A 72,089-nucleotide genomic window follows, 5' to 3' on the forward strand; every position below is an offset into this window, starting at 1 on the left:
CAAGAGGTAATCAAGGCCTGGAAAACATCTAGGGATGTTAGTGTTCAGATTGCCAAGGTTCAGGGAATTGAATCATTCTGTGAGGATGCCTGGAAGAAAAACAAAAAGGAGTTAGAATTAATTGATGGATTGTCAACGGATGTGGAATCAACGGATGATGAAAGTTATCCATTGAAGGAAGAAAAAGAGCATCCGTTGAAGGCTCATCAATTAAAACAGGCAAATAATTTCAAAAATAAAAATCTCAATAAGAAGGATGGTTCAACTTTCAAGAACTTTGTCAAAGAAGGAGCTAGCACATCCAAAGATGTCAGTAAGGTGAATATAGGACACATGACTTTAGATCAGCTGAAAAATAGGCTTAAGTTGGTTGAGGATAAAAAGGAAACTAAAAGAAAATCTAAAAGAAATGGGAAGGTAGGGATTAATAAACATAACAATTACACACCTGATAGGTATGCTCCTAGAAAAAGCTGTGTGCATTGTAAAAGTGTTAATCATCTATCTGATAACTGCAAATCTGTCAAGAATGCTCCCATGCCTTCAAATCCCTCCATGCCTAACATGTCTATGTCACCTCTGCATGTTATGCCTATTATGTCTCATCAGAATCCCCATGCACACTTTGCAAACATGCCATATATTAATAATCCTTATTTTACTGCATTTAGTATGCCTCAAATACCATACAATATGCCTATGTGGAATAATATGTTTGCACAATCTATGCCTTATCAAATTCAATTAAATGTGCTAAATAATTCTGTGACTAACCCTACACTTCAACCGACCACATCTGAGACCAAGGTTGACCCAAAGTTACCTAAGTCAAAAGATGCAGGAGGAATGAAGTCTAGGAAAAAGACTAACAAGGCTGGACCCAAGGAAACTTGGGTACCAAAATCAACTTGATTGATTTTTTTTTGTGCATGGAAAAAGAAGGAATCTATGGTACTTGGACAGTGGCTGTTCAAGACACATGACAGGAGATTTCACCCTGCTCACAGAGTTTAAGGAGAGAGCTGGCCCTAGCATAACCTTTGGAGATGACAGCAAAGGATTCACTATGGGATATGGCTTGATTTCAAAAGAAAATGTCATCATTGATAAAGTTGCATTGGTTGATGGTCTCAAACACAACTTATTGAGCATCAATCAATTATGTGACAGAGGGAATACTGTTTCCTTCAATTCTGAAGCCTGTATTGTCACAAGTAAGAAGGACAATAAAGCGGTTCTAACTGGAGTTAGAAAAGGGAATGTGTATTTAGCTGACTTCAACTCTACAGATGCAGAATCTATTACTTGTCTTCTCAGCAAAGCAAGTTCAGTTGAAAGTTGGCTATGGCACAAGAAGCTGTCCCATTTAAATTTCAAGACAATGAATGATCTAGTCAAAAAGGACTTAGTTAGAGGAATGCCTCTAGTAAAATTCACAAGGGATGGACTGTGTGATGCTTGTCAGAAAGGAAAGCAAAAGAAAGTATCATTCAGTAAGAAGCTTGAATCTGCAATTGATGAACCATTACAACTGCTACACATGGATCTTTTTGGACCAGTCAATGTATTGTCAATTTCAAGGAAAAGATACTGCCTAGTGATTGTAGATGATTTCTCAAAGTTTTCATGGGTTTATTTTCTTGGATCAAAGGATGAAGCTAGTGAAATAATTATCAATCATATCAAGCAAGTCAACAATCATCCTGATTTCAAAGTAAGGAATATTAGGAGTGACAATGGAACTGAGTTCAAGAATTCAACCATGAAGTTATTCTGTGAAGAAAATGGGATCACGCATGAGTTCTCAACTCCAAGAACTCCACAACAAAATGGTGTGGTGGAAAGGAAGAACAGATCACTAATTGAAGCTGCAAGGACAATGCTTGAAGAGTCAAAACTCCCAACTTATTTTTGGGATGAGGCTGTTAACTGTGCATGTTACACTCAGAATATTTCTCTAATCAATCAGGCAAAAGGCATGACTCCCTATCAATTATTCAAGAGAAGAAAACCAACTTTAAACTTTCTGCATGTCTTTGGTTGCAAATGTTACATCTTAAGGAATCAACCTGATCACAAAGGGAAGTTTGATGCAAAGGCTGATGAAGGAATATTTGTTGGTTATTCTGCTGGAAAATCATATAGGGTCTACAATCTAAGAACCAACATTGTCATGGAATCTGTACATGTTGTGTTTGATGATAAAAAGATTGATGGACTAACAGATGAGGGACATCATGAAGGACTCAAATTTGACAATATTGAGATATATTGTGATGATAGTGAAGATGAGAATGATGAAGAAGGCATCTCAAGAAGTATTCAAAATCTGCCTTTGGATAATGCACAGGATGCTGCAACCGTTGAAAGTCATAATTCAACTTCTGTTGAAAGAAGCAATGCAGCATCCGTTGAAAGACAAAGTGCATCATCCGTTGAAGTTCACAATGAAGCATCCGTTGATAACAGTCTGTCAACAGATAATCAATTCACTTCATCAGTTGATAGAGCTCCAAATTCCTTTCAAAGGATCAGCAACTCGGGGGGAGTTTCAACCAATCAACATTATATTTCACATCATGACAATACTGAGGCAACCTCATCTAGAGCTAATCTACCACCTCAAAGGAAATGGACCAAGAATCACCCTTTTGAACTGATCATTGGTGATGCTACATCTAAAGTGCAAACTAGAAGGGCTACTCAAGATGAATGTCTGTATAGTAGCTTTCTATCACAGGAGGAACCTAAGAGAATAGAGGAAGCTCTATTGGATCCAGATTGGATTTTAGCAATACAAGAGGAGCTAAACCAATTTGAGAGGAATAAAGTATGGAAGCTGGTACCCAAGCCAAAGAACAAGAGTTCTATTGACACAAAATGGGTATTCAGAAACAAGATGAATGAAAATGGCATTGTCATAAGGAATAAAGCCAGATTGGTTGCTAAAGGCTATTCTCAACAAGAGGGAATAGATTTTGATGAGACATTTGCTCCAGTTGCCAGACTTGAAGCCATCAGAATCTTTCTAGCCTATGCAGCCCATGCCAATTTCAAGGTCTATCAAATGGATGTCAAGAGTGCATTTCTAAATGGGGAATTGGAGGAAGAAGTTTATATAAGCCAACCTCCAGGATTTGAAGATCCAAACTTTCCAGACTATGTGTATTATCTGTTGAAAGCACTCTATGGACTAAAGCAAGCACCTAGAGCCTGGTATGAGACTTTGTCAAAATTTGTTCTAGATAATCACTTCACAAGAGGTACTGTTGACAAAACTCTTTTCTTTAGAAATGTTAATGGCTCTAAAATACTTGTTCAAATTTATGTAGATGATATTATATTTGGATCTACAGATGATAAGCTTTATAAAAAGTTTGCTAAGTTAATGCAAAGTAAATATGAAATGAGCATGATGGGAGAGCTAACTTATTTTCTTGGTTTACAAGTTAAACAAGTTAGTGGTGGAATTTTCATTAGTCAAACTAAATACATTTATGATCTTTTAAAGAAGTTTGACTTAATGGACTGTTCACCTGCAAAAACTCCCATGGCCACTGCCACCAAGCTTGAACTAAACAAGGCTGAAAAGTCTGTGGACATTTCAAGTTATAGAGGCATGGTTGGCTCACTTTTATATTTAACTGCTAGTAGACCTGATATAATGTTTTCTACATGTCTCTGTGCTAGATTTCAAGCTGACCCTAAAGAATCTCACTTAGTGGCTATTAAAAGAATCTTCAGATATCTCAAAGGGACTCCAAATCTAGGAATTTGGTACCCTAGAGAGTCTGGTTTTGATCTAATTGGCTACTCAGATGCAGATTATGCAGGCTGCAAAATAGACAAGAAAAGCACAACTGGCACCTGTCAATTTCTAGGGAACAAGCTTGTGTCATGGTTCAGCAAGAAGCAAAATTTTGTTTCTACATCAACAGCTGAAGCTGAGTACATTGTTGCTGGTAGTTACTGTGCACAGATGCTATGGATGAGGAATTAACTATTTGACTATGGACTAACTGTTGACAAAATTCCTATATTCTGTGACAACACAAGTGCCATTACCATTACTGAAAATCCAGTGCAGCACTTAAGAACCAAGCACGACATCAAGTACCACTTCATTAGGGAGCATGTGATGAAAGGTACAGTAGAACTTCATTTTGTTCCAAGTGAAAAGCAGATTGCAGACATATTTACCAAGCCACTTGATGAATCAACATTCACAAGATTAGTAAGTGAGCTAGGTATGCTTAATTATTCATAAATTTATGTCATCTTTATAATCTGCCCTGAAGCCTGAAATGAATTTGCTGCAAGAACAAAGTTGGCTTTAAGTAAAAATTATTCTATCAATGGATATTCCCTATCCGTTGAAAGCCAAAATTGTTCTATCAACGGATGTTCATTATCCGTTGAAAGACAAATACATTTCTGGTAATTTTATCCCTCAACGGATAAAATAGTATTGATCATCAACGGATAACTATTTACCTTATCCGTTGAAGTGTCACATCAGTTACTTTAAGTGAGTCACAGCCGTTGATTCTTTTACTCAATCGTTGGTACAGATATACACTGTTGTATATATTTGTATTAAAGGCAGTTTTCAGAATTTCTACAGTTTTCCTTATTCTTAAACGGCTGTAATTTATTTAAAAGTATCATTTAATCATTTTATTTACATTTTAATTCAAGAAAGTATAAAAGGCCATTGATTTCTTATTTTCACTTTACGTTTTCTTGCAATTTTTATTCTCCTTCTCTCCCAAAACTCTCAACTTTTTCTCTGCAACCTCTAATCACAACAATGGCACCAGTAGTCAAAATTATGTCTCAGTCTCGATTTGTTTATGAAAAGAACAATTTTGTAGCCTTGGTTGAAAAGAATGAAGCCCATACTGACTATCACAAGATGATGGACTTCATCAAAAGCTGCAAACTAAGCTATGCAATGATGGAAGCCCCAACCATTTACTGTGAGGTAATTGAGGAGATTTGGACAACTGCAGAGTTCAACTCCACAGATATGACTATTGCCTTCTCTCTAAAAGGTAAGGATTATTGCATTAACTGTGATGATATACAGTCTTGCTTTAAGTTGCCTGAGAATAATGCCAAGACACCACACACTGATAAAGATGTATCTGCTATGTTAGATTCAATAGGCTATGCTTTTGATTCTGCTAGCTTAGGTAGTATTAGAAGGAAGGGCCTTAGGAAAGAATGGAGTTTTCTTGGAGATGCCTTTATCAAGGTTTTCTCTGGGAAGATTAGCAATTTTGATGCCATAACTTCATCTCTTGTTAATATACTCTATATGTTAGTTTCTGATAGGTACTTTAATTTTAGCAACTATGTCATGCTAGAATTAGGATCCAGGTTAGGTAACAAAGCTAATAGACCACATAACATCTACTATGCTAGATTCTTTATGTTATTGGCTAACCATGTTGCTGAAGGACTGGTTATATCTAATGAGAACAATAAACTCAAATGTTGGGCACAAGAGAAAAGGGTCCTTGCAGACCTTTTGAGAATCAACCTCAACAGCCAGGTGCCATTGGTATATTTGCCAATCATGAATGCACCACAGGTAAGTGAGGTAAACACTTCAATAACTCCTATTGTTTCCAACCCCACTGTTTCTTTGCCTTCCAGTGTGGCAATGGAATCTGTGTCTCTGTCCAAACAGGTTCCTACCAAAGCCACCAAAACTAAAATTTCAAAACACAAGTCAAAGAAAACCACCTCTGTTGTTTCTCAAAAGACAACAGTTGTAACAACTACCATAAACCCAGAAGGGAGTGAACAGGGTGTGAGTGGTGAGGGGAGGGGTGAACATCAAGAAACCCCCCAGGATAAGGTGGGAGAGGTGAGTGGTACCCCAGCCAGCCAAGCCACAGTCTCTCAAAAGACTGTGGTGGTTCAAGAGGAGTCAAACACATCCCTAGTTGCATCCTCCCAAAAGGATGCAGCTATTGAAAATAGTCCCCAATCAGGGACACAGAACAAAAGAGGGAGGGACACTGGAGCCACACATTCACCAATCAAAGCCTTTTCAAGGAAGAAGAAGGCCAAGACCCTATTTTCCACACAGGGGGCACACACAGCACAGATACATCCACCTGTATATTTTCCTTCTCAAATTCAGCTTGATGTGACTCCAGCAAATGTGGAGTCACAGCCCCATTCTCTCATAATAGAAACACAGCAATCATCAAACTCTCCATCACCCTCTCTGGATGTGGATATGATATTTACATCAATTCTTGATTCTCCCTTCTTAAAACTCAGGGAGGAGCCCCACTCAAAACCTGACGATCATCATCTTTTAGATGATTTGTTGGATCATCAGCCAATTCTTTCAGATATAGTTGAAGAATCTGTGTCACCTCACTTAAAATCAATTCACACAGATTCAACAATTATGTCACTTTCAATATCTACATATTTTCCTTCTTCAACGGATATCTCTCATCCATTGACAAGTGGTTGTTCTTCGACGGATAAGCTTAACAGCAGTTATTCGTTGATATCATCAGTTTCCACTTCAACGAATACTCCCTATCCGTTGATGGTCTCTACTCAAATAACAGAAACAATTCCAACTGGAGGACATGGTTACTGTACAATCACTTTTAGGTTTGAGGGAAGGGAGTGATAATTTGAGTGAGAGGCTGGGTTGCTCCCAGGCAAAAGGAGAGGTTGAGAGTCACCATATGCATGCTATTTCTTCCAGCATGGTAAAAGTGAGAGAGGGGAGTGCCACCTTAGAAGGTGAGGGTGAGGGTGTGAGGGTGTGTGTGAGCCAGGGGGATCCCCTGATGCAAGAAAATGGAGAAAATGAGAGAAAGGCAGGTACAGAAGCTATAAGGGTGGATCCAGCCATTGCTAGTGAGTCAATGATAGTGGATGATGCAGAAAAGGAAAGACAATTTTAGCAACATTACAAAGTTGTAATTGATAACATTTCCTTATATGCTGACACTTTTACTCACCCTGTTCCAGCCTATCAATTGTTGGCTGCTCAGGGCAATGTGGAGGCAGAACAGACTTTGAACATTGTACACACTTCAGAATCTCTTCTCAGAGACAAAGCTGCTGTTAACAGGCTGCCTTCTCAAGCTGGTGAGCCATCTAAAGAATTTGGAGTAAATTTTAATGATGATGACTCTAATTCTTTGGATGAGAGCATGAACTTAGGGGGAGTAGCAGGCCCAAGTTCTGTTCCAGATCTACCTGATTGGGCATGGGCAAAGGCATCTACACCAGGAGAATTTGGTGTAACTTTGGTCAGGCAAGTAATGACTATTCAGAAGGCCCTTCAGGAGACTACAGATGCTGGTACCAAGGCAATTCTTCAAGCTCATCTGTACTTTCTGCATCTCTTGCAGTTGCAGCATTTCAAACAGAATCTAAGTATGGATGAACTCAAGCAGGACATTGCTGATCTGAAATCCTACAATGCTGAGAAGTTGGATTCAGTCATGCCTTATGGTACTATGCAAGATTTGTTGGGGAGACTAAGGAAAGAATCTGATGCTGACAAGAGGCTGGCCAGATTGGAAAACAGAGTTCAGATCATTGAAGACTCTATGGTCACCATTCTTCAGAATTAACAAACTCAGACAAATCTACTAATGCAGCTGGCAAAAGCACAAGGCTTGACCCCTACCCTTGATGATAACAAAAAGGGGGAGAATAACAGGGAAGGGGAAGGAGAGCCATCAACAACAGTTCAAATATCTCAAGTGCTAGTTCCTGCCATCACCATTTCTCCAACTATTCAAATCAAAGGAAAGATTGATGGAATTGATCTAATCCAGATAGCAGCAGCTGAATTGCAAGTCAAAGAGCAAAGGAGCAAAATTGATGAAAAGATGCAACAAATTTTTGGTTCTACAACTTCTAAATCATAATCTGTGAAGCATAGCACAAAGGTGGAATCAATCATTTTGGAGTTCAAGCCAGTTAGGAGGAATAAGGTTGGAGAAACTTCTTCCAAGAATATGAAACCTATGGTTCTCAAGCCCAACAACAGATCCAATAAGGACTCTACAAAGAATCCTCTAAGCCTTGTTCAGATGAAAGAAGTGGATTTTCCTCTTCCAAAGCCTGATGAAGACAAGGTTTTGGGTAGAAGTATCATAAAGCACAAAGAGACCATGGATGTGGTTGAAAGGATGAGTATGGCTATTATCTTTGGAGAGGGAAAGAGCATATGTGTGATGCAAGGACATCCCAAATTCTCAATAGCCAAGAGGGAAGAAGCCTGAAGGTTGAAGGAAGAAGCCAAAAAGCTAAAGGCTAACAAAAGAGCACAAACAAAACTTGAAAAACAGCTAAAGTCAAGTCAAGCTGAAGAAAAGAAAGAAATTGAAGACAAGAGTGAAGATGTAGGTATGGGGGATATGTTAAGTGATGATGTGGGAGAAAGAAGTAAGGAAAGAGAGGAATGGCAGAAAGGGAACAGAAAGAAGGCCAATGCAAAAAGAAAGATGGTAGATGAGACTGAAGAAACCCAATCAAAATCCAAACCACTACCTTCTATTCCTGAACCCATTGTGCCTAACCCCTTCATAAATATCCTTGGTGAAACAATCACTCCTAAGGAGGAACCAATTGATTGGGACACCATCAAATTTCCCACCTTCTTAACCACTTCTCCACCAAAGAAACAGAATAGGAAAATCAAATCAACACCTCCTCCAACCTCAATCAAATTCACTCAGAAGCCTAAGCCTAAGCCACAAGCCTCTAAGGATGATTATGTTCACATTTGTGACATAAAAGAATTTTCAGACATTGAACTCTATCTGGATGAGCTGGAGGAAGTGAGGGGAATAGATGCTTACAGACAGCTACCAGAAAGACTAGTGTTCAAATACAAAGGAAGTGGGGAAAGAACTTGGCCTCTGTATAGGCATCTGAATAAAGGCTATTCTACCTTGGTTAGAGTCTACTCAGCCATAAAAAGGGATTATGGCTTTACCAGGACTGCCAAGACTGAGATTCTCAACAAGATTGCCAACATAAGGAAGACTTGGTGAGAGCCCAATGCCTTGCCTAGAACATTACTCATTCAAGAAAGAGGAATTACAGTTCACAAATCACCTCATTGGTTGATGGAGTTCAGAGACAACAAAGGAGTCAGAAGATTTTTCAGACTTGAAAATCAGCTCAAGATTGCCAATAATGAAACTCTCAAGGATATGCAATCTAAGTTGGACATCAATGAAGAAGATGAAGCTGAGTTCTACAGACAACTTCAACTTCAAATAGAGGAGAATGACAGGAGGCTAGGAAAGAAAACAAGGGATCAAAGGAAAAGAAATTAATCTGCTCAGGCTAAAGGAGCACCCTTGGAAACAATGTAATTCTTCAATTCCATCTCAGCATACATATTTTTGCAGCACTTTTGAATTTCTGCTTTATTACAGTTAATATGTTTGTCAAGTGTTTTGTTATCATCAAGCTAAACCCAAATTTATGCCTACAGTTCTAGTAGACATAAATAGGGGGAGATTGTTAGGAATATGTGTATTAGTTTGATGATAAGTTAAACAAAACACTTAAGTAGAAATCTAGTGTTTGTAGCCTCAACGGATAAGACCATCTTGGCTATCCGTTGAAGGAGTAGCTTTACTTAGAAATAAGTTTAGTATTGTAGCACATTTCATTCTCTGGATTCAAGTTGTAACTCTTAGATGTTGTAGGAAATTATCAGTCATGTTGACTACTAGTGGATATGCAAATAGGAGGGCTAATTGTAAATATTTCATGCCTTGTAATTTTGTATAAGTGAAGAAGTATCAACTGATATTGAAGACCTTCAACGGATAAGAAACAAAGCTTCAACGGATGTCTCTAAAGCTTCAACGGATAATATCCATCAACGGATAAGTGCTTCAATGGATAAGACTTCAACTGCTAATGCATCAACGGATAAAGCTTCAACGGATAAAGCCTCAACGGATAAGGCATCAACGGATGAAAGCTTCAATGGATGCCTAGTTCAATAGCAGTTGATAGTGATAATTCATAAGCTGACAGAGGCACATGGGTTGACAGAGACAAACTGGAATGTGGCAGCCTCTAGGAGGAATCAAGAAAATGCAGCATTTCCATTCTGGTGCAAACAAGGGAGTATTCAAAGATCAACAGCTAAACCCAAATTGTATTGGATAGAGAAATGAAGAAGAAACATGTGAAGAGCCTCTTTAATTGTATTTTACAATTTTGTTTTCACTTGTAAACTTGGTGATATATAAATCAAGTAGCAGCTAGTAATTAGGTGTGAATTTTCAAGAGTTGTTTAGAAAAATCCAGAGAGAAAATCATCTAGTTTGTACTAGGAAGCAGCTGTGATTTAATTCTTTGAATCACAGATTTTCTGAAATAACACATCTCTGGTGGAACAACAAATCCACCAGAAAAGTTTTTAAGTTCTTTGTGTTCTTTACATTTGTGTTTGAATATATATCTGTCTGTATCAGCTTCAAGCCATTCACACACATTTGCTCACTAAAACACTTAGCCTTAGAAACTACTCAAAACTTGAAAAAATTTTGAGATTTTCATTCAACCCCCCTTCTGTAAATCTCATTGTTAGTCCACTGGGAAAAACATTAATTGTACATAGATGATGTCTTGTAATTCTGCATAAATGAAATGAAGCCAAGTGCCAAATAGCTACCCGATGGATAAACAACAATGCCACTCGACGGATGATCAACAAGGCAACCCGACGGATGATCATGAACCTGACGGATAAAGAATTCAAACATCTGTTGACAGTGACAACACAGTCACATGCATCGAGTGTATGCAAATGGAATATGGAAGCCTATTCAACTGGGTTTTAGAGAACAAAGAAGCATTGCCATTTTCATGCTATTATGAAGATATTCAAAGATGCTGGAATAGAGTAATGAAGCAGTATAATATTAGACTTGATAGGTTTTTATTTTATTATCTTGTCTTATTACTTTATAATCTTGGTGATATATAAACCAAGAAGTAGCAAATAGAATAAAGAGAACACTAAGCAAGAAATTCTGAGAGAAGCATTTGTAAGCTGTATTTTTAGCATTTCTCTGAAAACTTAGTTATTCATATTTGTAAGCAGCTGTGAGCAAATCTTGCTACACAGAGTTCTCTTGATATAATATATATCTCTGGTGGATACATTCAAATCCACCAGAAAGTTTTTAAAGACTTGTGTTTTTAATTACTTGTGTTTTGATTCATTCCAAGTTATTATTCCGCACTCTGCAAATCAATTCACACAGATATATATTTTAAGTTAGAACATTTTTTTTAAAATCAAGAAAAAGTTTCAAGAATTCCATTCAACCCCCATTCTGTAATTCTTGTTGCATTGTTAGGGACTAACAAACAATACCCCTGTCTTTGCAGAATTCAGTTAAGTTTTCATTTCTGAATTTTGTGCCATTGTCACTTCTCAATCTTTTCACACAATTCTGATCTTCAACTTGTTTCTCAATCTTCTTGATGTGTTCAATTATGATGTGTGAAGTTTCATCTGTAGAGTGCATAAATTCTACCCATGTGTATCTTGAGTAGTCATCCACCATCACAAGTACATATTTCTTTCTTAAAATTGATAAGACATTAGCTGGTCCAAATAAGTCCAAGTGAATAAGTTCCAAAGGTGCACTTATGGAATTCACAGTTTTACTTTTATGACTTGATCTCTTCATTTTCCTTTTTGACAGGCATCACAGACTTCATCTTGAGCAAACTCCATATTTGGCATGTCTGTCACTAACTCCTTTTTGACTGGAGTGTTAATTGCTTTGTAATTCAAGTGAGAGAGCTTTTTATGCCACAGTTTGCTTTGTTCTTCAGATGCCTTGGTGTAGAAGCAACAAATTCCATCCTTATTTGTTGAGTTCAAATCTGCAACAAATAGGCTTCCCTTTCTTACTCTTTTTATAGCAACTTCATTAGTCTTTTTGCTAATGATTAAGCATTCTCCTTTGTCAAATTTGACATTAAATCATCTATCTATGAATTGACTGACACTTAGGAGATTTACTTCCTAACCAGCAACCAATGCTACATCTTCAATAACAATATTTCCAGAAATTAATTTGCCATATCCCATTGTAAAACCTTTTCTGTTGTCTACAAAAGTCACTAATGGGCCATCCATCTCCTCAAACTGTGATAACAGGGCCATATCACCTGTTATATATCTTGAGCATCCATTGTTTATGATCCATATGACTTTCTTTATTTTGTCCTGCACATAATGAGGATTAAGTGTTTTTTAGCTACCCAAGCAGTGTTGGGTACTTTCTTCTTATTAACAGAATGTGCGGAATTAGAATGAGTTGATTCAGAAAGAATGGTGTTCATTGCTTGATTTTCATATTCCTTTTTGGTTGTAGACCCAATGTTGATTTCTTTAAGGTCTATGCTCAGCTTGTGGCAACTTGTCATTACATTCATGTTACAAGAAATGCAATCAAACTTATCAAAGAAGGAATATGGTGCTTCAGTCTTTGCTTCATTATACTTGCATGCTTCCAATATTGGCTCACTAACAACCTTTTTACAAAGGTGAGTTAGATGATTTGTAGAGCCACATTTCTGATATTGTTTTCTAAGAGCATCAGCAATAAATGTAAAGATGTTGCTTTTGTTTATCCCAATCTTTCCAATTCTGTTTTTCTTCTTCTTTCTTGCATCTTCTGTTTTAACTTCCTTGATTGGCTTCTTGAAAGTTTGATCAATCATGGGCTTTTCTCAGTTTTATAAGTTGGAGTTGTTTCTGTAAATTTCTTTTCATTGTCCTCATCGACAATTTCTTGTTTTATGATCAACTCCTCTTCACTGAAATTTACTTCACATGCTTTGAACATAGGTGAACCAACCTTTCTCAGCATAGCTGGGACATCTTCACTTGCAGTTATTTTTCCGTTATCACCTTCAACTTTCATGTTGGTGTTCAATGCATCATATCCAAGCCAATAGCTATGATAGCACATGGCTTGTTCTTCTCATGGTACTGACCAACTAACTGAGATGCATTTCTGAATGATTTCAGTTTTACTTCATTCTTTTCTAGCTTCTCCCTCAGCACGGCTTATATCTCAGCAACACACTTTAGCTTGTTCTTTAGATATTCATTTTCTTGCTTGACTGTCTCAAGCTCCACAAGAATTAGATCAATTTTTTGTTTCTCACTCTCAAGCTTCTCATTAGCTTTTGATAACCTACTGACCTCCTCAGTAGCTGCCACCATGCTAGTATGGATGTGAAACATTTCTATGCTCATCTTTTCAACAGTTTCCTTATATTGACTTTCATTTAAATCAATGATGGTGAGAGTTGGTACCTTTATTTTTGATGAGGATGACTCTCCTTGCTCCAAGGCTATGAGTGCATAGTTTCCTACTTCCTCGTCATCATCATTATCAGAATCACCCCAACTCTTTTCTTCTGCAATATAAGCTTTGCCCTGTTACTTTCTTAGAAGAGCTTCATACTTTGCTTCCAATTCAAGATAAGCCTTATCCGTTTTCACCTTCTTTGGCTTCCGGCATTCTGTAGCAAAATGGCCCAATTCATCACAGTTAAAGAATCTGATTTTTAATCTGTCAACAGACCCTGTTTTGCAGCCATTTTTGTTTCCAGAATTATATTGTGTCTTTCTCTTCCAATTGTTGTCCTTGTTAAATGTCTGCCCCTTGTTTTTAAAGAACTTTGGCTTCTTTACTCTAATGTTAGAGAATTTTCTTGCTAAGTAAGCCATGAACTGATCTAGCTCATCCAGTTCATCCAAGGTATATAATTCATCCTCTTCAAGTTCAAGAATAACTTACTTTTGTGGTTCCTTGTTCTTTTGCTCATTGCTTGAGGCTGCTGGAGTCTGGATTTAATGTTCACCATCAAATGACCGACTGTCATTAACCACTAGAGCACTTGATCCATCAACAATGTGCCCTTGACCAGCTCTTAAAGACTTTCTTTGAATCATTTCTAGTTCATAGGTTTTTAAGATACCATATAAAACCTCCAGTGTCATCCTGCTCAAGTCCCTCCCTTCTCTTATAGCTGAGATCTTCTATTCCAAATGATCAGGAAGGGTGAGCAAAAACTTCAAGTTAACCTGCTCATAGTATTTTTCATGAAACTACAAGTCATTAATCAGCTTGTTGAATCTTTCAAAGATATCAGTTATACTTTCTTTAAGTTTAGCCATGAAACCCTCATACTGAAATACCAAAATTCTCCTTTGGTTTGACCTAACTTCCGGTGAACTTATAACCATCCTTTTATAGAGTCTATGTTCCTTCAAAAAGAATTTCTATCTTCCCCCGGATCTGTTTGGCCGTGTCACAATTGATAATGTTATTGTACATTACATTATCAGGTGACTCTATTAAAATCAGTTATAAACCACTATCCAGATAGACTTTCTCCTTTTTAGGTTCAGTATATTGTGAGAAGGTCTGTCAAAAAAATTCAAAAAATCCGATATTCGTCCGAAAAATCCGCATTTATATCCGAAATAAAGCGGATATTATCCGTATCCGACACAAAGCGGATATTATCCGTATTCGAATCCGACGATATCCGAATCCGAATAAATATATTTTATATTTAAATATTTAAATAATTTGAATATATATTATATTAAATTTATAGTGTGTTTATGTATACACACACATACACACAAACATATATATATAATAAATATTATGTTTATACAAATTTTATAGACATATAGAAAAAAATCATTTGAGTTCAACAATTTAAAGAATACGTTTATATTGAAAAGAAAAATAAAATTAATTTTTGAAAATTTAAAATATAATTCACTTTATCACTTATTTTAATTTTTAAAAATGAATTTTTATTTTTAACTATATTATTTTTATTTTTATTCAATTTTTTAATTTTTAATATAAAATAAAAAAATCTGATTGAAAATCAGATTCAGATCCAGATATTATCTGTATCCGGATAGTATCCGTCGGATCCGGATTCGGATATTATTCTTTAAATATTTCCGGATTCGGATACGGATACAGATACGGATTTTCGGATTGGAATCCGGATCCGGATATAGGCAGATCCGTATCCGAATTTTCCGTTTGACAGCCCTAATTGTGAGAGATCTTTAGGAGCATAATGAGCTGGAATGACCATGTCTCCATTTATAGATTTCTCAACTCTTTCCATGGGGTGAAAGGACCACTCTTGAGAATCTGAACATATAATGGGTTGGCCATCCTTATAAACAACATTATTTTCTTTTTCCATAATGTGTAGTTAGATCTTTCAAAGGCAGGAATTTTGATACTTCTAATCTTCTGTGTATTCATTCTTCCAAGATCTTTAATTTGTTTGCTTTCAGATTTTTCTCTAATACCACTTGTTAGGTAATGAATACAACACAGGGAGGGATGAATGTGTTTTAGTTATTTTTAAGGCTTTTTCAAAGTTAATTGTTTGGTGAACAAAGTAGATTAGAAATGCAGCAATACTATGTTAACTGAAATAAAAAGTGCATGCAGTATTTCAAAACTCACTTAATTTTATATTAAAATTAAGCTAGTGTTCTGCTACAAATTCTGGGTTCTTTGTAAGTAAAGAACTCAGCTTCTTCCTTGAGAGAGTTACAAGAAATTTTAGATCTATTTGATACATTTAAAATCAAAGGACCACTGTTTACTTTATAAATTAGTAAACACAGGTTTACACAACATGCAATAGAATGTACTTAACCATACTTTAAGTTATCTCTAAAGCTTTCCATTTCGGGTTAAATATCAAAGTGGTCACTCAACTGAAAGCCATATACCAGTTTCATCATCAAACTTAGCGGGGTATCATTTGAATCACTAAATTGATAATAAATATCAAATGAATACCTCAAAATATGTGCTTGATAATTAAAAATTATTTTTATGAAGTTCTATACATTTTTCTTGAAACCTATTACAACCAAATTAAAATGTATGAATTCTAGTATTTTCGATAATATAGTGAGATTTTTAAAAATTGATCTACTATTTATTTTTAATTTTTTAGTTATATTTTTTGATTTAAATAAAAAATAATTAGTAGATAAATTTTTAAAAATCTCACTATGTCATCTAAAATACTAAAAATTCATAATTTTTCATTTGGTTATAATAGAATTTAAGAAAAATATATATAACTTCATAAAAATAATTTTAAATTCTCGAACACCTATTTTGAGGTATTCGTTTGATATTTATTATGATTTAAGTGATTCAAATGATATCCCGTTAAGTTTGATAATGAAATTGATATATGACCTTCAGTTGAGTGACCATTTTGATATTTAAACCTTTCCATTTCTGGCTTAGTGTATCTTTGCAAATCATGTGAATTTGTGACTTTTCTTTGTCAGTTAATCTTGGCCTTTGATCTTGCACTTTTCAAGCTGCTTTTATAAACTTTTCAATCTAAGTGATTAGATCGTTTCTTGATTGATAATCTTGAATATTTAACTTATCTGCATTTTGTACTTGAGCTTCATATCGAGATCTCCAGTTTGAACTATAGAGAACTGACATCTCAATAAGTATAATGGCTTATCGAGATCTCTTAGTTCTCTATAAGTGAACTTGGCTTGTCGAGGTCTCCAAACTTCTGCATGTAGAAATGACTCGTCGATATCTCTGAGATCTCTATAAGCATTTTTGACTTGTTGATATCTCTTAGATCTCTAATGAGAATTTGACTTGTCGATATCTCCAATCTTCACATCTTCATTTTGACTTGTCGATATCTCTGAGTTCTCTAATGCAGAAATGACTTGTCGATATCTTTGAGATCTCTATAGGAAATTTGACTTGTCGATATCTCTGAGATCTCTAATGATAATTTGACTTGTCAATATCTTCAATCTTCATGTCTTCATTTGACTTGTCGATATTTACGAGACTTCTCTATAAGCTATTTTGGACTTCTCGATAAGTCATTATAGAGTTCTCGAATGACTCCTCTATATGACTTGATCTGTGACTTGTAGATATTTTGAGTTAGAATATTTTTCCCAAAACAAATTTATTCAACTTCAAACTTCTTCACAATTTCTCTGAGGCATGATCTTATTCTAGAGTTTATTCTTAGTCTTGAGACTGTTTACAGAAAAATATTTCAGTCTAATCTTTGACATTTTTACAGACTCAAGTAATACAGTACAAAATACAAATTTAGATTATCATACAACTAATTCTCAGGACTGTCAATCTCAATCTTGTTATAGTACAAGCATGTCTTGCATAACAAAAAGTTACTTGCCTCAATCACGCAAACAGATAATTCATAGTAGAGCACATAATCTATCGTTAGCAACCCATCGAAAATGAAACATCTTACATCTCAAACTTCTCCAAGATTTCAATTCTGATCAGATCCTTATTTAGCCTTTTTTACCCTCTAAACGATATTTTCTTGGAATACACAAAACACGAAAGTTGTAGAGAATGAAATGATCTTTCCGAAAAGTTCAAAATCAACTAATTCTAACTTACGATGCATTTTCTACGAATTTACAAGATTGCTGATTAATATTAAGAAGAGCCCTACAAATTTTATTAATAAAAACGAGTATGATCAATTTATAACGATACAAAAGCCTATATCAGAACCTACAATTTATCCATATTAAAATCTGATCCAAATTTAAGGCTCATAAATTTAATTCAATTTTAAATTGTAATCCTTATCTAATTTTAATCATTTTATTCTATTATTTAATTATTAATCTAATTCTAAAAATTACGGGATATTACATTAGTGCATTCAATTGAATATCTACACTCTTTTTTTGCCAAGAATGAATCTCTACTCTAAAAAGGGAAATGTTAATTTTTATGAGAAAAAGCCTGTAAAAATATCACATTACCCTCATATTAAATTTGATAATTTGTCAAAAATAGGTCAAATTGATCAAAAAAATTACCAATTTTTGACCAATTTATCGGCAATTTTTACAAAAATCGATCAATTTTTATAAACACGAACAACTTACGTCTCTTTTACAAATAAGATATTTTCTTCTATACATATTTTTCGAGAATTTGAGGAAAAAATATCAATCAACCAAAGTTGGGCATTATAAATATTGGCCCAGTTAGTTAAAAAGAGGATAAATATCCTCTTGGTCACAGGTTCGAATCATACGGGAGGAAAATTTATTATTATGCCTCATGAGCCAGAGTCTGTCAGTTAAATGCGGTTTACCTTGATTCACGTAATTTGCAAGTTATTGCGTGAGACCGTAGGATTTACCCAAGGTAACGGCTGCGAGTTCGCTACGATAAAAATAATAATAATAATAAAAATAATAATAATAATAATAATAATAATAATAATAATACAAAACGAACAAATTATTGACGATCAAAATAATTTGACTCTTTCATATTAACATGAAATAGATATTATTCACTAATAACTGCGATAAGCGGAACGAGGAGTTTAAATCATCTAGTAAAAAGTTATTTAGAGCTTAAATATCTAACAACATATTATTGAGAAAAAAAAAACCAATATATAAATAGAGCTTTGAAATTTATTCGCACTCGAAAAGTTTCTTTTCATCATTTTAAGAAAATACTTGCGAACGTAAAAAATTACACTTATTATTTTGGGTCCATGGGCAGTTTTCCATTCACTCTATCTGCTCTTGAACCTAAAAATCAGTTATGGATTTAGAAATTCCTTAAAAAACTACGTAACATTTGTACAATTCGTATTATTTATTATCGTGGACCTTCTATACTGGAAAATAAAAGGTGAGACGTTTGATTTATTGAAGAATAAAAAGCTAAAGGCCCTTTATGAATCAGAATTCAGACAGTAAAGCTATGTTTGCTGTTCAGGACGTCAAAAAAGAAAAATACATGAAAATTATTGGTGTAAAACACAGGGCCAGAAGAATATAGAAATACGAAATATAGCTGTGTTTAAGACTTTGGGACGACAATAATATTGATGATACAGGGAATGTCGTTTTCTCTGGAAGTTGATGGTGGGTTACCTGGAAATTGTATCGTATGGTTAGGGAGCAGTTTTGCATAACTTGTTCTATTCAAATTAGCGTGTACCACCTCACAACCATGATCCACCCCACAGCCCTCATCCCTCCGTGGTGCGGTTGGCATTAATGTTTCATCATCCCTCTCACACAGATATAATCTTTCAAGTTCGAACACTCTGTTGCTTCCCGTTTGAGTAATCGATTATGGAGAATAATTTTCAAAGTTTCCCGTTTGAGTAATCGATTATGGAGATGAGTTAAGTAAATATTTGAATTTGTGAAAGAATTGAAGTCTTATTTATAAATTTGCTTAGTACGTTTCATGGTATAAATTAGGAAATGTTATTTGTTGTGCCGATTTTTTATTTCCCGGGAAAAATGAAACCGAATAAACCAAACTGCCTTCACACAAAATGCTTGTTTAGGTGTTGAATTATGTGTTTTCCGGGACAGTTTTGTGCTTAATTACGCGTTTTTGACAGTTTTGTCTTTTCACTTTTAATTTGATTGAAAATTAAAAAACAATGCTGAATTTAATATTTCCCTATAAATTTATTAAGTATCAAAATTAAAAAAACTGTGAAAACAGTATTTGTAGAACACATCATATGATTAACAACAAATTTTACCTAGTCCGAACAATGATTACATGCGAACAATTTGCAAATGAGTGCCAATTCTATGATCTTTTTGCTGCATTGTATGTGTACACATGTTACTGGCATACTGCTAGAAGTAGATTTTTGAGCATAAACAGTTGTACTAGAAACTGTTGTATAGCATGGGTATGGCTTCTTTTGTAAGTATGCATGTAGAGTGTACACATGTATGTATATATACGTGATATGTAATCCATATTTGACAACACTGAGTTTTGATTGATTGATTTGGCTGAGCTCGACTGGTAAAGCTGGACAAAAAATATGCATGCGACGATTTGGTTCAGGAGAATAGTCTAAGGTAAAATTCAAATAACCATTATTGTGATGTTTTGTGATGTTTACATAGCAGCTCAGATTAAAACTGCACCTTGATCATCTTCAACCCGTTGGGCCAATTATGGTCCATAAGATTTGGTACCAATGGTTTCATTATTTTGGAGTGTTGAATTGACATTGTTGGTATGATCAGATTGGACTCAGATTGGTCCATAAGATTTGGTGTGTTATATTATCGTTATATGAATTCCTGTTAAACGAAACCTCTTTTTTCGAAAATACACGTTTTTTTTGTAAAAAAACGATTTTTTAAAAAAAATTAATTAGTAAGGTTTTCCATTTTTTTTACAAAAATACGAATTTGCAACTTCTGCAACCTCAAATTCAATCCGATGCAAGCCCAATTGCAATAAAAAAATTCAGTACTTTTTAAGAGAAATCGCATATATAGTTGATTTTGGTTACAAATTATATTTTTGCAATTTTTTCAAAATATCTTCAAATTGTAAATAAAATTAGAAAAAAAATAATAATTTTGGTAATTTTTCCGACAAGAAATTATTGCATGAACTCTAGGATGTACTAAGAAAGGTGTAAATTTTAAAGATGAGTCCTTAATTTGTACTCATGTAAATTTAACTTTATTTTTAAAAAAATAAATGTACTATTGAAATACTCTGTAAAAAGAAATTGCAGTTCTTATTTTCTATAAATCTTATTTACAATTACATTTAACATCAACATGCAGGGTATAAATCAGGTTCTGCGTGATGGCTCGGCCAGCTCCAAGTTAGGGCAAAATATAATCGGTTTGGATCGGGTTTATCGGTTTACGAATTCATGTACACCTCCTTTTGCATGAATGGTGAATGCGACAATGAATGACCAAGTGCAAGTGAAATACGAGGCATGGATTGTCTTTTGCATGCGTCATTTAGCTCTACTCGGTAGAACGCTGACACGTTAACTAGATAAGTGGAAGATTAGATCCATTTTTAGAGGTTAGGAAAGGAGGGGTAGATGAGCATGATGAGCATGATGAGCATGATTTAGTGGAAGCACCATCAACAATTCAACATTAGAGATAATAATAATTAAAAGAAAACAATAGCACTAATCAAAAGTGATGGACCGATGAGATTTAGGCTCGGTTTGAGATTACTGTTAAAAATTGATGTGCTGTTAAAAATTGTTGTGCTGTTAGAAAAAATGCTGCTGAAAAAAGTGCTGTTGTAAAAATCAGATAACAGTTTGGTAATTTTTTTGATACGTATATGTTTTGATGCAAAAAATTAAAAATAATGATACTTTTGGTAAGGTTTGATGGTGAAATCAGCATCTGCTTCCTGCAACAGCTGAAAAGCAGCTTTTTCTAAAAGTATGGGGGAACTTACTTTTTCTAACAGCAGCTTTTAGGCCAAAAATACTTTTCCGAAAAACAACTTTTAAATTTTATCAAACAGTTTTTTAACTCCTTTTCAGCGAAAAGCTGTTGTTGCTGTCTGCAACAGCAATACCAAACACATCCTTAACTATTTAAGTGAGATATGGATTTTTTTAGTTAACTTTATGATTAAAATGACCTCAACACCCTTCTGACATGCTTTCATATCCTGTAAGAACATCTCCGATAAGGGTTGCCAAGGAGGTTGACATGACATCCTTGTCTACCTATTGGAGTTTGGATGTTGCCAAAAGGTTGTCTATCAAGGTTGCCAAAACTTGGCAATCCCTGACAACTTCCTAAATTAGCAAAAAGTCATAAAAAAATATCTAAACTGTATATTACTCAACTCACTTTTATATTAAACTATATATAAAATTAATATAGAGGGATCACATGAGTAATTTTTAAAATTGCTTAACTATTGGAGCAAAATTTTAATAAATGTTGTTAAGAGTGACATGGATGTGAGAGACAATTAAAATATAATATATTTAATGATTTGTCATGATTTGACAATTTTGTTAACAACCTTTATTTGAGATGCTCTAACTACCGCGGCTACTATGTGAAGGGCAAGTTGGTAACTTTATAAGAACAAAGTTTTTCTTTAACTAATTATGCTTATATATGTCTCGCGATTGAGTCCCAACAAATCTCGATACAATTGAGAATTGAACTCAAAATCTGAGTCGACGACGATAAATTCATACTTAGCTATCCCATTAAAGTCCAACTCAAGTTAAAGTTTAGTTGATTAGCTGGCTAGTTTTGAAAAATTAAATGGATTAAATCTCAATATGGTCACTAAAGTGAAGGGCATATATCAAAAAACAGATTTTAGTTATCGGGATCTCGTTTGCACTACTCTAGTTGCAAGTAATGATATTGCCGTTAGTCAAACATGTGAACTTGACGAAAAACGTTAAATGTAACGGGAGTTGGATTCAGTGACATGAGTCGGTATCTGAAAAGTTACATATTGTTCACCTATTAAGCATATACTCAAACCTGTGTGGTATATCTGTATGTAAGTAGTGATTTTCTATACATCTCGATTGAATAAATATATAGATTGAATGTAAATCAATTTTTCAAATTTTATATTTTTTGCGAATTATTTTTAATTTTGTTAAAATTTAAATATTTGGTTTTTATGTTTACATATATTCTTTCTTATTTAATTTAGAGAAAATACAAATTTTTATTTAATTATGAAATATTGGTTTTAAATTTTAAAATTTTCAAGATTTATCAATATATATTGCATACAAAAAAATTATTTAATATTTTCAAATCTACAAAATTATACAAAATTGTAAAACTGTTCTAGCATACTCTTAATTATTACAATCTAAAAGAAATAGTTCTATATTAATTAAAATCTAATTTAAATACTTCAATTTCATCCTATGCTTACTTTCCAAAATTATTAATTATATCAACTCAATCTTCTTTCATCCTCGTCGTGAACAACAGTATCTCCCTTATTTTTATGCAATAGGTAATAAGAATTTTGTAAGAATTGATATTTTGTTTTATATCTATTTAAGAGAATCTTTCCAATTTTGTAAATGAGTGCTACTTTAATGATTTTAAAGATTTATTGAAGAGGGAAGGATACCCAAATTAATTATACATGTTACATTAAATCTCACTTTTGATTGATATATTATTTCAATTAAATATAATTGTTGATTGGTCTTAGTTACTACATGTTGAGTGTAAATTGTAATTACCATCTAAAAATTGAGTCAAGCTGATGTCAACTTCTTTCCGTCAAATCCATTTTTTAATTTAACGGCACTGTCATTACTTGAAACTTGAATGGTGCAAATGAGTCCCCGATAACTTGATTAGTTTTTTGAAGTCCTCCAGTTAAGTTGTGAGCACTTTGATATTTAACCCAAAATTAAATAGTAAAAGACTATTTTGGATAATGATGCAATTATTCAAAATTAGAGTTCTTTCTAGTTGATCCGCTATTTAAAGGCACTAGGGATGTAACTTAATTTCTCCACTAGTTTTTCCGGCCATTGATATGTTATAGTTTCTTCGAGGTAAAACCTACTAATCTTTCAATGGATTAAGAAAAACATGGCAATTTGGAGTAATGAGTGATTAACTTCATGCCATGCTCCAAATTTAGACAATTTGTTTATGCTTTAGCCATCCGCATGGTCTGCTAATCAATATAGAGCTTTTTCATGCACTATATAGAAGATTTTGAAGATGAAGATTCTAAGAAGTTCTATCACATTGAGTATGATGAGGCTTTGGCTAATGTGTTGCAAAATGGCAAGTCACAGAAAGGCGATGAACTCGACTTATTCGAGTTTTCTTTATAGCTATTGTTTGGATTTCTATCTGCATATCACCATATGTTATGGTAATGTAATACCTGTGTGATTTTCTATGAGAAAAATATATCCTATCTATATATGAATAAAAGTTGAGTTTGCTAAGGTTCCTAATTACAAGAGTCTTGATATACTGGTGTTTGTATTCTACAATCAATTATTCAACTAGTACTGTTATTGAAGATTGAGAAAAATGTTTGTGTGTACATGAAAAATCTTGGTTTTGAAATTTGTTTTCCAAGGTCATGCTTGTCTCGATAAGCAGATTTATATTATAATCAGATTAATCGGAATTTCTTAAACAATTTCTTTACAAAATACAGATCCAGTTGCTTACATCTAGCTGAGCATTGAGGGGGATTTAGTTTTTCTTTCTTTATAGCTGGTCATAATATAACAATGAGATCATAAAATCACATCTGCAGCTCTTTTGTTGAAGGTTTAGTTTAAACAAGTTTCTCCTTGTCTGAATACTGTTGTTACAGGTTGCAGCATGTCATTCTAGGTTTAGCACTGTGATGAAACAATCACATTTGGAATTTATATTCACAAATACTGTGCAAACAAAAACTGCACAATGTGTTACTATCTGTTTATAAAATGGGACTTTTTATATATGATCATATATGCATGTACATCATAGTGAAGAAAGAACCACCACGAAGTTCAAACCTTTCACAGTTTGAGAAAACTGACAAGATCTCAGCCTCAAAACTTTATGAACCTGCACTCTCAGGCTTTCCATGATCCTGTTCCAATTTTCAAGAGAGAAGCATATAACAACTCATTCCAAGTGTCCGGTACTCCAGGCAAACACCAATGACTGCAATCTTCAGGATGCACCGCAGAATGCACCACAGCCTGTTCTGATCGGTAAATGGAAGGATGTGCATCTTTTCTGTAGTCTGTGAGCTTAGTAACATTTAGATATATAACTGGTGTTTTCATGTCTTGGATTACACGCTCCAGAGCTCTCATCTTTGAACGATATTTAATTAGGTGTATGTCGTGGATACTTGGCTCAGTTTCTTGATGACACTGACCTCCTGCATTCCAATTGCCTCCTCTGCATCACATTAAAAAACTATGGAATGCTAAACTATTGAGTAACCATAACAGATTTTGGACAGAAAAATATGTAGGCAAACTATTCTACAATTACTGGTATTAGTTTTAACAAAATGTTTTGGATAGCTGATATTACTCTTGCGAAAAACTTATCAAAAACCATATAAGAGAGTTAGCCTAAAGTACTAAAGAAATAAGGGAAAGCAGATTTACAATGGCTAAACAAAATTGACCATGACTAGGATCCAACAAACTTTATGATAGATCTATTAGATTCCAATGCACCAACAAAGCAAGGAAGACAAATTCAAAATATTACTCGGTACAGTTCAATATATACCAGGTTCATTTAGTAGTAGTTGAGTCTGCTGGAGACCACACACAGGCCTCTGACAAAAACAGCAGAGCGATTGTAAACGGAAGAAAGTAGGTTTTCAAGAATACAGTTTAACTCGAAACAACTCTCATAAAACAACTACAGCAGTAACACTGTTTGACAAGCATTACATAAAGAACAGGCTTATAAAATTTCCAATAAGCAAATATTAAGTGAATTTGTAAGCTGCATGGTTTGCTAAAGCAAACTTTTTTTAATTATTTAAATGCTATACATTGTATGACAAACATATATATCCAACAAAACAAGAACTTTTTCTATTTGTTAGACATAATATAATACAAGGATAAATAAAAGTGACCACATGCAACGCAGAAGGAACCAGTAATTACCTGAAATGGGTGGCTGAGTATCCCCTGAAGATAACCTGAGTTTTTTTCCTATCGATGTTTTTATCAACCCATCTAGCCCAAGTCTTCAGTGCCTTCCTGTAAGCATCATAGACCTTCAGATTTGTGTGTACAATATTACCTTCGTGGTAATAGTTTTGTCTGCAATATTAACAAACGAAAAAGATTAGTCAGATTTTTGCATCGTAAGGTGCTGGGAAGCAGCATAAGTCCTTTACTTTTTGTAAACTTTATATATACTACTTAATCCCCTCTTATCATATACATTCAGATTTCAAATTCTCAGGTGTGTGGTATACTGGTACATAATAATACTGCTGATAATATACGAAGAGACTGAGGAAAATAAAATGCAAATGAAGGAAGTGCATTAACCTTTTAGAGGTTTTATCATGCGACCACCAGTGCCCAGTGTTAAAGATCAAGTAATCAGCATTGCTATAGATTGAAGTGCTCTGATCCATTAGATCCAGGCTTAGTGTCTCTAAAGAACCATTCTTTCCCTCGAAAGATGACTCTCTGACAAGAAATCGAGAAGTTACAAAATCCACAGAGCAATCATAGTCCTACAAATAGAGCCAAAAGCAAAACTAATAAGACAAGACAGTAACTTGCTTTACATAAATGTGAAATGTCAATGCTTGCCTCAAATCTGAATGCATGGAATCCTTGATTTTTTAAATCTTTTTCCCCTGATATCTCCCGAACCCGTTTCTCATGAATTCGTGTCTTGTCCTTCACACTATGTCGAAGCATGCAGACAAGAGACTCCCACATATTCCTGTTCAGTGAGTCTCCAACGAAAACCATTTTTTTCCCTCTGAGTCTTTCCAAAAAGTCAGTCGCATTTAAACTGCAATGACGTACAGCAGACGACAGAGTGTAAATGTTAGCTATAATTTGGTAGGAGTATGCTAAGTTAAAAGAATAACTATATTAAGTGGAAGTTGCTATGATTTCAATCAACTTGTAGATTACGGAGACATTTGAGAAGTCCCGGATACAAATTGACAGATCTATGTTCAAAAACCAAATTGACAGATCTAAAAGGAAAGTAATAGTGTATTTACTAGAAGGTCAGTGTACAGTGTACACAACAACATCGTTCAAGGTGAGTTAACATTATCTCCCTGCTCTAAAGACTAAAACTTATTTATGTTCCCTATTAATGCTCCCACCTCAAGACTTTTACTACCTTCAGAAGACAATAAAAGATATTGAGTACTCATCGAACAGAAGATCTCTTCACCATGTTTCTTCAAAACCTGAACGGCTATCAGAGATATAACTATTACCCAAAAAATGATATGGGATTCAATATGGTGAGACATAGGATCTATAACTTATTGTCTATTTACACTATACCACTAAATATTGCCTCTTTTAATTAACATTAGGAAAGAAGTCTCTAGATTGATAGTTTACAAACTGGAGCTGCTATGCTATCTTTTCCCAGACTTGTCATTACAAATGTTAGAGGTCAAAGTTTAACTGACTATTTCATAACAATTTATTTCTAGATGATACAACTTTTTAGAGAGGAAAGTGGACTTGTCGAGATAAGTGGCAATATCCCAAATGTGTATATATAAGAATTAATATATTTAATATACAAGGACCGGCTAAAGATAGATGATACAACTCAAAAACTAGAGAGGCAAATGCACTTGACGAGAATCGAGATGAGTGGCAATATCCCAAAATCTGTATTCATAAGAATTGATTTATTTAACATACAAGGACTGCTATTAAATCTTAAGATTACATATCTACATTATTTGATAAATTAGCTTGTTTAGTACAAATCCATACTTGATTTTGAACAGGGGAAATTCAAATCTATTCAGAAAATTGAGATAGTATTACCTTGGGATATCACAACCATTTGGCTGCCATCTCCATTTTACAAACCCACTGTCTGGCCTCTTGTTAAGGTAACAATCAAAAACCGTATCAATGTGAGGGCAAGAACCTGCAGGATAATATGGCTTCGTATCGTCTCTCACCCATCTTCCATCAAATATATCACATTTTTCCAACGAAGTCTTCTGCATTTCCGCAATTTGTGATTGTTTTGTAATAGCAGTAACTTTCTCCGCAGAAACTACAGGAATCTTCACCTCAGGACTAGGAAGCAGTGCACCATTCTCTCCATTATCCAACAAATTATCAATCTTATCACCACTACTTGAAAAACTTGTTCCATTACCAAAACTCGAATCATCTCCGGAACCAACAGATTCACCTACAAAACTTCCATTGCCCTTCCCCTCCTCGAATTTTCCCTCAATACTTTCCTCAACAATCACATTTCTATTAGCAACAAAGCTCTCATTTTTAACAAAATAAGATGAATTGCCTAAAAGGGTATCCTCAAAATCACCTCCATTTCTGCTATCACTAACATTTTCACCTAAATCAGATGAATTTCTCAAAAGGGCATCCTCAAAATCACCTCCATTTCTACTATCACTAACAAAAGTCCCATTTTTAACGTCTGAAACATTAGGTTGTGGAGTCTCTCCATTTTGCATAAAATCAAAAGAACTAGTCAAATTTGTATCAGTAGCATTACTAAAATAACTAGAATTTGAACTTAAGCTATTAAACCCTTGAAAAATGGGGTTTAAAAAAGGAGTCTTGAATGAAACATTGAACAAAAACACAGTTAGTAAAAGAACTAAAACTACAAATCCAGAAAGTACCCTCTTTTGAGAGATGCAATGCGAGCAAACTGATATACAACTCCAGCTCTTTTCAACTCCATTTTTTAACCAAATGACCATTTAGCATCACACTCTTCAGCACATAAAAAGAATCACAGTAATGAACATTAGATACTTACACAAATATGCACACAGTGAATGCTTGCTATTTGTGTTTTTGTCGGTGTTGATATTTTAACTGACATGTTAAGTCAATGCTTTAGATTGGATCAGCTCATGTAAGCCCCGGAGCAACTCTAACAAGCTCCTAGATCAACACCTAAGTCTAACATTTACCCCTTACTCCGGAGTTTTAATTAAGAATGAAAGCAAGTGGTGGGCGACTAAAGTAATTTCAGTTGCATTTTTGTGCTTCCGAATTTTTAAAAGGAGCGAAAACAAGTGATAATGAATATAAATTTAACAAAGTTTCATTCCAAAACTTTCACTCCAAAAATGGGATGAAAGTATTTATCTCATCACCACTTACTTCCTTCCCTTTAAAAAATTCTGGAGCGAGGCCTTAGAAAAAATATAATGAAAATTAATTCCAGCAAACTCCTAAATTATTCTCAAATTTTTAGGAGTCAATATCTCCTAACAAGCTCCTAAATCAACACCTGTCAACATTTAGAAATAATATAATGAAAATTAATTCCAACAAACTCCTAAATTATTCTCAAATTTTTAGGAGTCAATATTTCCTTCTCAAACTTAAATTCTCTCTCCTCTTCTTATTTCATTTTTTATTAGTTATATATATATTCTTAATTTTATATCAACATAATTTTTCTTTATCCATTTTTTAAAATAAAAATTTATAATAAAAATTAATTTATGAGGTTTATGTAGATAAAAAATACGATAATATCTTATATAGTGTTTTTTGCTAACATAATATCTTATATAGTTCAAATTCAATATTTTATAATATTTTCGGAAAACAAATTAAAATATTTAAATTTCTCTTATGAAAACATATAAGAGAAGTCAGTGTTTAGTAGTGTTCAATTATAAATAACATGTGCATAGTTTTTGTGAAATATTTATGTTCAAAATATAAATAAAAGATAGGTGGAAATTAATTTGAGAAGGATTGTTGAAATGAGAAGGCAAATTATTATCTTAAGTTACTAATAGCTCATTTAATAATAATTTTTTTGAGCAGAGGAGCAAGAAACTCTTGAAGTTGCTCTAACTTGTAGTTGTAGAGCCTCTCATAATAATAAATAAATAGTTGTCTGAAATAATAATTAAATAATCTGAAATGTAAAAATAAAAAAATGTGTTATCTTATCTATCATGCTATTTTCTATAATAATTAGCTATACTTTGAAATTAATGTTCAGTTATTTTGTTAGAAACGAAATTGGAGAATTGAGAACATTTTCAATAGACTCTTCAAAGAAACTTTTAAACCAAAATATAAAAAACATGTCAAAAGATCAAGTTCCAGCAAGCTATCAGTGTCTCTTAAAAAGCCTCTTTTCTCTTCTCTATTTTGAGAACTTCTTAATTTATTTTTATTAATAAAATATTGATATGTACATGTTCCATTTCAAATATTTATTATGCACAATTTGAAATATAAACAAAATATAACTTAGAGGCAAAATAAAGAGTATTAGAGTATCTCCAACGGATTCTTAATTCATTTCCTAAATTTAATATAAAATATTAGATATTAGAAACTTAATATATTAATAACTATTCTCAACTCCAACAACATTCACTATATTCATTCTTTATATAATATTTAATTATTAAAAATTAACATTATTACTTAAAGTGAAGAAAGACAAAGTATTTGCTTCAAATATATATTATAAAATAAAAGTTAGAAGAGTAGAAAGGTTAGCTAAAAATAAGGATGGCCAAGAAAATCTTAGTGGATGTTAGTGATTTAAGGAATTACTCGGATAATGTTGGAGTAATCTTTTTCTCCATATTTCTTATACGGTTTATAATATATGCCAAGACACACAATAAACACTAACTCTCATGAGTTTAGTGCATTTTAATTGGTCACCCGCTGCATTTACAACTACACCAATAAAAATACACTAAACTCATAAAATTTAGTGTTTATTTGGACACACATTAGAAAGACTATTTCTTATATTACTCTCCACTTGAAAGACTTCAAATAGCTAAACTGTTGGAGTGACTCTTATTGGAGTTTGACACGAAAATCTATATACTAACTTATATTTAAGAGACCAATGAGAGACTGCTAGAGAGCAAACTTATATTTAAGAGATCAGTGAGAGACGGCCAGAGATGCTCCGAGAGAGTTCACATAGACAATTTCGAAGAATGAAATTGGCTACAAATTAATCCAAAGGATGAATACATGTTCGATAAGATTCTACAATTACTTCAATTATTTTACTAAAAAATTTGGTTTAGCTAATTTTACTTTCTGATGAAATAATCATAAACCATGTATGAGAAAGTTAGCCAATCACGGAAGAAAGAAGGATGAGCAGAATTTTCAATAGCTACACAACAGAGGACCCTGATTTGGATCCAACAAAATTTATAATAGACCTATTACTAGTATTCAATGCACCAAAACAAAAGAGGACAAAACATTACTCAGCACACTACCACAAATGCTGGGTTCATTCAGTAGCAGTTGAGTCTGCTGGAGACTACACACAGGCTTCTTTTGAACACCAACCTTTAGTACTCCGACTACAGCAGATAAGAGATTATAAACTGCAGAAAGTCATGCCGTTCAAGAATATTGTTTAACGCGAGCCAACTCCAATAGCCAACAACAGCATGAGTGTAAGTTGACAAGCATCATATAAAGAAACCTCGAGGAAACCATACTACTCCCTTGCTCCTGACCAGATGCAAGGCAGAATTTAACAGTAACTAGAAATTCTACAATTTTGATCGTTTAACATGCACCATTTATGTACAACAGATAAACTTGAATGCTTATACATTGGCTTCCCATCTCCGAATTTCTGTTTCTATGTCATAATACAAGCACCGCTTAGCAACACCAGTAAATGTTTCTCACTTTATAGTTTTACCAACATATAACTGAGATAAGAGCATAAATAGATTTGTCATCGAGGACCTGAAAGTTCCATTGCTTCAACCACGAGGGAAGATTCTTCTATGAAATCTGAATATCTTTCAGGAGTGGTTTCTGATGTCCTGTAACTTGGTGTTTCATCTCTTTGAGAGGCCTCCCATTTTTCGGCTAAACCGTCACCTTCCACCATGCGTAATACTTCCGACATTTTTGGACGATGCAAAGGATTAAATTGGGTGCATAAAAGTGCTACCTGCACAATCTCTTCCAACTCGATCTTATCGTAATCTTTCTTTAAATCTTTATCTATAATTAGGTCTAGCTTTCCATCTTGACGCAGCTTCTTAACCTGCAAGTAAGAAGAGATCAAATTGTGGCTATGTTACATCATTTACCCTTTCCATCTTCTTCGGTTTAAACGAATAGAATTGCTATGTTGATATAGCAAAATAAGTTTCATCTAACCATATCATACATAATGATTTGTACATCTTTAGATTACTTGTATGTGTACTTGCACTTGTCTCTGATGATAAACAATCAAGCTATTAGAAGGCTGTAAATTTCATTTTCTTATACTATGAAGTACAAGAGATTTTCATCTTTAAGATTATTGCTTACAAGTTACAGACAGAAATCCCATGAGTTCAAGATAAAGAACATACCCAATCAAGCATCACAACTTTCTGACTAGCTGCCCGACCAAAGTCCAAAGCTTTTTGACCTGTAATTAACTCAAGAAGCAAGATACCGAAACCAAAGACATCAGTTTTATCTGATGATTGACCAGTTGACAAATATTCCGGAGCAATGTGGCCAACAGTACCACGGACAGCTGTGGACACATGAGATTCTCGATGATCCAGTAGCTTCGCCAACCCAAAATCACCTACAACTGGCTCAAAGTCTTCATCCAACAGGATGTTGGCTGCCTTCACATCGCGATGGATTATTCTGGGGTCGCAGTGCTCATGTAGATAAAATAATCCCCGTGCCGTTCCTAAAGCTATCCGCTTTCGCCTTGACCAATCCAAGATTGGCATGCCAAGAACATGATCTGAAAATACAAGTCATACAACAGATTAGCATGAATTTAGTATTCTTTACAGACACATTCAAATTTATATTAATAACCTAGCAAAGGGCTATAAAGATTTAGGTTTTGGAGTTTGTGCTTAGTTACACGACTTTATACAACCCGAGACTAAAAGCTAGAAGATATCTTCTAACAAAGTGAACTTGCTCTAGCGGTACTTCCCTCGACCCCTTATATAGGAATCATATCAGAATGACAATGACCGGCTGTACCTTTTATAGTCAAATATTGGCATTTCTATGAAACAGCTGTTACTGAGAAGTGAGAACCCCGTTTCCATATTGAAATGCAGAGGATTACATTAAATGAAATTGCATTAAATGAGACTTACAATGACTTTTTGCACAAACCTCTTAATCTAGATGCCACACTCCCATTTACCATATATGGATAAACAAGAATCCGTTCAGTTTCAGTCGTGCAGAACCCCAAGAGGCGGAGAAGATTCCGATGAAGGGCCAAGCTTATCAGTTCTACTTCTGTCTGGAATTGTATTTCACCCCCTAAGGTATTATACTCCTTCAACCTTTTGACAGCTACTGTAGTCCCATCATTTAAGCAACCTCTATAGACGATACCAAATCCTCCTCTCCCTAAAATATTCTTTGAGTTGAAATGATCAGTTGCAGTTCGAAGTTCCTTGAAGGTGTACCTCCTTAAATGTCCCAAGCATACATCTGGATCATATTGATCTGCCAAAACAAACCCTTGCTAAAAATACATGAAAATTTTACTGGATAGTATACTTTCTCTGCGTCTATAAATATATGGTTTAATTTAAATGTTGACAGTTGAAGTGAATATTTTACATGTTTCTGAAGTTTAGCCATAGTTTAATGTATATATAGGATGTAAAATAGTCATAGAATTGGTAAGTATTAATCTTTAAAGATTTAATTAGATAAAGGACAAGTACAAAAGGACAAGGCACTGACCATGAACATCAAAAAAAATCTGTTGATTGCGCCTATATCGCCACCATACCAGGGACCCTATGATTATAATGATTAAAAGAGCGGCACCGAAACTTGTACCCATAGCAATAGCTATGTGGTGGTTGTCCTTTGCCCCAGAATCAGTTTGATCTGGGGAAGAAATAAAGAAATCATCAAGTTTGTAAGGAAAACTAACAGCTGACCAAGAGAAAAACAAAAAATTAAAGGATGTAATGATTTCTACCATCTGGCGGGAAGGACAAAGGCTTTTGATGTACAAGAGAGCAATTGTTTTCAGAACTTTCAGCACAAATTAAAGGATTGCCGATAATCCTGAAAATTAAGAATAACAAGACTTCAATATCTAACTATTGCATAGCTTATTCACGAGAATGCTACTTGAAAGAATAAAGAGATAGAGAAGGAAACCTCACCTGAAAGTTCTGGCAGACAAATTTGGCACAGGACCACTGAAATTGTTAAAAGACAGGTCCCTGAAAATATTTGAATGTGCTATAGTCAATTAATATGTCCGTTAGAATATTAAATCATTGAGTTACGCTCTTCAGTTTCTTCTGCAATCTGAATCAATACAAGTAGAGGAAATCAGACGAATGGACTTACACGAGAGTGAGACCACCAACTCCTGACAGAGATTCAGGTATCTTTCCAGCAAGACTATTGTTGTTCAGTCGCCTGCCTTGCTCAAAAGAAAATTTATCATGAAAGGAATCAATTCTTAACGACACCTCTGCTTCTCTTTTATACATGAATTATTGTCAATATGGAGAAAGTTTTGCAACTCACAAATAATGCAGGTTCTCGAGGTCACCAAACGAACTGGGCATTTCACCATGAAGCTTATTGGAGGAGAGATCGAGTGTTTGCAGTTTCTCCAATTTTCCTATAGAATCGGGAATGGAGCCAGAAATGGCATTATTCTGCATTAATCTACATATGTAAGAAAATCATCAGCTATAAATATCCATTGAATAATTTTGGTAGCAACTGAAACTGGTAGCTTTAAAAAAAAGGTAAGTGATGCAGAACGTGTCAACAATACACAACTAATTCAAGAATAAACCAATTTTTGTGAACTTACATTTGTTGCAAGTTAGTGAGGTTACTGATCCCCGGAGATAAGGTTCCTGACAAGCTCTGGCTAGGTAACCCTCTAATAAAGAAGAGGAAAGCATACAGATATAAGATTATTTTGAATAATCAAAGCGTCTAAGAATTTTCCATCAGATTTCTTCAGACATAATGGATGAACAAAAGTTACAGATGACAATAAGGTCAAGCAACTCACAGAGCAGAAACATAACCATCAGGAGAGCACGTGACCATTCTCCAACTGCAAGGATCCACAAACGTAATATCCCAATTCTCCAGCACATTGTGAGGGTCAATTAAGTCATTTTTTATGGCCATCAAGGCCACAACTGCATCAACATGGCAACACACACAGATAAGATTTAAGAACATTCATGTCAAAACAGAAATACCCAATCAACTGATATTATTAGAATCAAAAACTTTACAGCTACAGTTGTATTGACTTAAAATGTAATTTCCATGATTAAGTTACATATTTATTGCCAAGACATTTCGAAAACTTTCCAATTTTCAGGAGTTCTCATCGAAAAAGGCTATACCTTAAAAACCTACTTTGGAAATTTCATAGATATTATGTAGGGAACAGGGGTAAGGAATGCGTACCACACCCTCTCCGGAAGGTATACATTGCTTTCGAGGCACATCCGAGCATGTTTGGTTCAGTTTACATATGTATCATGTTATGCCCCAAAATCTCTTCTTACACAACTTACTCATCTTAATATTGGAAATTATTATGCAAATTTGGAAATTAGTGACATTCAGTGAGAAGCTATGTATGTAGAAGACAAGAAAGTGAACTTTGCAAACACAGCAACAAACCCAAAAAAAATCACCAAAATCATCAATAAGCACATAAATACACAGATACACAAAATTATTCACATGTAATTGTTAATTAATGAACAGCATAAGGTTGACAAATAAGTAGAGAATAATTAAAAAGGCAAGGGGGGGCGAGAGAGAGGGCGAGAGAGGGAGAGGGAGGGCGAGGGCGAGGGGGGGGAGAGAGAGAGAGAGAGGGGGGGGAGAGAGCGAGAGAGAGAGAGAGAGAGCGCAAACCTTCATAGTTTACTCCAGAAGGAGAAAGAGAAGCAGAAGAGCCTTGCAACAATACCAAAACCAACAAGCCTACTCCACAGAAAAACCCCCTCAAAATCTCCATTCTTTCTTACAAAACTTCACTTTCTTTAGTATCTAAACATGATCATTTGTATCAAAAACATACCACCACCTTAGTATTGCCTTATCTAAACATCATCTCACACCAAAACTACAAGTAAGCCCGAGAATCAGCATCCATTAAAGAAAGCCCACCACTGCTATACTTGGAACTATATCTTTTAACTTTAGTATCTAACTAGTAACTACTCCAAAACTCAAGTGGCACAAATGTAAGTATATTATATAAAAAACAGAAGGACCCCAGATGATAAAGTAGCAGCAGTCTTGTGAGTATACAAAAAGAAACAAAAAGAGAATTTTTTTGAAAGAAACATATATACTCTACTTATGATGTAGTATAATTAATATTAAACCTGAATTTCTGGGTGCATTGAGATCTGTGAAAACCTAGTGCTCTGGCTAGCTAGCTCAATGTTTTATTTTAATTTGTACACTGTTGGAGTATGATTCTAACCATGCCCACAAGTTGTTTCCTGATCCTACTTTACTGTACAGTACTAGTTTCAAGATTGTACAATATGTTTCTGTATGTGCAGGATACATACAACACAAACAGGTCATGCACGCAAACAGCCAAAAGCTTGACACAACAGCTGCACTGTAAAATGCAGTTTAAATTATTGGGTTTCAAATTCAAGTAGCAAGCATATATGGGTCTGAAATTTACCCATTTTATCGATTAATAAAATATTGTAGATTTGAATTTTAAAATTCGACCAATCACTACATTATACTCCCTCTGTCCCTCCCATTTGTTTACACTTTCCTTTTTTGGATGTCCCATCCAATTGTTTACATTTCAAAACTTTCCAAAAATAGTAAGATTTTTATAATTTTTAAAATAACTACATCCACTACTTCTCTCCACTATACCCACTTTATACATATAATATTAATCGGTCCCACTACTTTACTCACTTTTTTAACTTTCCTCCACTATTTTATCATTTTTCTTAAACTCCGCGCCCCACCCAAATGTAAACATTTGGGAGGGACGGAGGGAGTATATATCTTAATTTGATATATCAATTTAATAATCAAATATTATTATAATTCTTAAATATCTCCGATTCATATCTCGATTAATGATTTGGACTATACATCTATCTCATTTATTTCTATACATTCTTTTTATCTCTCATTAAATTTTATACATTTTTAAACTTATCAAAAATAGTAAAAATTTAATAATATAAAACTCAACTACATTCACTAACTTTTCTCACTATACTCATTTTATTCATTAAATATTAAATATTAATTGATCTCATCGCTATACCCAACTTTATACTTTTTTCTTACTATTACTATCTTACCAAAAATAACATTATTTTATTATATTTCTTGTCCTCAATATCCATATCATTTGTATATAAATGATTGAGAGGGAGGGAGTAATTATTTAATTAGCCACTATAAGATGTCTATATCAATGAGTATCTATCATCCTTGTTTAAGAACACTGATAGCAAGTAAAACTACTCAATACACGGAAAATTGAGGGAAGCAGTTTCATAGTTAATACTCTTTATTTTGCCAAATTCATAGTTAATACTTAATACCCCTAACAAATAAATAAATGTATTATTTCCAAAAAAATTAACCGTGTCTTTATTATTTCCAAAATTTTTATTAAGTGGTATGTATTTATTTTTATTTTTTTTTAAAAAGTGGTATGTATTTATCATTCTCAAATCTCATTCGTCAACAATTTAAACGTTCTGTAAACAAATATTATTGCATGTAAACGGGCTCGACCATGTAATAACAAATTCTTAGGGAAATAATTATGGATACTAATAGGGGAATTATTTATTTTGAAATAGTGAGCGCAGTGAAAAGATGGGTAGGCAGGAGGGGAGAAGAAAGGCAAGACCAAAAAGCAAAAGCAAAAAGTAGGACAAACAGCTCACGTGCTTGGCTTGTCTCAATCTCTGTTGTGTCCTTCTTGTCATCCCCCCCCTCCAAACGTATTCTTTTGCTGCCGAGGATATGCCCGTTTTCTGTGATTGTTGCAAATCTGAATACATTTCTTCCCATTTTTAATAAATAAAAAAAAAAACACAAGGTTTCTATAGTTTGTCTCATTTTTCTTATGGCTAATTATCCCCCTCCCCGTCTAATTTCACTGAAATACACTCATCATAATATTTCATTACGATAAAAAAGCGCTAATAACTAATAACAATATTTCATTACAGTAAAAGACTGTTATTGCAATGAAATGCTCATCCAACTATAGCTAGAAACGCTCATTCTTTCTATTTACCCCTTTCTCCTCTTATGTCTTACGAGTGAAGTCCAACGAACCCGACGAAGTGGTAGAAATGAAGAACTCTGTTGCAGGTTTTGGTGGATAATATAAGTGGGAGCATTTATTAAGAGACAGGGTACATCTATGATTTTTTTATCTATACTTTATTATAATAAATAAAATATTAAAAATTTGGTGATCGATTAATATTTATTAAAATTATTTTATTATTCCTATTAATTTATTTATATATATACATCTATCTATATTATTATATTATAATAGACGAAATATTAAAAATTTGGTAGTCGATCGGTAAATACTTGGTGAAATTACTTAATTATCCATATTTAATGATTTCATTTCTAAATATTGGGTTGATCAATTCTAATTTTAATTGATATTAAAGTCAAATTTTTCTACTGTTTTACCAATTTCAATTCTACTTTATATCGAACTCTATATCATTATAATTTATATTAAATTCAACTTCTTCTACCAATTTATATTTTAATTTATATCGAGTTTTATATTATTTTAATTTATTATTTCAGGCTAAATTAATAAGCAAACTAAATATAATTATTGAGATTTAGTTAATATGGCATGTGAATCGGGTTAAGATAAATAATAATATTATCAGTTCTCCTAAAAAAATTATACAAATGAGTTTGGATAAACAAAATAATATATTTTATTTATTCAAGATAAAAAAATACATTATACAATTGATTCAGACTAACACAAAACTAAAATAAAAAAAATTCGACCAACAAAAATAAAATAATATATACTAATTAATCGGTCTAAAACAAAATTATCTTATTGATCCACACTTAAAAAAATAAAATTAAACTAAAAATAATTAGTTTGATTTGGTCGATGTATTGGACATCGGGTTAAAATAAAATAATATAAACCACTGATCCGAGATAAATCAAATTAATATTAGACTAAGTATAATTCGTATCCTATTGATGTGAACTAAAAATCAAATTTTAATTAAAACATAAATATTTTTTTTTAAAAAAAATACACATAAAATTATCAATAAAACTAGATCGTTCTATCAGTAATATTGTCTTTTTCAAATATCTTTCATAAAATTACTGTTAATCGATTAAGTAATCAACATGCTAAAATAATATTTTTTAAGGTCCCAACATAATGAAGACATTATATTTTTACCCTCAATAAAATAATAGTTTCGTTAATATTTCCCTCCTTACCAATACTATCACTTTAAATAAGTTCAAATGTTCTAAAAAGTTATGAAAATATACATCTATTAATATAATTATAATAAAATCATATTATTTAAAGTTTTAAATGAACAAAATTGAAAATTGAATTCTAAATTTTTAAACAAATTATATAATATTAAAAAAATATGTGCGATACGTGTATCGCACGGATTTTAAGTTAGTATTTATAATTCAAATTAAATTAAAATCATATTATAATTAAAATTATATAAAAATATAAAAGAAGGCTACTTTTATTGATTCAATACTAAGCCCAAACAAATATAAAGCACCCGAACTAAACTTTCAAGTCTATTAAAATTACCACCAACAATTGACACTTACATTCCTTTGTGGAATCACTTGCTTATTTTTACTTAATTATTTTTATTATAATTTGATATTAAGTTTACTTTTTTTTATAATTCTAATTATATCTTATTTTTTAATACGAAAAAGAATTCTAATTATATTATGTTTGAGAATACGCGTATATAAATAATTCGAATTCAAACAAATCTTTATCACCTAGATAAAAGACGAAATAATTAAAATTTTGTTGATAATTATCATTCGGATGATATTATATTTATCTAACTATTCTTACTTAATTATCTCATTATTTTTATTTAATTATTCATATTAGTTCTAATTAGCATCTAAATCATTTACCCTTACTAACTAAAACAATTGTTTACCAGGTCAACTTAAGCACTAACACACGAATGTCTCTCACACTAAATCACTACAAAAAATCGCTTCAATTCCTGATAAACTTTGTTGTACTTTGCTTAAATTACAACCGCTATATTTTTTTTAAAATCAAGTTTATAATTAGATATAATAACAACAATTATTATATACATTAGTTCAAGATTTAAATCTAATCAACAACTTAAATAAAATAAAATTAAAATATTTTAATTAGAACATAAGACCTATTTAATTAGGCCAAGTATATATTTTTTATAATCAAATTATATTAAATACTATTAAAATACAATGAAAGATAAATTCGATTATACTCTTTCGAACAGACTTAATTTTTTAATAATTATAACCACTATAATATTAAAAAATAGGTAAAATAATAATTATTTAAAACAACGGTGCATCGCAAAGATTTTAGATTAGTGTCCCCTAAAATAAAAAAAAATAACTTTTGTTATGTATTAAAGTTTTTAAAAGTATAAAAGTGCCTTTCAAAAATTTTCCCGCGTTTTTACCCAAAAATTTCGCCAATATTTCTGTCATATAATAAATAACAAACTTCCTATATATATTATGAGACCTCACGTGCATAAATATACGCCCACAAATCAAAATCCGCCACCTATTTGGCACGTCATTTGATAAAATATCATATAAAGTTTTTGTGAAAACCCGTACTACTCTTTTAGCATTTCAAATAACTACTTTTGCATTTTTTTTGAATTTTTGAAGTAATTTGAAGTATTTAATGAAGATTTCCTAAAGCGCATTAAATCCTTTGATTTTGTAGTAGTTATTCATAAATCAATAAATCTTTAAAGATCTTGTACCATCTGAACTCTGAAAATATAGTTTTAAAAATATGGCGATACTGAAATTGGCATTAAAGTCAATGATCAAATTTTGTTCCTAAAACATTAGAATTCATTCACTACCAAAAAGTCCTGTCCTAATTTATGTATTAAATCTCGACCCAGTACACATGTGGAAAGTTGAAAACTGTCAAGATGTGGCCTGCTACCCCAGTAAAGCAAAAGTTATTAATTGGGGCTTTCAAAGTGAAAACTATTGACAGCCCAAAAGAAAACAAGAATGCTACAAGTTTTTTTCAGATAAAGGATACCTTTTGTAAAGGATACCCCTAGAAACATAAAATTTGACTCCCCGAAAGATTACAGCCCCATTCACAATCAACGCACCATTCAGAATTATATAAATCCAGCTTATAAAATTACTAATCCTCGTTTCAAAATCAAAAGAAAATCAAGGATAGAGCTTTCTTCTGATATTCCAATGTACTTAAATTCCACTCTTATACATTTTTTTATTATTGTCGAAAATTATTTATAATCAAATTATAAACAAGCAAACCCCCATCTAGCTAAATTTTGTAGTATAATTTTATAAAAACATAGTTTTGCCTTCTCTCAATCTCTTGTTGTCCACTTGTTGTGCACAATCACGACATAATAAGGAAAAATGTTATTTTTAAAGTAAATTTTTTGTTATTCGAAAAAAAAGAGTGATAATAATAATTTGTCCCCGCATTCACAATAATCATGTTTTAACAAGATTAAGACAACGTTAATTTGGTAATTTCAAATTCCATTGTTCCGAAGACAAAAAAAACAAAAATCATTTCCCCATAACAATCGAAAACTTTATTAACAAGACAAGCAACTTTTCAGCACTAATACCCAACTTGTGCTAACCGATCGGTTTATCCGATTTTAATCATTCATATTTTTTACTCAATCACCTTCATAACCCTCGTAATGTTTACAATCGTTTCTGATCTTTTTACTTTATATCTCCTATCTATTAATCTGAATTAATGTCTCCCATCTATTAGTTTGAATTAATGTCTTTTATAAGGATGATTGTAAGCTACGTAAAGGAGAAGTAACCTCAGACGTTGTTGGCTATGGGCTCAATACGGCCCACTGAATGAATGCCCATTTGACAATTATGCTATTGCGCCCAAATACCTGGCAAAATGGGTCTGAATCCGAAAAATCGAACCGAAATCCGATCCGAGATCCGATAATTATCCAAAAACAGATTTAAACCGGTTCGAAAAATACCTGAACCGAAAATTTAACCGAAAATGATCTGAAATACAAGATCCGATTATAATTTGGAACCGATTAAAACTGAATAATATATTACCCGAACCGAATATGATTCTAAATAAGCAAAATTTATACTTTAAATAATTTTATATTTATGATAACATACTTATTTAATCATATTCTTTTGTAAAAGTACATTATATTACATTAAAAATACTAAATTAAATAAAAAATATATTTTTAAATCTCAAAAATTGAAAAATTAAATAATTTATGATCCGAAAATATCCGAACAGAATTTTGTCCGATCTTAATCTGAATTTTATCCGATTTTAATCCGAATTAGACCCGAACCAAATCACATCCGATCCGAATGGTCTTCAAATATATCGTAATCCGAAAGTAGATCTGATCTGAAATAGATCTGATCCGAAACCGAACCAGTTATCCGAATTGCCAGGTTTAGGCCCAACAGGTCCAGGAACCAAAGGCCCAGTCAGCTCAGCAGATTGAGGCCCACTTCTACTCCAACTGTTGGGATTACACAATCATAACGCCCCCTTTTCACTCCTCTTCATTATTAAGGTGTAACAGACGAAGCATTAATGGGGAAATCGGGTATAAAACCCTTGGGAAAGTAAGAAAAACACACACGCATTCTCTCAAACACTCTCTACTTTCTTGTATTCCTCAAACCCACTGTACAACCAGATTCTCATTCTCACGCCGGAAGTGAATCGGGGGGATAATCCCTCACATTCTCTTCCCTTTCAGGTAGCAGCCAAAGGCCGTTCCTTGGAGACTGAAGACTGTTCATTCAGATCGAAGAACATCTGAGCGTAACATTTGGCGCCGTCTATGGGAACTACAAGAATTACAAACGAGATATCGAGACAATGACAAACATAATTCATGAGCACTCACCACCACCTGGTTTCCCTCCTCACGACGGGGGACATGCGTCCTCCCTGGTGGACGCCGATGGAGTCATCAATTGACCCCCGAAGAAGAAGGCTTGCTCCTCAAGATCCCGACAGAAAAGCTAGCCGCGGAGAAGGGAAAGGCAAAAGATGACCAAACCGATAAAGAAGCAGAGGCTCGGGCGAAGCGAAGAGTGGTTGATGCATTACGACTGAAAGCCCTGCAGCTCCAGAGGGAAGAAATTGAGCCACATGAGAAAGCATTGCAGGCTGATGAACCAGATAAAAACACCAAACACAAGAAATACCGTAAGGGGTATGACGAAGAAGATGAGTCTGACTCTGATTGGCACCCCAGAAGGAAGCGGACGAAGCAACACTTTTCATCTGATTTGGACGAAGAGCCTGATGGGTCCCGGATCAGACTCACTCACTTGGAAAAAGCTATGTTCGGCGACAGAAGGGTTGATCGAGAACCGACCGTGACAGAAGAAATTGAGTGGTATCGACCCCCCCTCAGGCGAGGGAAGAAAATTCCCAAAGATGAATGAGTTTAATGGGAACAGCGGTCCAGAGGACCATTGCAAAAAATATGAGTTGTTGATGATTGGGATGGGGCATAATGAATCATGCTCTGTAAAATGTTCAATACCTATCTGAAAGGATCGGCCTCGATGTGGTACAAATCCCTCAAACCCAGGTCCATCGGGTCGTATGAGCAGCTGAAGAGAAAGTTCTTAAAGTACTACTCACATCTATACCGAAAGGAGAAGGATACTACGGCCCTAGTCCACTGTAGACAGAGGGCGAACGAAGAACTATGGGATTATTTGGCTCGGTTCAAGGAAGAAGCTAGAATGGTCACAAATCTGGACAAAGTCAAAGCTATATGCATCCTTACGGCGGGGTTGTACCCCTACAAAGGTAAAAAACTTCGTCCATGTCTTTACGATTTCCCCGCAAAATCCCTAAATGATATATATGTGAGGGGTGAGAACATTCGGCGGAAGATGGAAAATATTGGGGGTTACAAAGATTCCCGAAGGGATGACCGATCGAAGCGAGCAGAAAGGTATGAAAGCTCAAGATCGGGGAATGACTGAAAGGATAGTAGAAAAGAAGGAAGAAAAGAAACTGATTGTGGGGCCGAATGACGCCAAGATAGAGGTTTGGCTATATTCACCCCTCTTAATGCACCAATCTCCAAGATTCTCCATGAGATCAAGGGCAAGCCTGAGTTCGTTCGACCGACAAAGATGAAAGTCTCAAATTATAAGAAGAACCCCGACAAGTATTGCGATTATCACAGAGATAAGGGGCATACAACTGATGAGTGCTACCATCTCAAAAAGCTTATTGTGCGAATGATCAAAGAAGGAAGACTTAATCAGTTCGTCCGAGATTTGAGGGACATAATAGGCCCGAAGGACAATCAGGAGGAGCCAGAGGCTGAGGAGCCCGAAGGAAGAGACATGATAAGGGGCGAGCTAAAGACAATATCTGGGGACAGTTTGTTGGATAGAGATAGTAAGACGGTGAAGAAAAAATACGCACGACAAGTGTACAACCTTTATCAGTTCGGCCAGGAAAAGGCCCACATGCCTATGACTTTTAGTACGGAGGACTACGAGAACGTCATTCGACCGCATGAAGACCCCCTGATCGTCAACCCTCTCATTGTGCAGAATAAAATTTGGAAGGTGCTTGTGGATACTGGCAGTTCGGCCAACATATTATTCCACATGACTCATTGTAAGATGTATTTGGCAAGAGAAAAAATAAAGCCTTGCAACGAAGCACCTCTCTACGCCTTCGGGGGACACCCGATATACAGTTTGAAGGTACGATAACACTTCCCGTCCTTTCGGGTAAATTGCCATATACTATTGAAAAGCTAGTAAAGTTCTATGTGATTTGGATCGAGAGTCCGTATAATGCTATTCTGGTAAGAGCGTTCCTGTCAACCTTCGAGGCAGTAGAGTCTATACCCCATCTCAAGCTTAAATTTCCAACTGAGAAAGGGGCAGGAGAGATGAGGGGCGATTAGAAAACCGCCTGAATTATAATGTTGGAGGACATCAAGAAAGATCAGGCCTATGAGAAGCCAAATGAAACTGAAAAGAGAAAAAGAGCCGAAGTAGAGCCTGATGGGAGTAGAGAAACCCTGAACATCGAGTTAGAAAAGTTCATGGCATATCTTTCAAGTCTGATCGCCGAGCCAGCCGCCGAAACCGAAGAGGCTGAGTTATATGCGGGCCATTCGGACAAAATGGTTAGAATTGGGAGAAATATGGAGAAAGATCTAAAGGAAAAGATTATTGCGGTGATTCGGCAGTAGCATGATGTGTTCTCCTGGGGGCCAGAAGATATGCCTGGTTTGGATCCAAAGACGGCTAAACATTGCCTTAATGTGCAGCACGAGGCTAAACCGGTGAAGTAAAAAAAGAGGACTTTTACAGTCGAACGACAGAAGGTAATTGAGGCCGAAGTGGAGAAGTTATTGGAAGCTAAGTTTATAGAGGAATTTGAATACCCTGACTGGTTGGCTAACGTGGTGGTCGTTAAGAAATCCAATGGAAAGTGGAGGATGTGTGTTGACTACATGGATCTCAATGAGGCTTGTCCGAATGATCACTACCCCCTACCCAGCATTGACCAACTGATAGATGTCACGGCTAGATATCAGGTACTTAGTTTTCTTGATGCTTTTTCTAGTTATCATCAAATTTTTATGAACAAAAAGGTTATGCCCAAGACAACGTTCATAACTCCGAAGGGACCTTATGCTTATATCAAAATACCCTTCGGACTTAAGAACGCTGGAGCCACATTCCAACGAATGATGATTAAAGTGTTCAAGGAGCAGATCGGTCGGAATATGGAGGCTTATGTGGATGATATGATCGTAAAGTCCCTGTTCCCAGATCACGCCGAGGATTTAAAAGAATATTACGAGACTCTCCAAAGAAATAACACGAGGATCAATCCGAACAAGTGCACTTTCGGGGTGTCAAGTGGAAAGTTTCTTGGCTACATGGTTAGTGCCCGTGGGATAGAGGCGAATCCAGAGAAAATTGACACAGTTATCAACATGGAGGCCCCTAAATACATCATAAATATCCAAAAGCTAACCGGGCGAGTGGACGCCCTTTGTCGATTTATTTCTAGATCAGCCGAGAAGGCACTTCCTTTCTTCGCCGTGTTTAAAGGGTCAAAGAATTTTGAGTGGGGGCCCGAGTGTCAAAAGGCATTCGAATAAGTGAAAGAATATCTCGCCAAGACACCACTTTTAATGAGGCCTGATCTGAAGGAAACACTTTAGCTATACTTAGTTATTTCTGACAGATCACTGGGGGCAGTGCTTGTGAGAAATTATGAGGGTAACCAATATCCTGTTTTCTACATATCTCACGTCCTTAATGATGCAGAAATAAGGTACCCCAACGCCGAGAAATTCACATATGGGCTGTTCATGGCCTCCCAAAAATTGCAACACTATTTCCAAAGCGGAACGGTTCAGGTTGTCACCGACCATCCTTTAAAGAAAATTTTGACAAGACCAGAAGCTTCGGGAAGGGTTGTGACCTGGTCCATCAAATTGGGGGAATTCGACCTCGAATACGTCCCCTGAACGGCGATCAAAACTCAAGCCTTGGTAGATTTCATGGTCGAGTGCACATTTTCCAGGCCACAGGATCTTATACCGGAATAACATCTCATTCAGACCCCGGGTAAATGGAATCTTTTTATGGATGGTTCGGTCGCCGAGAGGAAGTGTGGGGCCGGTTTAATACTTTCCAGCCCCGAAGGGTTTGAGATATGTCAGGCTATACGATTTGACTTCCCCCTCACCAATAATGAAGTAGAGTATGAAGCCCTCCTAGAAGGAATGGAATTGGCCCGAAGTCTCGAGGCGAAGCACTTAAGGGCGTTCAGTGATTCCATGTTAGTAGTCAAGCACTTCTCGGGAGAGTACGAGCAAAGGGACCCTCAGACAAAGGCTTATTCCACTAAGGTAAAAAATGCTTCTTTGTCATTTGAAACTTTTGAGCTAAGTCAAATAGGCAGGGAAAATAATAGTCGGGTGGATGCCCTCTCTAGGCTAACTTCGGCTGAGACACATAGCCTAACTGGTTGTATCTACCTCATCGAAGCCAAGACGCCTTCGATCGAGAAAAAAGAATGTCTTAAAATTCATCAAGACACAGATTGGATGAATCCGATTCGGAATTTTCTGGAAAAAGAAATCCTGCCTTTAGACCGAAGGGAAGCCCTAAAAATAAAGTACAAGACATCAAGCTACACAATCGTCAATGGAAGAATGTACTGCCAATATGTCAGCCGCCCCTCTTAAGGTGCTTGAATACTGAAAAGCAATATCAATTCCTAGAAGTGGTGCCCGAAGCAATTTGCGGAGAACATCTGGTCGGTCGGTCTCGCCTTTAATATCTTTCGTTAAGGATTCTTTTGGTCGAATTTGTAAGCCGATGTGAGTGAATATGCAAAGAAATGTGAATAATGTCAACTATTCATCACGGTTCTGAAGCAACCTCCCTAAGAAATAACTTATATCATTAGCCCCATTCCATTCGTCATGTGAGCCGTAGACATTGTTGGAATTCTCCCTACTAGCACCAAACATGCAAAATACTGCATAATTTCCATCGATTATATGGCCAAGTGGGTCAAAGCCCAGCCGTTATCCGCCACAACTGAAGAAGCAGCCAAGAAGTTCTTTATAAAACATATCATTCTCAGATTTGGAATTTTGAAAATTTGTGTTTCGGATAATGGAACCCGGTTTATTGGAAATAAGTTCAGAAGGTTTCTGCATCACTTCGGAGTTCATCAGAAGTTCAACTCAGTCGCGCATCCCCAAGGGAACGGGGAAATCGAAGTAGTGAACGAAATAATCTTTCAAGGAATAAAGACGACATTAATTGAAACCAAGAGAAGATGGGCCGAAGAGCTACCTTGGGTCTTATGGGCTTATCTAACAACGACTAGGTCCTCCATCGGGGACACTCCTTTCAGGCTGGCCTACGGAACAGTTGCCCTGGTTTCAGTTGAAGTGGGCCTAGAGTCTTACAGAACTGAAGTCTACAATGTGGAAATCAATAGCTTCGGACTAAGGGCAAATGTGGACTTGTTAGAATAGAAAAGAGAGGCTACCCACCAAGGAACATGTAATACTTACTACAGGAAGCCCAACACTATGACTCTGGAATTAAAAAGAGGTCGTTCGGCACCAGAGATCCGGTCCGAAGAGAATTAGCCGCATCTATACCGACAAGATAAGGAAAACTTCATCCAAACTGGGAAGGGCCCTATAAAGTAATTGGGTTTGTTCCCCCAGGAACTTACAAGCTAGAAATACTGGTTGGTGAAGCATTAAAAAACACTTGGCATGCCAGTCACCTCCGAAAATTTTATCGGTACGAAAAAATTCTTTAATTTCTCATTTGTGCTTCATTCTGAGTTCCATGTAAAAAGGGTAATGATTTAATGATCAATAAAAATACAATTCTCTCTCATTTATTGCTTAAAAGAAAAAAATATTATTACAAACTACACGACCGAATGAGTATTATCTAGGGGCGAACCCGAAGAAGATAAACCCTTCGGCCGCCACGTTTGCTTTTCTTAAGATAAAGGGAAAATGGATATTATCTAGGGGCAATCCTAAATAGATTAATATCTTTCACCCTATGACTTTTAGTAGGTTATAAAATGCATGCAACAAGGATGAATGAGGAACATCTAAGGGCAATCCTGACAAAAAAAATTCCCCTTCGTCCTTCCCTTATAATTTCTCACTATCACTACTGAAAGAAAAACGATATTACCGAAGGATGAAGAAGTCCTTGTCTAGGGGCGATCTCGAAGAAGACAAGCCCTTCATCCTCCAATCATGCATCAAAATTTTTACAAGTAAACCTGGAAAGCGAAGAAGGTCTCGTCTAGGGGTAATCCAAAGAAAACGAGCCCTTCCCCTTCTAGGTTTAGTATTACTTCGAATGTTACAATTATTTCCTTAATTTTTATAAGTACCACTTTTGACCGATGGAACGAAGGTGGACTGACCTAGGGAGAACCCAAATAAGGCCACCCCCTGTTCCTTCACCCAAAAGACTTACCCTTCATCGTGTTAACGGCCTGAAGTTCTCTTCGGACTTAGGCCTCGGCCCTATAACACTTGGGGCCGGAGATGGACATGAGAAAGAAAAACTGTTAAGGCAAAAGTTAGACCAAAGATGCAGGGGTACTATACAAACACAAAAATTGCTAAGGCAAAAGTAAGGCCGAAGATGCAATGAATGACTAGAAAGGTCTGCAAAAAAATTGATAAGGCAAAAATAAAGCTGTAGATGCAATGAATAAAGAGAAATTAAACAATGCTGACAAAAGAAAAGAAAGATACAATAAAACTTAAAGAAATTTTTCCCGAAGGCGCGTTAAACTACAAAGTCCGAAGGCAGGAGTATCAATTAAAATCTACAAGTCAAAAGATCTAACACTGGAGGTCCTCATCCGAGAGCTCTTCATCTTCGCTGGAAGAGACTGCAGGGGCTTCCATTGCTGGCCGACCAATAGGATCCTTTAGGCTGTCGTCCAGCAGCTGATTATAATCCCAGCCGAGGTCGTGAGCCTTCTCAAGGACATATTCAGCGTCGAACTAAAAATAACGCTCCTCCGTCCGGTTCAGCTGCTTCTTCGCTTCCGAAGCTCCTTTCGGGACTTCTTCAGCTGGACGTTCCGGTGGATGATCCGCCTGTTCAACTTGGCCATGTCCCCCTCAAGCCGCTACCTATCATTCTGCAGCACCGTGGCCTGGTCGATCAACACCTCATTCTGGGCTTGAACCCTTCCCCGCTCCTCCTCGACCGTCGTGGCCCTCCTCTCCAGCACCTTGACTTCGGCCATTTTGGTCTCCATGTCTTAGACTTTGTCTTCCACGGCAGTAGCCTGAGGAGCAGCCTGCTAAAAATACACAAGGTAAAAATATGTCAAACGAATGAAGAGAAAAATATGAAGAGGAACTAATATAAGTAAAAAAAATTAACTACATACCAGGGATAAGAAAGACATCAGCTTAGTACAAGCTTCTATCGGAGATGCCGCCGCAAAGGAAGGCAGATTAGCAGGATGCTATAGATCGTGTTACAGGTCGAAAGCCACATCCTTCGTTGACTTCCAAGCCGGATATACGGTATGATCGGACGTCAGAACACCCTACCCAGGAATGAATGACCCCGTCTCATTTTCGGAGCCACTTGGATGGATCCCCCTCTCCCATAAACTCCGGCTCATCCTCCTCGCCATCTACCGAAGCCGGAGGGGCCTGCTGAAGTGGGACCTCCCTCTCAATATCGGGCCTCTCCTCCGTCTCCTCTTCGGAAGGATCCAGAACAATCTTCCTACCGGCCGCCTGGCCCTAGATGCCTCATCCGTAACCCTTTTTTCGGACGCCTTGGCCTTCTACCTCTCGATGAGGGCTTCCCTGGAAGACACTGAAAAACCAAAAAGACATAAGAGAGGTCATTCTAAGAAAGTACAACAAAATGCTAAGTAATGCAGATAGACAGAAGGGAGAAAAGGCCGAATGAACATAAAGAAAAGCAGTTATATAATGATAAAGCTACAAGTATAAAAATAGACAAAGGAAGAGACTGTTACCCCCACCCCACAAGCTTAGAAGCCAGTCCTTATCCCGGAACTCTTCGTGACCAAGCTTGCTCACCTTTACATCCACTAGGGCCGCGTAAATGTCCTTCTCCTCCTCCGTCAAGTTCGTCATTATAAGAGCTGAAGCGTTGACATCACGCCACACTGACATCTCGGCCAGCTTAGGCCCGCTGATAAAGCACCAGTGGGTGTGGGTGGATGTGTTGCCGGAGTTGGTGGCCGTCCAATCTGCTCGGCGCACCTGACGAGCGATGTTGTAGAAACCCGGGCTCTTCGGGTTCTTCCGGAAATCATAATGATATCAGAATAGCCGAGTGAGTGGCTGAACCCCATCCTGAAGGCACCTGTTATGGAAACAGTTGATATGAATGAATCCATTCGAATCAATCTCTCCCAGGGTGATTCCCATCTGACCGAAGAGCCTCCTCAAAATCTTCAACAGTGGCACTCGGAAGCCGCACTTGAACGCTGCCTCGGAGATTTCGACAGCGCAGTCTCCATACCCTTCGACACGCCCGGAGTGTCGTAGATACGCTCGTCCTCCTTGGTAGCATACAGCCAAAAGTAACCCCGCGGGATGAAGTAGTCGAAGTACATCTGACCCACTCGGTCCTTCGATAGCTCCGATCGGTCGTTGGCCGCCGGATATGACGCCATTGAGCCGAAGAGAGCTCGGCCCATTCTTGAAGGGCGAATAGAAGAATTACCCGCTAGAGTGTTCACCCTCGGAATGGAAGTCTCGGCCGAAGGATTCGCTCGGTCCATGTCCCTGTATTCGAAAATAAAGAGACAAATTGGTGCATGTACTCGAGTTTAATAAAAAAAGAAAAAAAGGACAAGGGACAGAGTACATGTCCTAGAACCGAGTAAACATGAAAATGCCTGGAGTCGGCTCCCGAAGGATGTTCTACAGACAAGTTTTCCCAAAGGAAGTTCTTGCCCCCAGAAACTCTTCGCATGCCATCTTTAAACTCAACAGGCAAGAAAGAAGGAAGAACTAAGCACCCTGGGTCGGCTCCCGAAGGTTGTTCTATAATCAAAACCCCGCGAAGAGAGTTCTTGACAGAGAACAACTCACATTCCCTCTTTAAAGCCAACGGGTGCCCCTAAACAGAAAAATAACCTATTACCTACCAAGAAGAGGCACTCCATACAAAAAACAGCAAAACCCCATACCTAAAAGCCCAGAAAATACCCCAAATAACTCGCATACAAAAACTGATAACTTGTGCATAAAATGAAAAGAAATGCAAGAAACACTTACTAATTTGGAGATGTTGCTTGACGTAAATAGGGTGATTGGGAAAAGTAGAGTTGCAATTGCCCGTGATTCAAGTAACTTGGAGAATTTTTGCTATCGTAAGTGTTTCGTTACTAGAAAGAGATAAAAGAAACACAAGGGTGTACAGTGACTCTTTATATAGGCGCCTAAATGAGTTTGGGTGCCAAAAAAGGCGATGTTTGGGGATCTTTTAAAATGGATGGCTGATAAGTGGCATTTTATACCACTTAGAACGTCTTAAAATGGCTTAAATTGGTGTCTTGAAATCAAGTATTTTGTGTATTTGATGCGTTTTTCTAGTGTTTATGCATTTCAGGGTATTAGTTGCATTTCGGAGGAGGAATCATCAAGAATAAGCCTTGGCATATATTCACCATTGCGAGAGGAAAAGAACGCGCAGATTACGGCGAAGAAACGGAGCAAACCTGGAATTTTTCCAGTAGGGTCCTGCGCGCCCGCGCAGCAATGCTGAACGGCCGCGCAGCAGCCTTGCGCGCCCGCGCAGAAATGCTGAGCGGCCGCGCAGGGTCGGGGAAAAAGCTAAATTATTTTAGACTTCTACTTCTGTTTGGCTTCCAACTTCTATGTAATCTGAGTTTTATGGGACTATTATATAAGTAGATTTGAGACGTTTTCATAGAGAATAAGAAGGAGATTATGTTTTAGATTGTGTTTTGCGCAAGAAGCGAAGGAGATAAGGAAGAAGACCGATTTAGCACACTGCAGCGAAGAGGAAGCATATATTCTTGTGATTCTTGTTTCGTTGTAACGTTGGATGCTAGTTTTCTTGCTTTGACTTATTTACTCTTGTGACGTACTCTGTTTTAATATAATTAGCTTAGTTATTATTTTCTTGTGTTGTTTATCATGATTTCATATGAACCCATGATGGCGATAAGTTCTATTATGGGCTAATCGTGATCATGGGGTTGCAACGGATTTATTATGGAATTCTTTAGTTAATTGTTTAATACTTTAGTGTGTGATGATTGCATGATATCTAGTATTGGTTGTGCGTATTCGTCTTATGTGCGTCGCGAACATATAAGATAGGGTGTTAATCTCTTGTGAAGCGACGGTGGATCTTGAGATTTAGAACTTGCCATGCTAGCATAGGTTCATGTACGTTGTGCATGATTAGTGGGTAACTCTAACAGTTTTATTTGCCCTATGTAATCAAAAGGAATAACTTGTGCTTAAATCGTTGTATTGTCAATTTCTGTAGACATATAGGAACTCAACATAATTGATGACTATTCAACTTCTATCTTAATTGTGGATGCTTGGTAGAATGGTATTAGTACAATGAAAGTTGGCTTTTATCAGTTTCGTGTTATTCGATTAATATCATCACTGTCACATGCTAAAGGTAATAACAATGGCTATAGAAGGAAGTAATAATGAAGTTGTGATCTCATGAGTGTTTTATTATTGATAAATTGAAGTGTTAGTTAAGTGGTTAATTAAGTAATTAATATTTAATCAACAATTTTAAGTGTTATTATCTTAACATTGAGAAGTAATCATACATTGGTGAGTGAGTTTAATTAGACAATAACTTAGTCTGAGTCTCTGAGGGAACGAACTAGAAAGTATTCTATATTACTTGCGAACGCGTATACTTGCGTGAATATTAGTGCATGTTTTCGCCCTAACAAGTTTTTGGCGCCGCTGCCGGGGACTCGGCGTATTTGTTTAGTTTATGTACTTACCATCATTGGTCATTAGGACTCAGTGATTAGGACGTAGTTGTTAATTACTCTTTTCAGTTGTGTTTCAGGTACTTTAGCAAGCGTTTATGCAAACTCGTTCTCGTGCTCGCAAGAGGACCTTAGATACAGCTGAGGAGAAAGACGAAGTTCTTGATACTCCGGAGAAGTTAGATTTTGAGGATTCGGATTCAGGAACTGAGCAGAAAGAACCAGTAAACATGGGAGATCGTATTGTTCAAGCTGATCCAACTCTTATGGATTTTTCTCGGCCTAAAATTGATGACATTCCGTCAAGCATCCTTCATCCGGCTATTCAAGCTAACACCTTTGAAATCAAGCCGGGCACTATTCAGATGGTGCAGAATTCTGTTTCTTTTGGAGGAGCGGCAACTGAAGACCCCAACATGCACATAAGGAATTTTATCGAGATCTGCAGCACTTTTAAGTATAATGGCGTGACTGATGAGGCTATCAAGTTGAGGCTTTTCCCATTCTCACTGAGGGATAAAGCTAAAGACTGGTTACATTCTGAACCAGCTGGGTCAATCACTACGTGGCAAGATCTTGCGCAAAAGTTTCTGGTGAAGTTTTATCCAATGGCAAAGACTGCTGCTATGAGGAGTGCTCTTACTCAGTTTGCGCAGCAACCTACAGAATCTATGTGCGTGGCTTGGGAACGCTACAAGGAAATGTTGAGAAAATGTCCACATCATGGAATGCCGGATTGGATGGTAATCACTGGTTTTTATAATGGTTTGGGGGCCCAATCTCGGCCCATGCTCGATGCAGCAGCTGGAGGCGCCTTATGGGCTAAAAGCTATACTGAGGCGTATAATCTTATCGAGACGATGGCTGCAAATGAGCATCAAAACCCAACTCAGAGGATGATGTCAGGCAAGGTAGCAGGTATTCTGGAAGTTGATGCAGCCACCGCTATTGCAGCCCAGCTCCAAGCGCTATCAATGAAGGTTAATTCTTTGGCTACGTATGGAGTTAATCAAATAGCTATGGTTTGTGAGCTTTGTGCAGGTTCTCATGCTACGGATCAGTGTTCTCTTGTCAACGAATCTGTTCAGTATGTGAATAATTATCAGCGACAACAGCAGCCTGTGCCAGCGACCTATCATCCTAATAACAGAAATCATCCAAATTTCAGCTGGGAGAATAATCAGAATGCTATTCAGCCAACATATCAGCAAGGAGTAAGTAAACATTTTAACCCACCTGGATTCCAGCAACCACAGCATTATGCTACAAGGCAATCATATCCTCAACAGGGAAGTGCAGCTGCACCTACTAGTGCTGATTTTGAGGAACTTAAGCTGTTGTGCAAGAGTCAGGCAGTTTCTATCAAGACCTTGGAAAATCAAATCGGTCAATTGGCCAATGCAGTGCTCAATCGTCAACCTGGCACTCTTCCCAGTGACACGGAAGTACCAGGCAGGAAGGAAGCTAAAGAGCAAGTCAAGGCTATTACCTTAAGGTCTGGAAAAGTAGCTGATGCTGAAAAGGCAAAAGAAGTCGAAGCTGAAGTTAGAGATGAAGAATCTAAGCAAAAGGAGAAAGTGGCGGAACCAAAGAAGACTACTGTTGAACACACTCTGCCTGAGGCTAATACAGGGGAGAAACAGCTCTATCCTCCATCACCTTTTCCTAAGAGATTGCAGCAACAAAAGCTGGATAGACAGTTCAGGAAGTTTCTGGAGGTGTTCAAGAAACTTCACATCAATATACCTTTCGCTGAGGCGCTGGAACAAATGCCTAGTTATGCGAAGTTTATGAAGACTATTCTTTCAAGGAAGGTGAAACTGGATGACCTTGAAACCGTTGCTCTCACGGAAGAATGCAGCGCGATTCTGCAGCAAAAGTTACCACCAAAACTGAAAGATCCAGGAAGCTTCACCATTCCTTGCACCATTGGCAATCTAACTTTTGACAAGTGCCTTTGTGATTTGGGAGCAAGCATTAATCTGATACCGTTGTCGATCTTTAAAAAGCTGGATCTGCCTGATCCAAAACCCACATACATGTCGCTACAATTGGCGGACCGTTCCATTACTTACCCAAGGGGCATAGTTGAGGATGTGCTCGTCAAGGTAGATAAGCTCTTCTTTCCTGCAGATTTTGTTATTCTGGATTTTGAGGAAGATAAGAAGATTCCCATAATCTTGGGGAGGCCTTTCTTGGCTACTGGCCGTACCTTGATAGATGTGCAAAAAGGGGAACTTACTATGCGGGTCCAAGATCAGGATGTGACCTTCAACGTATTCAAGGCAATGAAATTCCCTACAGAAGATGAGGAGTGTTTAAAAGTGGATGTGATTGATTCCGCAGTTACTTCGGAACTCGATCACATGCTAATGACTGATGCATTGGAAAAGGCCTTAGTGGGGGATTTTGACAGCGATGATGAAGATAGCAACGAGCAATTACAATATCTGAACGCTTCTCCATGGAAGCGAAAGCTCGACATACCATTTGAATCTCTTGGTACTTCTGACCTTAAGAATGCTGAAGGGAAGCTCAAACCATCAATAGAGGAAGCACCTACCTTGGAGCTCAAACCATTACCTGAACACTTGAGGTATGCTTTTTTAGGTGATTCATCTACGTTACCTGTTATTATTTCAGCTGACCTTTCAGGTAGTGAGGAAGACAAGCTCTTAAGGATTTTGAGAGAATTCAAATCGGCTATAGGATGGACCATAGCAGACATCAAGGGGATAAGTCCTTCATATTGTATGCATAAAATTCTGTTAGAGGAAGGTAGTAAGCCAACTGTGGAACAGCAGCGAAGACTGAACCCGATCATGAAGGAGGTGGTGAAGAAAGAAATTCTGAAATGGCTAGATGCAGGCATCATTTATCCTATTTCTGACAGCTCGTGGGTGAGCTCCGTGCAATGTGTACCTAAGAAAGGAGGTATCACTGTGGTCGCAAATGAAAAGAATGAGCTCATCCCTACTCGAACAGTTACAGGATGGAGAGTATGCATGGATTATAGAAAATTGAACAAAGCCATAAGGAAGGATCACTTCCCTCTCCCATTCATTGATCAAATGCTTGACAGATTGGCGGGACATGAGTATTTTTGTCTTCTGGATGGTTATTCCGGGTATAATCAGATTTGTATTGCACCAGAGGATCAGGAAAAGACTACCTTCACTTGTCCATTTGGCACATTTGCTTTTCGTAGAGTTTCGTTTGGGTTATGTGGCACCCCGGCCATCTTTCAGAGATGTATGATGGCTATATTCTCTGACATGATTGGAAATAACGTCGAAGTGTTCATGGATGACTTCTCCGTCTTTGGACACTCATATGATGAATGTTTGAATAATCTGCGCGCCGTACTCAAAAGATGCGTGGAAACTAATTTGGTGCTTAATTGGAAGAAATGTCATTTTATGGTGCGTGAAGGCATTATCTTTGGGCATAAGGTCTCTAGCAAGGGTCTGGAGGTGGACAAGGCCAAGGTGGGAGTCATTGAAAATCTTCCCCCACCTAATTCGGTGAAAGAAATCCGTAGTTTTCTCGGTCATGCGGGTTTTTATCGGCGATTCATCAAGGACTTTTCAAAGATATCTAAGCCGTTATGCAATTTACTTGAGAAAGATGTGCCTTTCAAATTTGATGATGAATGTTTGGCAGCATTCGAGACTCTCAAGGAGAGTTTGATCACGGCACCAGTTATTACAGCACCAGATTGGACAGAACCGTTTGAGATGATGTGTGATGCGAGTGACTATGCGGTAGGTGCAGTTCTGGGACAGCGCAAGAAAAATCTCTTCCATGTGGTCTACTATGCGAGTAAGACTTTAAATGAGGCCCAATTGAACTACACCACTACTGAGAAGGAGCTTTTGGCTATAGTCTTTGGCTTTGAGAAATTTCGATCTTATCTGCTTGGTACGAAAGTGACAGTATTCACTGATCATGCAGCTATTCGCTATCTGGTTTCTAAGAAGGATTCGAAGCCGAGACTCATTCGTTGGGTGCTTTTACTTCAAGAATTTGAGTTAGAGATCAAAGATAGAAAAGGTACCGAGAATCAAGTAGCTGACCATCTCTCTAGGTTGGAGAATCCCGATTCTACTTCACAAGATAGGACGTTAATCAATGAATCTTTTCCGGATGAGCAGTTGTTTGCAATTCAGGAGGAAGAAACATGGTTTGCAGATATTGTAAACTATCTTGTCAGCAATATAATGCCGCTTAATTTGACATCCGCTCAAAAGAAGAAGTTTCTGCATGAGGTGAAGTGGTATATGTGGGATGAACCATATTTGTTTAGACAGGGAGCTGACCAGATCATCAGGAGATGTATCCCGTTCTGTGAGACGGAGGGGATATTACGAGACTGCCATTCCACGGTTTATGGTGGACACTATGGAGGTGAGAAGACGGCAACTCGTATTCTGCAAGCAGGTTTTTTCTGGCCTACTTTGTTCAAGGATGCTCATCAGTTTGTTTTAAGGTGTGATCGTTGCCAAAGAGTGGGAAATTTGTCAAGGAAGGATGAGATGCCATTAAATGTGATGCTTGAAGTCGAGGTCTTTGATGTATGGGGAATCGATTTCATGGGGTCTTTTATCTCGTCTTACAATAATCAGTACATCTTGCTGGCAGTCGATTATGTCTCAAAATGGGTCGAAGTTAAAGCTTTACCGACAAATGATGCAAAGGCAGTGCTAAATTTTCTTCATAAGCAAATTTTCACAAGGTTTGGAACGCCTCGGGTAATCATAAGTGATGAAGGATCGTATTTTTGCAACCGTAAGTTCACTTCTATGATGCAGCGTTATAATGTGAATCATCGAGTAGCTACTGCCTATCATCCGCAAACAAATGGTCAAGCGGAAGTGTCTAACAGAGAGATAAAGCGCATTCTAGAGAAGGTTGTTTGTCCGTCAAGGAAGGATTGGTCTTTAAAGCTCGATGAAGCTGTTTGGGCTTATAGAACAACATACAAAACTCCACTTGGGATGTCACCGTTTCAGTTGGTGTACGGTAAGGGATGTCATCTACCGGCGGAGCTTGAGCATAAGGCCTACTGGGCATTGAAGAAATTGAACCTGGATTTAGATGCAGCTGGTAAGAAAAGAATGCTTCAGCTTAATGAACTTGATGAATTTCGACTGCAAGCGTACGAGAATAACAAAATGTATAAGGAAAAGGTGAAGAGGTGGCACGATAGGAAGCTACATCCTAAGTTATTTGTGCCAGGGCAACAAGTTCTGTTATTCAACTCTCGGCTCCGACTTTTTCCTGGGAAGTTGAAATCAAGGTGGTCTGGACCTTTTATTGTCAAAACTGTGTTTCCACATGGAGCGGTGGAAATTTTTGAGAATGATTCGGACCAAGCATTCAAGGTTAACGGTCAGCGGTTGAAGCACTACTATGGGGACATGGCAAACCGAGAGGTGGTTAGTGCCATTTTGTTGACTACTTGAGAAAGGTACGGAACGTCAAGCTAATGACGAAAAAGAAGCGCTGCGTGGGAGGCAACCCATGAATTGTTGTTACAGGAACCCTTAGAAGTTAATAACCTATCCAAAAACACAAAAAAAATCAGAAAACAGGGGCTGGAAATTTTTTTTTCCAGAGACCCTCTGCGCGCCCGCGCAGCTATGCTGAGCGGCCGCGCAGCTTGCTGCGCGCCCGCGCAGAAATGCTGAGCGGCCGCGCAGGGGTCGAGTTCTAGAAATTTTTTTGCAGTTCAGAAAAAAAAACAAAAACACAAAAACCCATCACAGCCCATAAACCCACGAATTCTTTTCCCATTACCCCATGATTTTATCCCTCAACCCCACTCCTAATCTAATTTAACCTACTCCACACCCTATATATACATACACCTATCCTACATATCTCCCACAAACTTCCTACACTTAAACCCTCTCATAAACATCAAAAATCAGTTCTTACACACTTTTATTCACAAATCAATGGCACCCAAGAGAGCACGCACTATTGACAGCAGCAGCACAGTTCCTACTGCTAATTCATCAAGGGGTACTGCTGCAAGGCCTCGGTTAACTGACAGAGCTGCGGAGGAGGAGTACACTAGGCTGTTGGGGAAGCCGATTCTGAAGGAGAGGGGGTTTTTACCATCAGGGAGGGATGGTGAGTTGTTGCCCATGATTGCAGAGAAGGGGTGGATAGCTTTTTGTGAGTCACCCGAAGCAGTACCGATAAGTGTTGTTCGTGAGTTCTACGCGAACGCGAAGGCTGAAAAGAATGGGTTTTCTGTAGTTCGTGGGCTGACGGTTGATTATCATCCTGCGGCGATTCGCCGTGTGATTGGACAGCGAGAGAGAAAGCCCGAGGAGGAGAACTGGAATGAAAAGACTGCTGAGGATTTTGACTTGGATTTGATTTGTGCGACTCTCTGTCGACCGGGCACAGTTTGGAACCGCAGTCCAGCCAATAATGAGTATCGTCACTTTCCGGCGATCGCCATGAACAGGTATGCCCGTGCATGGAATGCATTTATATGTGCTAATATTTTGTCTTCTTCACATGCACACGAGGTCACAGTTGAGAGAGCACAGTTGTTGTGGGGAATTCTGAATGAGGAATACTATGTGGACCTTGGTGAGTTTATCTACCAAGGAATTCTGAAGTTTTTGAGGGGAGCAAAGCATATGAACATCCCTTATGCATCCACGGTTACGAAGCTATACCGAGCAGTAGGAGTGAACTGGCCGGCTCATGAGCAGTTGCAGTTGCCAGCAGCTCCGATAGATTCCGGCACTCTGAATGGGATGCAGGAGTGGAACGCTGGTGAGCCTGAGGAGCATGGGCTGGGTTATCGTCTTCCAGGAGGACGTCCAGCATGAGGTGCTACTATGGCTAGGCCAGGGCGTGGTGAGGCTGGTTCTTCGAGAGCTCAGGAGGGTGCTGGGATGGGTGATGCCCAGTATAGGAGGCTTTCACGGCGGATGGATGCCATGTATGAGACGCAGAGCAGGTTTGCTCAGGAGCTCACTCTTGCGTTAGGGACTGCTTTTCGAGGCCTTGGAGCTGATATCCAGTGGCCAGTTTTTGGTGAGGACTCTGCATACCCGCCGCCTGATACTCCACCCACTGAGGGTGATGATGATGATGACTCCGAGTAGGTATACCCTGTGTTCCTTTCTACTACCTTCACTGAGGACAGTGAAGATTTTAAGTTTGGGGGTGGTAGTTAAGGAATATTTTGTGTGTGTCATATAGCTGCATATTCATGATAGTTAGTTCATATAGTTGCATAATTTTTGCCATATAGTTTTTTTTATATAGCTTTATTTGTTTGTCATATCATATAGCTCACACATATACCATGATCCCTTTTGCAATGATTTATCGACTGAATTATGATATTGATGCGAGTGTAGTGATAACATTAAAGTGATATTAAGTTGTGTAGGTTGATATGCATGCTAGAAGCACTTGTATTTTCACTAAGTCTTAGAGAATGCTTAAGGGCTAGATTGTTGTTATGATCTGATTAATTTTGAGGATAATCTATTTATTATGCTTAGAATTTGATAATAGGTTCTTAGTGGTAAAGGCATGAAAAAGAAAAAAAAATGGAGTAAAAATGAAATTTGTTGCTAGTTGTGGCTAGGCGTCAAATGGCTAGTAGCCGACTCGCATGTTATGCGAGTAGTCTAGGGTTGAGCAAGATGGAGCGAAACGCACTTGTTCAGAAAAGAAAAAAAAAAGAAATTTTTTTTGCATAATTGATCAAGAGTGGGCTCTTTGGTATTCGAGTTATTAAGTTCTTAGGGGACTTTGTGCCTAGTGACCTAAGGCTTTTAGAGTCTGGGATCCGCTAACCTAACGCTCGTTACATGGATACCATTGTATAAGTCTTTTGTGGACCTCACTCATTGCACGGTCAAATAAGCATTTGAGTTGTAAATAAAAAGCACGATTCCGTAGTAAGCTCCAGAGTTCTTGTAGTGTTGTATATCACTTTGTGCCTAGAATTTTTATTCTTTGTATAATCGTAGGATTGCCTTGAGGATAGTCTAGTCATAGTAATTGGTCTAGTTCCGAAGCATATATGTTAAGCATTTGCACACACCACGTTTCTGGCTGTATGTCCGTTTGCATGAGTTTATTGATCTTTAGTGTCTAACTGCATTCGTTGAGACGTGACAATTTGGTTGGTTAATTGTAGTAAGGGGGATCGTTGCATTTTCATATAGATTGCATTCATGCATATTTTTTTTTATTTTGAGTCTGTGACGCTTGAGGACAAACATCGATTTAAGTTTGGGGGTGTGATAAGTGGCATTTTATACCACTTAGAACGTCTTAAAGTGGCTTAAATTGGTGTCTTGAAATCAAGTATTTTATGTATTTGATGCGTTTTTCTAGTGTTTATGCATTTCAGGGTATTAGTTGCATTTCGGAGGAGGAATCATCAAGAATAAGCCTTGGCATGTGTTCACCATTGCGAGAGGAAAAGAACGGGCAGATTACGGCGAAGAAACGGAGCAAACCTGGAATTTTTCCAGTAGGGTCCTGCGCGCCCGCGCAGCAATTCTGAGCGGCCGCGCAGCAGCCTTGCGCGCCCGCGCAGAAATGCTGAGCGGCCGCGCAGGGTCGGGGAAAAAGCTGAATTATTTTAGACTTCTACTTCTGTTTGGCTTCGAACTTCTATGTAACCTGAGTTTTATGGGACTATTATATAAGTAGATTTGAGACGTTTTCATAGAGAATAAGAAGGAGATTATGTTTTAGATTGTGTTTTGCGCAAGAAGCGAAGGAGATAAGGAAGAAGACCGATTTAGCACACTGCAGCGAAGAGGAAGCATATATTCTTGTGATTCTTGTTTCGTTGTAACGTTGGATGCTAGTTTTCTTGCTTTGACTTATTTATCTTGTGACGTACTCTGTTTTAATATAATTAGTTTAGTTATTATTTTCTTGTGTTGTTTATCATGATTTCATATGAACCCATGATGGCGATAAGTTCTATTATGGGCTAATCGTGATCATGGGGTTGCAACGGATTTATTATGGAATTCTTTAGTTAATTGTTTAATACTTTAGTGTGTGATGATTGCATGATATCTAGTATTGGTTGTGCGTATTCGTCTTATGTGCGTCGCGAACATATAAGATAGGGTGTTAATCTCTTGTGAAGCGACGGTGGATCTTGAGATTTAGAACTTGCCATGCTAGCATAGGTTCATGTACGTTGTGCATGATTAGTGGGTAACTCTAACAGTTTTATTTGCCCTATGTAATCAAAAGGAATAACTTGTGCTTAAATCGTTGTGTTGTCAATTTCTGTAGACATATAGGAACTCAACATAATTGATGACTATTCAACTTCTATCTTAATTGTGGATGCTTGGTAGAATGGTATTAGTACAATGAAAGTTGGCTTTTATCAGTTTCGTGTTATTCGATTAATATCATCACTGTCACATGCTAAAGGTAATAACAATGGCTATAGAAGGAAGTAATAATGAAGTTGTGATCTCATGAGTGTTTTTTTATTGATAAATTGAAGTGTTAGTTAAGTGGTTAATTAAGTAATTAATATTTAATCAACAATTTTAAGTGTTATTATCTTAACATTGAGAAGTAATCATACATTGGTGAGTGAGTTTAATTAGACAATAACTTAGTCTGAGTCTCTGAGGGAACGAACTAGAAAGTATTCTATATTACTTGCGAACGCGTATACTTGCGTGAATATTAGTGCATGTTTTCGCCCTAACAATGGCCATGATGAAAACTGTTGAAATTCAACGGAAGAGATTGAGCATGGAATGACGTGATAGAAAGCTGTCACATTAATGCACCCACGATATTGCCACGTGTACGAACATAAATTGAGGTATGACCAAAGCAATCGTCCTAGGATTTCTTCACCCCAAGATGGGCCTAGATTGATATCCATCGGCCCTCCCGAATGACATGGACATGTTGGATATGTGCCCAATATGGCCCAACGAACGAAGGCTCATTTGACAATTATGCTATTGAGACGAAGGCCCAACAGGTCCAGGAACCGAAGGCACAGTCAGCTCATCCGATTGAGGCCCACTTCTACTCCAACCGTTAGGATTACATAATCATAACGCCCCATTTTCACTCCTCTTCATTATTAAGGTGTAACAGACGAAGCATTAATATGGAAATCGGGTATAAAACCCCTGGGAAAGTAGGAAAAACACACACTCATTCTCTCAAACACTCTCTACTTTCTTGTATTCCTCAAACCCACTCTACAACCAGATTCTCATTCTCACACCGGAGGTGAATCGGGGGGATAATCTCTCGCATTCTCTTCCCTTTCGAGTTTTTCCCAATTATATTCGAGGTGCTCACTGCTCATGAATAAACACGTAATCAAGCTAGAAATATATTTCGTTCAAGTTACAAAAAATTGAAGATCTTTGGTTTGGTCATCTTCTTGATGGTTATCAAAATATTATATGAATTACTAGATACTTATTATTTCTCATTACATGCAAGAAGACGGGGAACAATATATAAACTTGTGGTCGTAACTTGATGTTAATATATTAGGTGAAATTCTTAGAAGTCTCTATCTTGCTGACCATGCTCATTTTCATGTTGTTCGCAAGAATTGGCTGGCTGCTCATCCCATTAATACTATAAAACCATTATGATGGTTTTTAAGTTTTGATCATTCACTTACACCTGTGACCAGGCGGTTTGAATTCCAAGTCTTTGACCCCTCATCTTCTAACCTAGTTTCATTTTATAGTATATTCTTGACCAAATTTGGTATTCCATCTTCTTCTGATATGAATTTTGCAGCTTCAGTCAAGAACAGTTGGTTACTTATCTGCGCCCATGAACGAAGATTGTTTTTTTGAAATCGTAGATACATCTTATTGTTCTCTCCTTTGACTAGAAAAATCACCACCCTCCCTAAATTCGACTATCCGCGTCATTTTAAATTTAAATCAATATTTTCCACCCAACCTGATATACCAGATTGTGTCTTCTTTCTTTTAGACACTAGCAATGCTGATAAGATTACTCTTTTAACATATTAAATTGGTGATAAAGAATGGAATGTTAAACAATTCGACACAGTTAGTAGTTTTGTGCCTTGTTCTTGCAATCTTGTCTACCTTCGTGGAATGACGTACATTTTCTCTCCTTGTGGACAACTAACTTCCTATAATATTGTTGATGGGGAATTTAAGTTTGAAAGTTTGATTATAATTTTTTTTCTAAATTTCCATTCGTCGAGGAGACTGAAAGTGTTTGAGTTGAATGGAGAGCTGATGATGCTATATTTGGGTTTTCATGCAAAAAAGAATGTCACTTCGCCCGTAGGAAAACATTGTATTAAAAGATATAATTGGTCAGAGAAGGTTTGGATTCCTATAAGCACATTAGACGATAAAACATTATTTGTTAGTGTCAAAAACATTGAAGTCACAACAATTAATAAAATGGAGATGAGGAACAACAAAATATTATCAAACAAGATATATCACTTTTTAATGGTGGATGCCTTATTTATAAGAGAGGCTGATGCTAGATATCAGTTGTATTGATTAATAATATTAATTACAGAGAGTTTATTTATAGATTACATGGTACATATCTAAACTATACAAGATAACTGTGAAGAGAGGAAATGAAAGGATAAGGAGTTATCATTCTATTGAAACTGCAAGTCTGGGTATTCCGTGATTTAGATGTTCACACAAGATCACATTTGGCTATTATGCCCGCTCAAGATGGACGCTCCATTGGTGACTTCAAGCTTGGACCTGATTGGCATAAATCCTTGTTGCGGAAGTGGTTTTGTAAGTATGTCAACGCACTGATCTTTGGTATGCACATGACTAACCTGAAGAGATTTATTGCTGAATCTTTCACAAATAAAGTGGTAGTCGGGTGAGATGTGTTTCATGCAAGAGTGAAAAATTGGATTTGAGCATAAGTAAGTTTTCACCAGTATTTTCGCAAAAGATAGTTGAGGTTGGAGGCTTGATGCCTAGTTCTAGCAGCAGATTTTAAACACAAAATATTTCAGCAGCAGCAGCATGGCAACTGCTTTGTACTCGGCTTCTGTTGATGATAGTGAAATTGATTTTTGCTTTATATATTTCCGGGAAATAGGATTAGAGCCAAAATATACCACATAACCTGTTGTAGAACGACCAATGTCAGGTTCTTCGCCCCAATCAGAGTCACTAAATGTACTTAGAGTAAGAGCAAATTTTTTAATTTAAAAATAAGCCATGGTGAATTATCCCTTTCAGATAACGAAGCACTCATTTGAGGGAACTACAGTGTAACTCAGAAGGTGCGTGCATATACTGGGATAATATGTTTAAAGCGAAGCAAATGTACGGACGAGTTACACAAAGATATTGTAACCCTCCTACAAGTTGGTGATATGGAGTCGAATCTATAGTTCCTGAGCCATCAAGATAAGTGAGGCGTGTGGAAGAATGTTGGGCTTACTGAGCAGACCTAATTCCACATTAGTATGATATTGTCCGCTTTGGGCCGAGCCCGCACGGTTTTATTTTTGGGTCACTCCCAAAAGGCCTCATACTAGTGAAGTTATCTGGCAGCTTATATTCTAGCAAACTGCCCCTCCCACTAACTATGTGATTAACTATTTCCTTGGCACATGCCATGCGATATTGGGATAACAAATCTGTGATTTGTCTTGCTTGAGAGAGAAATAAACAAGTGGTAGTAGAAATTATCTCAACACCAAGAAAAATTATTTAAAGGTCCAAGATCCTTAAGTGATAACTTGTTGTCAAGTTGCTAGACAAATTGATCGAGGAACAATGAGTTGTTTCTGGTAATTACAATATTATCCACGTAAACTAGAAATAAACAAATAATTCCACTAGAATTATAGATAAACAATGAGGCATCAACAAGTGAATTCGTAAAGTCACACTCTAATAAAAAAAGTTTTAAGAGAAATGTACCAATCCCGTGGTGCTTGCCTGAGACTATAGATAGCCTTACGCAAATAACAAATAAAATTTGGAGTCGAAGGATGCATAAAACCAGGTGGTTGCATCATGTAGACCTCATCATCTAAAGTGCCATTTAAAAATGCATTATTAATATCTAATTGTCGAAGAGGCCAACAATGGGTCAAGGCTATATAGAAGATTATTCTTATAGTAGCAGTTTTGGTGACAGGACTAAAAGTCTCTGAATAATCTAAACCTGGACGTTGTTGAAACTCTTGGCGACAAGTCGAGCTTTGTACTTGTTTATAGAATCATCCGGATTACGTTTAACACGAAAAATCCACTTGCAAGAGACCACATTTTGGATTGTGTATGGCCCTAAATCCCAAGTCCCATTTTGAATTAAAGCATCAAACTCTGATGACTTGGCCAGTTGCCATTTAGGGTCTTTTAGTGCTTGTGTAACACTAGTTGGTTCAAGAGCCTGAGGAAGATGATGGGTTGTAGTATAGTTAATAAATGAAGGATTGAAGTACTTGGAGTTACGCTTACATGGTCGTGTTGTCCTTGGATCCATGTATGGTACTTCAGAAGAACTCACTTGTTGAGGTGGCATGACTGAAATGTGTTTAACAAGAGCACTTGTAGAAAGATTCGATTGTGGTGAAGAAGTATTAGAACCAGAACTTGAATCTGTTGGGTGCTGGAGTAGAACTTGAATCTGTAGATGTATTTGAGTGGTCAGAAGTGGAGTTTTCGGAGGTACCTGGAGGTGGTTGCGCCTGCGATTGACATTCAGGAGTAGAAGGTTGCTGCAAGAATTTAGTGTTGAGCAACAATGGAGAGCTTTGTGAGGGACAGATAGGTTGAATATTGTCAGCCAAGGTGGTCAGGGAATGGGAAGTCAAATCTATTTCGGGAAAAAATGATGTGTCCTGAAATGGAAATATATGCTCTACAAATTTAACATGCCTTGAAAAATATAAATGATTTATTTTAACATCGAGACATTTATAGGAAGATTTGTTTGGACAGTACCCAAGAAAACACAAGGTTTTGAGTATGGCTGTAGTTTAGAGGACACATAAGGACGCAACCATTGATAACAAAGACATCCAAACACTTTAAGTCTGGAATAATTTGGTTTTTTCTTGCAAAGTAACTCATATGGACTCTGATTTTGTTTCAATTTTTTAGGAATCTGATTGATCAGGTAAGCAGCAACAATAAATGCATGTGACCAATATTTTAAAGGGACGGAAGCATGATGCATTAACGTACGACCAGTGCGTACAATATGGCAATGACGACTTTCAGCCTGACCATTATGCTCAGGAGTGTGTGGTGGGGTTTTGAAATGAGAGATACCAAAAGAACTTAAAATTGGCACTAATGCTATATATTTGCCATAATTGTCTAAATATATTGATTTAATAAGCAGTTCAAAATGTTTTTCCATAAAAGTTCTGAACTGGATGAAGATTGTTTTAGCATCGGACTTTTTTTCATGGGATATAGCTAAATATACTTTGTGTAATGGTCCACAAATAGTATATAATACTGAAATTTATCTACTGACTTAAGTACAGGCGCTCAGACATTAGTATATATCAATTCTAATGGTTTTGAACTAGTCATTAAAGATGCACCAAAATATAGTTTTTGACTTTTATTACAATAACATGAATTACAAGAGATTTCAGAAACTGAATAAACTGAACTAGCCAAATTATTGGAATTTAAAATGAACCCAAGAATTGAAAGAGCTGAATGACCAAGACGGTTATGCCATGACTTGAGACTTGAAAGCTGGGTGTTGTTTAGTTGTAATGTGGTTGATGGAAAAGCATAATACACATCATTTTTGTTCTCCCCGCGTAACATAATTTGCACCATTTTGAGATCCTTGACCTGAAATTGGAATGGAAAGAATTCCACAAAAAATTGATTAGTCAAGCAAAGTTTTGCAACAAAAATTAAGTTCTGGTTTAGAGAACGAACACACAAAACATTGTTCAATGTAAGAGTTTTATAATATGCTGGTAGTTTAATTGTGCCAGTGTGTGTGATTTTTAACCCTGAATCGTTACCAATTAGAATCTCGTCTAGTTCTTCATAATCAGAATATATGGTAAAGGAATTCGGATCATTGGTGACAAGGTGGGATGCGCCGATATCAAATAACCATTTTGGTGAAGTCTGGGAACTCATCATGGTGTTTTTGCTTGTTAAAGTTGGAGTCTGAATACCATTTTCATTAAGAAATCTAGCAAGATGGCGACACATTCTTTGGTGTCATGACCTTTTCGTTGACATAATTGACAAAAAAACTTGAACCTTGTTCGGAGTGAAAGATTGTTGGGGTCGACTGTTCCACTGGCTGGAGTTGCGGTTGGAAGGTGAACGATGAATATGCATGTTAGTGTTGAAACGAGCACCTGATTGTTGGCGATATGAAGGAGCACGTGACTGTGGGTAACTTTTCTGTGTGAAATTGGCCGTGGCGATGATGGGTTCAGAAGCAGGAATTTTGGATTTAAAAGTTCGCTCACAATCTATAAGACTGTCATGTAATTCATCAAAACTCATAGGCAGCGGGCGAATTTTAATAGCATCTAGTATCGAACCGTATTCAGCACCAAGTCCCGCAAGTACATGGATAACTAGGTCATCATCTGCAATGGGGTGTCCTGTAAAAGCAAGCTCGTATGCCGTTGAACGAACATCTTTGAGATATTCTGGAATAGATCTGACATTACAAGGATTATCATGGAGATGAATTTTCAGAGAGATTACTCTTGATCTAGATTTGTTAGCAAAGAGGGCTACAAGCCGAATCCACATTTCATGAGAGGTTTCTACTGTGGATATTAAAGGTTGTATAGGTTCATAATATGATCCAAGAATAGCATTTATGATTACTTTATCTTGCCGATTCCATATCGAGAAGAGAGGATTCAGTTTGCCATCATTTTGGAGTCTCGCTGGTGGTTTTAATGATCCATCTATGTATCATAGATATCTAAAGCAATGAGTGCAGAGTTGAGTTGCGTGCGCCACACCAAAAAAATTGATTCAGTGAGTTTGGTAGATAGGTGTGTCGGAGCATTGATATGGATAATGGATATGCCACAAGTGATAGTTATTTCAGTGCTGGTTTGGGTGCTGATTTCTCCGGTCATCATCGTTTCTACTTGAGCTGTGAAGAAGGTGTGTATTTGTAGGTATGGATCGATTTAGGAGGCTATGTAGCTCTGATACCATTAGAGAGACTGATGCTAGATATCAGTTGTATTGATTAATAATGTTAATTAGAGAGAGTTTATTTATAGATTACATGGTACATATCTAAACTATACAAGATAACAGTGGAGTGAGGAAATGAATGGATAAGGAGTTATCATTCTGTTGAAACTGTAAGTACGGGTATTCCGTGGTTTAGATGTTCACGTATTTGGCTGTTAATTTACTCCACGGAGGATGGTGAATTAGTTGAATTCAAGTCTATTACTTCAAACTTGTTGGGAGATGATTCCGGTGATTTAACTGAATAGAAGAATAACTATAGTATTACATTTTCGGATACGAAGAAGTCAATTTATTGGCTAGAGCCTCCTTCTGTCCATTTTTGCTCCTCGTGAAACAATCATGGTAGAGTATTGAGTACTTTTTGGTGTTAAGGTAACTATAACCGTTTTCGAATATTTAAAGTTATATCCATCTTCTTGACATCCATCCTTGTCATTATGCTTGTTCATTTTGAATATATCAAGAAAAATGTTATAACTTACATGAAAAACATGACAAATCATGGGCTTGGGTGAAGTAACTTGAGCAAGTAGGCTACTAAATTATATTTTAATCGCAGAAGTGATGAAAGGTCTTATGAACAAATTAAATGTATTTCATATTGTGGAGATTGTATGATTGAATTAGGACCCCTAGCCTAGAGGATACCCCTCTCATCTTGGTATAAAGATTTAGTGTTTAAGTTTCTGTATAGGCATTACTTAAAGTTTTTTGGTTGAAATTTGTCTCTTTTTTTGTTTCTTACTAATTAATCAACATGGTTCATATATGCCTAAGACTGTAAATTAGGTTCAGTCTGCAAGTTGGAGAACTAAGTTCCGAAGGTTGTCTGATTGCTTTCATTTGTTTAATTGTTATCTGTTTGCTTTCAATTTGATATATTAGCTCTGCTGAATTTCATCAATAACTTGTGTATTTTGCAATGATGACTCAAATTTGTCCGTACTCCGGAAAAGGATAGGATAATCAGCACCGTGACATACTTAAATCTCACTCCTAAATTATAAGCTTCCTGACTCTCATGCAGGCAGATGAAAGAGGAAAGAGTTTTAAGAAATAGAGTAAAATATGGTCACAAATATTTAAGTAATATTTGTGCTACTTCTTATGATGGTCCCGATTAGCCTTTTCATGTGAGTGTTCATTCTTCCTTGGGCTCTTTTGCACTACACTTGAGAAGCAAAGGAAAAAATTAACTTGCTCTATTTGATACTATGATGATTGATGGACTTGAACATGTGGTGCTAATATGTCCTTAGGCTGTGTGCATTTGTTCTAAATTATTTGACCTGGCAATATGGACCCAAAACCATATATTCGGTCCAGACCAAACCAAAATTTTAAATTTGGCCCAAAAATAATTCACATATTTTATTTGGATTTAGTTGGTTTAAAAGTCACATATTTTTCCTACATATAGACCTAAATATGGATCAAATGTATGATATCCATATAACATATTTTCAAAAACATGACTTCGAAGTTCGACCTGAGAACTCAATTGATGATTCAGCGAGCAATATTGTAAATCTCTCTCTCTGCACGTCTATACACCTAGGTCCTAAAATTATTTCTAACATTAAATTAGAAGAATCTCTAATTGATTTACCTTTTATCTTCGAGCAAGATTTGGCTGATTTTTGTCCGTATTCTCAAGTTCAAGTTGCTTATCTGGATGTACCTACAAACACCTATACATACAGAGAAACACACATCTTCACTTTTTCTGTTTGACGGGGTTATTTTTAATATTTGGGTATGTTGAATTTATGTATATATATATGTTTGATTTATGTATGTATATTTAAGTCTGTTTGTCAAATTGTGTACAGTGTACTAAATGTGATAGCTTATGCATATTTGTTTATATTTTATTGTATGTATATGTATATGTTATTATTTGGGCAGTCTAATTTTAATGTACATATCTATATTCTCTTATTTTTTGTTGGTTTGATGTAGATTTAAAGTTATAATGGAAGAAGAACAAAGTTCGACCACTAGTAGACCTACAAAAAGGTTTAAGAAATCCACATCAATAATTTGGGATTTATTTGATAAGTTTACGGAGAATGGTATACAAAAGTCTAGGTGTAAAAAATGTGATCAAGTATATATAAGTGAACATGGTACCTCAAATATGTGAAAGGATATGTTTTCAAAACATGGAGAAGTTGTGCCCGGTGATGAGCTTGAAATTGTTCCTTTTGAGCAAGGTGTTTACCATGGTTTGATGGACAAATCAATAGTATAAC

General features: G+C 36.4%; 4 protein-coding genes and 1 non-coding gene across 7 annotated transcripts; 2 read left to right on the forward strand and 3 right to left on the reverse strand.

Moving 5' to 3' along the window:
• Positions 1–24,318: 24,318 nt before the first annotated feature.
• On the reverse strand, positions 24,319–28,583 carry LOC141672157 (protein trichome birefringence-like 2). Of its 3 annotated transcripts, none has more exons than XM_074478667.1 (5): positions 27,481–28,579; positions 26,260–26,467; positions 25,990–26,180; positions 25,597–25,755; positions 24,319–24,865 (listed from the first exon to the last, which is right to left on the reverse strand). In XM_074478667.1, the coding sequence occupies exons 1-5, from the start codon at positions 28,398–28,400 to the stop codon at positions 24,532–24,534; spliced, it is 1,812 nt and encodes a 603-aa protein (XP_074334768.1). In that variant the 5' UTR covers positions 28,401–28,579; the 3' UTR covers positions 24,319–24,531. The 3 variants fall into 3 exon arrangements, with proteins under 3 accessions (XP_074334768.1, XP_074334776.1, XP_074334780.1); XM_074478675.1 differs by having other exon boundaries at positions 24,679–24,845; positions 27,481–28,583; XM_074478679.1 differs by having other exon boundaries at positions 24,750–24,883; positions 27,481–28,583.
• Positions 28,584–30,788: 2,205 nt separating this feature from the next.
• Positions 30,789–36,187, reverse strand: LOC141672174 (protein NSP-INTERACTING KINASE 3-like). The gene is made up of 11 exons (XM_074478692.1): positions 35,581–36,187; positions 34,712–34,844; positions 34,505–34,576; positions 34,210–34,353; positions 34,027–34,098; positions 33,837–33,896; positions 33,647–33,735; positions 33,403–33,552; positions 32,818–33,159; positions 32,037–32,428; positions 30,789–31,720 (listed from the first exon to the last, which is right to left on the reverse strand). Exons 1-11 carry the CDS (start codon positions 35,681–35,683, stop codon positions 31,403–31,405), a joined length of 1,875 nt encoding a protein of 624 aa, XP_074334793.1. The 5' UTR covers positions 35,684–36,187; the 3' UTR covers positions 30,789–31,402.
• A 7,973-nt stretch (positions 36,188–44,160) lies between these two features.
• Positions 44,161–44,951, forward strand: LOC141712248 (uncharacterized). Its single transcript, XM_074515118.1, has 2 exons — positions 44,161–44,745; positions 44,829–44,951. Exons 1-2 carry the CDS (start codon positions 44,161–44,163, stop codon positions 44,949–44,951), a joined length of 708 nt encoding a protein of 235 aa, XP_074371219.1.
• Positions 44,952–47,576: 2,625 nt separating this feature from the next.
• LOC141712263 (uncharacterized) lies at positions 47,577–48,062 on the forward strand. The gene has a single exon (XM_074515136.1). It carries the CDS (start codon positions 47,577–47,579, stop codon positions 48,060–48,062), a length of 486 nt encoding a protein of 161 aa, XP_074371237.1.
• Positions 48,063–54,195: 6,133 nt separating this feature from the next.
• LOC141680441 (small nucleolar RNA R71) lies at positions 54,196–54,302 on the reverse strand. The gene has a single exon (XR_012558334.1). It is a non-coding gene; the product is annotated as a small nucleolar RNA R71 (small nucleolar RNA).
• Positions 54,303–72,089: the final 17,787 nt, after the last annotated feature.

The sequence above is a fragment of the Apium graveolens genome, chromosome 1 (assembly GCF_009905375.1).
Source record: "Apium graveolens cultivar Ventura chromosome 1, ASM990537v1, whole genome shotgun sequence".
NCBI classification, from domain to species: domain Eukaryota; kingdom Viridiplantae; phylum Streptophyta; class Magnoliopsida; order Apiales; family Apiaceae; genus Apium; species Apium graveolens.

Bases quoted from the DNA above. Each gene is read 5' to 3' on its own strand.
- LOC141672157 (XM_074478667.1), bottom strand. From the start codon at position 28,400: ATGGTCATTTGGTTAAAAAATGGAGTTGAAAAGAGCTGGAGTTGTATA. The intron at 26,181-26,259 runs GCAAGCATTGAC...CTCTATTTGTAG, and splicing joins TCCATGCATTCAGATTTGAG to GACTATGATTGCTCTGTGGA. The intron at 24,866-25,596 runs GTAATTACTGGT...AATGTGATGCAG, and splicing joins TACTCAGCCACCCATTTCAG to AGGAGGCAATTGGAATGCAG.
- LOC141712263 (XM_074515136.1), top strand. From the start codon at position 47,577: ATGGCCAAGTGGGTCAAAGCCCAGCCGTTATCCGCCACAACTGAAGAA.
- LOC141712248 (XM_074515118.1), top strand. From the start codon at position 44,161: ATGAAAGTCTCAAATTATAAGAAGAACCCCGACAAGTATTGCGATTAT. The intron at 44,746-44,828 runs GTACGATAACAC...ATTTGGATCGAG, and splicing joins ACCCGATATACAGTTTGAAG to AGTCCGTATAATGCTATTCT.
- LOC141672174 (XM_074478692.1), bottom strand. From the start codon at position 35,683: ATGGAGATTTTGAGGGGGTTTTTCTGTGGAGTAGGCTTGTTGGTTTTG. The intron at 33,736-33,836 runs GTGAGGTTTCCT...CTTAATTTTCAG, and splicing joins TTGTCTGCCAGAACTTTCAG to GATTATCGGCAATCCTTTAA. The intron at 33,553-33,646 runs GTAGAAATCATT...TTTCTTCCCCAG, and splicing joins TTTGTCCTTCCCGCCAGATG to ATCAAACTGATTCTGGGGCA.